General features: G+C 43.8%; 1 protein-coding gene, 2 long non-coding RNA genes and 1 pseudogene across 3 annotated transcripts; 3 read left to right on the top strand and 1 right to left on the bottom strand.

The window, feature by feature from the left end:
- Positions 1–22,741: 22,741 nt before the first annotated feature.
- LOC123051398 (uncharacterized) lies at positions 22,742–37,195 on the top strand. Its single transcript, XR_006424099.1, has 4 exons — positions 22,742–23,028; positions 36,006–36,100; positions 36,173–36,391; positions 36,514–37,195. It is a non-coding gene; the product is annotated as an uncharacterized lncRNA (long non-coding RNA).
- Positions 37,196–40,969: 3,774 nt separating this feature from the next.
- Positions 40,970–45,951, top strand: LOC123051396 (putative disease resistance protein RGA3; annotated as a pseudogene).
- Positions 45,952–47,241: 1,290 nt separating this feature from the next.
- On the top strand, positions 47,242–50,046 carry LOC123051397 (uncharacterized). The gene is made up of 3 exons (XR_006424098.1): positions 47,242–47,344; positions 47,428–48,173; positions 48,263–50,046. It is a non-coding gene; the product is annotated as an uncharacterized lncRNA (long non-coding RNA).
- An 828-nt stretch (positions 50,047–50,874) lies between these two features.
- On the bottom strand, positions 50,875–54,852 carry LOC123051392 (putative disease resistance protein RGA1). Its single transcript, XM_044474261.1, has 2 exons — positions 51,271–54,852; positions 50,875–51,162 (listed from the first exon to the last, which is right to left on the bottom strand). Exons 1-2 carry the CDS (start codon positions 54,813–54,815, stop codon positions 51,156–51,158), a joined length of 3,552 nt encoding a protein of 1,183 aa, XP_044330196.1. The 5' UTR covers positions 54,816–54,852; the 3' UTR covers positions 50,875–51,155.
- Between the last annotated feature and the right edge of the window lie 17,237 nt (positions 54,853–72,089).

Here is a 72,089-nt window from a genome sequence, read left to right as displayed (position 1 = left end):
GGCAAGCTCGATATGATGGCTACTTGATAGTTTAGTGCACCATGCTTTACGGCTTAGAATCGGGGCTTCAAAGACGTTTTTGAAATGCCACGGAGCATATGAGATGTTCCAAGAGTTAAAATTAGTATTTCAGACTCATGCCCATGTCGAAATGTATGAGACCTTTGACAAGTACTTTGCCTACAAGATGGAGGAGAATTGCTCAGCTAGTGAGCATGTGCTCAGAATGTCTGAGTACTACAATCACTTGAATCAAGTGGGAGTTAATCTTCCAGATAAGATAGTGATTGACGGAGTTCTCTAGTCACTATCACCAAGTTACTAGAACTTCGTGATGAACTATAATATGCAAGGGATAATGGAAACGATTCCCAAGCTCTTCGTGATGCTGAAATCGACGAAGGTAGAAATCAAGAAAAGCATCAAGTGTTGATGGTTGACAAGATCACTAGTTTCAAGAAAAGGGCAAAGGGAAGAAGGGGAACTTCAAGAAGAACGGCAAGCAAGTTGCTGCTCAAGTGAAGAAACCCAAGTCTGGACCTAAGCCTGAGACTGAGTGCTTCTACTGTAAAGGGACTGGTCACTGGAAGCGGAACTGCCCCAAGTATTTGGCAGATAAGAAGGATGGCAAAGTGAACAAAGGTATATTTGATATACATGTTATTGATGTGTACTTTACTAGTCTTTATAGCAACCCCTCAGTATTTGACACTAGTTCAGTTGCTAAGATTAGTAACTCGAAACGGAAGTTACAGAATGAATAGAGACTAGTTAACTGTGAAGTGACGGTGTGTGTTGGAAGTGGTTCCAAGATTAATATGATCATCATCACACACTCTCTATACTCTCGGGATTAGTGCTGAACCTAAATAAGTGTTATTTGGTGTTTGTGTTGAGCATGAATATGATTTGATCATGTTTATTGCAATACGGTTATTCATTTAAGTTAGAGAATAATTGTTGTTCTGTTTATATGAATAAAACCTTCTATGGTCATACACCCAATGAAAATGGTTTGTTGGATCTCGATCGTAGTGATACACATATTCATAATATTGACGCCAAAAGATGCAAAGTTAATAATGATAGTGCACCTTATTTGTGGCACTGCCGTTTAGGTCATATTGGTGTAATGCGCATGAAGAAACTCCATGCTGATGGGATTTTGGAATCACTTGATTATGAATCACTTGATGCTTGCGACCATGCCTTATGGGTAAGATGACTAAGACTTCGTTCTCCGGAACAATGGAGCGAGCAACTGACTTATTGGAAATAATACATACTGATGTATGCGAGTTACGAGTTTGGTCTTCAGTTGAAACAATGCGGAATAGTTTCGCAACTCACACCACCTGGAACACCACAGCGTAATGGTGTGTCCGAACATCGTAACCGTAATTTATTAGATATGGTGCAATCTATGATGTCTCTTACCGATTTACCACTATTGTTTTGGGGTTATGCATTAGAGACAGCGGCATTCACATTAAATAGGGCACCATCTAAATCCGTTGAGACGACACCATATGAACTGCGGTTTGGCAAGAAACCAAAATTGTCGTTTCTTAAAGTTTGGGGTTGCGATGCTTATGTGAAAAAGTTTCATCCTGATAAGCTCAAACCCAAATCGGAGAAATGTGTCTTCATAGGATACACAAAGGAGGCAGTTGGGTACACCTTCTATCACAGATCTGAAGGCAAGACATTCATTGCTAAGAATGGATCCTTTCTAGAGAAGGAGTTTCTCTTGAAAGAAGTGAGTGGGAGGAAAGTAGAACGTGATGAGGTAACTGTAGCTGCTCCCTTATTGGAAAGTAGTTCATCACAGAAATCTGTTCCTGTGACTCCTACACCAATTAGTGAGGAAGATAATGATGATGATCATGTAACTTCAGATCAAGTTACTTCCGAACCTCGTAGGTCAACCAGAGTGAGATCCGCACCAGAGTGGTACGGAAATCCTGTTCTGGAGGTCATGTTACTTGACCATGACGAACCTACGAACTATGAGGAAGCGATGATGAGCCCAGACTCCGCGAAATGGCTTGAGGCCATGAAGTCTGAGATGGGATCCATGTATGAGAACAAAGTGTGGACTTTGGTTGACTCGCCCGCTGATTTGGAAGCCATAGAAAATAAATGGATCTTCAAGAGGAAGACAGACGCTGATAGTAGTGTTACTATCTATAAAGCTAGACTTGTTGAAACAGGTTTTGAGAAAGTTCAAGGTGTTGACTACGATAAGATTTTCTCACTCGTAGCGATGCTCAAGTCTGTACGAATCATGTTAGCAAATTGCCACATTTTATGAAATCTGGCAAATGGATGTCAAAACTACATTCCTTAAATGGATGTCTTAAAGAAGAGTTGTATATGATGCAACCAGAAGGTTTTGTCGATCATAAAGGTGCTAACCAAATGTACAAGCTCCAGCGATCAATCTATGGACTGGTGCAAGCATCTCGGAGTTGGAATATACGCTTTGATGAGTTGATCAAAGCATATAATTTTATACAGACTTGCGGTGAAGCCTGTATTTACAAGAAAGTGAGTGGGAGCACTACTACATTTCTAATAAATATATGTGAATGACATATTGTTGATCGGAAATAATGTAGACATAGAAATTAGCTAAAGTAGCTCCGTGCAGAGCATTGTAGACATAGAAATTTGCAAAATACATACGGATCTGGATTGTGAAAGGCCCGTTGGCTAAACTTATCTCACAGGCAAAACATGATCACACCTTAGTACACTTTGGGTGTTAATCACATAGCGATGTGAACTAGATTATTGACTCTAGTAAACCCTTTGAGTGTTGGTCACATGGCGATGTGAACTATGGGTGTTAATCACATGGTGATGTGAACTATTGATGTTAATCACATGGTGATGTGATCTAGATTATTGACTCTAGTGCAAGTGGGACACTGAAGGAAATATGCCCTAGAGGCAATAATAAAGTTATTATTTATTTCCTTATTTCATGATAAATGTTTATTATTCATGCTAGAATTGTATTAACCAGAAACATAATACATGTGTGAATACATAGACAAACATAGTGTCACTAGTATGCCTCTACTTGACTAGCTCGTTGATCAAAGATGGTTGAGTTTCCTAGCCATAGACATGAGTTGTCATTTGATTAACAGGATCACATCATTAGGAGAATGATGTGAGTGACTTGACCCATTCCGTTAGCTTAGCACTTGATCGTTTAGTATGTTGGTATTGCTTTCTTCATAACTTATACATATTCCTATGACTATGAGATTATGCAACTCCCGAATACCGGAAGAACACTTTGTGTGCTACCAAACGTCACAACAAAACTGGGTGATTATAAAGGTGCTCTACAGGTGTCTCCGATGGTGTTTGTTGGGTTGGCATAGATCGAGATTAGGATTTGTCACTCCGATTGTCGGAGAGGTATCTCTGGGCCCTCTCGGTAATGCACATCACTATAAGCCTTGCAAGCAATGTGACTAATAAGTTAGTTGCGGGATGATGCATTACGAAACGAGTAAAGAGACTTGCCAGTAATGAGATTGAACTAGGTATTGAGATACCAACGATCGAATTCGGGCAAGTAACATATCGATGACAAAGGGAACAACGTATGTTGTTATGCGGTTTGACCGATAAAGATCTTCGTAGAATATGTAGGAGCCAATATGAGCATCCAGGTTCCACTATTGGTTATTGACCGGAGACGTGTCTCGGTCTTGTCTACATAGTTCTTTAACCCATAGGGTCCGCACGCTTAACGTTCGGTGACGATCGGTATTATGAGTTTATGTGATTTGATGTACCGAAGGTAGTTCAGAGTCCCGGATGAGATTGGGGACATGACGAGGAGTCTCGAAATGGTCGAGACGTAAAGATCAATATATTGGAAGGCTATATTCGGACATCGGAAAGGTTCTGGGTTATTCTGGTATTTTTTGGAGTACCGGGGAGTTACGGGAATTCGTCTGGGGAGTCAATGGGCCTTAATGGGCCTTAGTGGGAAGGAGAGGCAGCAGCGAGGAGGTGGTGCGCGCCCCTCCCAAGCCCAGTCCGAATTGGACAAGGGTTTTGGGGCGCGGCCCCCCTCTACCTTCCTTCTCCCCTCCCCCTCCTTTCCCCCTTCTCCTAGTTGGACTAGGAAAGGAGGAAACCTACTCCTACTCGGAGTAGGAATCCTACTCCCTTGGCGCGCCCCTCCTAGGGCTAGCCTCCTCCTCCCTCCCTCCTTTATATACGGGGGCAGGGGCACCCCAAGACACACAAGTTGATCTGTTGATCTCTCCTAGCCGTGTGCGGTGGGCCCCTCCACTACAATCCACCTCGATCATATCGTAGCGGTGCTTAGGAGAAGCCCTGTGTCGATAGCATCATCATCACCGTCATCACGCCGTCGTGCTGACGAAACTCTCCGGTGAAGCTTTGCTGGATCGGAGCTCGCGGGACGTCATCGAGCTGAACGTGTGCTGAACTCGGAGGTGTCGTGCGTTCGGTACTTGGATCGGTCGGATCGTGAAGACGTACGACTACATCCAATGCGTTGTGCTAACGCTTCCGCTTTCGGTCTACGAGGGTACGTGGACACACTCTCCCCTCTCGTTGCTATGCATCACCATGATCCTATGTGTGCGTAGGAAATTTTTTGAAATTACTACGTTCCCCAACAGTATTCACACATGTAGTAAGTTTCCGGTTAATACAATTCCAGCATGGATAATAAACAATTATCATGATATAAGGAAATATAAATAACAACTTTATTATTGCCTCTAGGGCATATTTCCTTCAAGCAATAGCCATAAAACTCAACGATCATTATGCTAAGCTAACGGATGGGTCTTGTCCATCACATCATTCTCTAATGATGTGATCTCGTTCATAAAATGACAACACATGTCTATGGCTAGGAAACTTAACCATCTTTGATTAACGAGCTAGTTTAGTAGAGGCATACTAGGGACACTCTGTTTTGTCTATGTATTCACACATGTACTAAGTTTCCGGTTAATACAATTCTAGCATGAGTAATAAACATTTATCATGATATAAGGAAATATAAATAACAACTTTATTATTGCCTCTAGGGCATATTTCCTTCAGTCTCCCACTTGCACTAGAGTCAATAATCTAGTTAACATCGCCATGTGATTTAACACCAATAGTTCTCATCACCATGTGATTAGTTCACATCGCCATGTGACTAATACCCAAAGGGTTTTACTAGAGTCAATAATCTAGTTCACATCGCTATGTGATTAACACCCAAAGAGTACTAAGGTGTGATCATGTTTTGCTTGTGAGAGAAGCTTAGTCAATGGGTCTGTCACTTTCAGAGCCGTATGTATTTTGCAATTTTTCTATGTCTACAATGCTCTGCATGGAGCTACTCTAGCTAATTGCTCCCACTTTCAATATGTATCCATATTGAGACTCAGAGTCATCCGGATCGGTGTAAAATCCTGCATTGGCGTAACTCTTTGCGACGAACTCTTTATCACCTCCAAAATCGAGAAATATCTCCTTAATCTTCTAAGGATAATTTTGATCGCTGTCAACTGATCCACTCCTGGATCAATATTGTACCCCCTTGCCAAACTCATGGCAAGGTACACAAAAGGTTTGGTACACAGCATAGCATACTTTATAGAACCTATGGCTGAGGCATAGGGAATGACTTTCATTCTCTTTCTATTTTCTGCCGTGGTCGTGTTTTGAGCTTACTCAACTTTACACCTTGCAATACAGGCAAGAACTCCTTCTTTGACTGTTCCATTTTGAACTACTTCAAAATCTTGTCAAGGTATGTATTCATTGAAAAAACTTATCAAGCATCTTGATCTATCTCCATAGATCTTGATGCTTAATATGTAAGCAGCTTCATCGAGGTCTTTCTTTGAAAAACTCCTTTCAAACACTCCTTTATGCTTTCCAGAAAATTCTATGTCATTTCCGATCAACAATATGGCATTCACATATACTTATCAGAAAGGCTGTAGTGCTCCCACTCACTTTCTTGTAAATACAGGCTTCACCACAAGTCTGTATAAAACCATATGCTTTGATCACACTATCAAAGCGTGTATTCCAACTCCAAGAGCTTGCACCAGTCCATAAATGGATCGCTGGAGCTTGTACACTTTGCTAGCGCCTTTAGGATTGACAAAACCTTCTGGTTGCATCATATACAACTCTTCTTTGAGATATCCATTAAGGAATGCAGTTTTGACATCCATTTGCCAAATTTCATAAAATGCGGCAATTACTAACATGATTCGGACAGACTCTAAGCATCGATACGAGTGAGAAAATCTCATCGTAGTCAACACCTTAAACTTGTCGAAAACCTTGTAGATAGTAATACTACTATCAGCGTCTGTCTTCCTCATGAAGATCCATTTATTCTCAATGGCTCACCGATCATCGGGCAAGTCAATCAAAGTCCATACTTTGTTCTCATACATGGATCCCATCTCAGATTTCATGGCCTCAAACCATTTCATGGAATCTGGGCTCATCATCGCTTCCTCGTAGTTCGTAGGTTGATACGTCTCCAACGTATCTACTTTTCCAAACACTTTTGCCCTAACTTGCATGATTTGAATGGAACTAACCCGGACTGACGCTGTTTTCAGCAGAATTGCCATGGTGTTATTTATGTGCAGAAACAAAAGTTCTCGGAATGACCTGAAACTCCACAGAGCTTTTTTTGGAAAATATTAAAAATATTGGCGAAAGAATCAAGGTCAGGGGGCCCACAGCCTTGCCACGAGGGTGGGGGGCGCCTTCCCCCCTGGGCGCGCCCCCTGCCTCGTGGGCCCCCTGGAGCTCCACCGACCTCAACTCCAACTCCATATATTCGTGTTCGGGGAGAAAAAAAATCAAGGATAAGGATTCATCGCGTTTTACGATACGGAGCCGCCGCCAAGCCCTAAAACCTCTCGGGAGGGCTGATCTGGAGTCCGTTCGGGGCTCCGGAGAGGGGAATCCGTCGCCGTCGTCATCATCAACCATCCTCCATCACCAATTTCATGATGCTCACCGTCGTGCGTGAGTAATTCCATCGTAGGCTTGCTGGACGGTGATGGGTTGGATGAGATTTATCATGTAATCTAGTTAGTTTTGTTAGGGTTTGATCCCTAGTATCCACTATGTTCTGAGATTGATGTTGCTATGACTTTGCTATGCTTAATGCTTGTCACTAGGGCCCGAGTGCCATGATTTCATATCTGAACCTATTATGTTTTCATGAATATATGTGAGTTCTTGATCCTATCTTGCAAGTCTATAGTCACCTACTATGTGTTATGATCCGGCAACCCTGAAGTGACAATAATCGGGACCACTCCCGGTGATGACCATAGTTTGAGGAGTTCATGTATTCACTATGTGTTAATGCTTTGGTCCGGTACTCTATTAAAAGGAGGCCTTAATGTCCCTTAGTTTCCATTAGGACCACGTTGCCACGGGAGGGTAGGACAAAAGATGTCATGCAAGTTCTTTTCCATAAGCACGTATGACTATATTCGGAATACATGCCTACATTACATTGATGAATTGGAGCTAGTTCTGTGTCACCCTATGTTATGATTGTTACATAATGAACCGCATCCGGCATAATTCTCCATCACCGATCTAATGCGTACGAGCTTTTCACATATTGTTCTCCGCTTATTTACTTTTCCGTTGCTATTGTTACAATCACTACAAAACCCAAAAATATTACTTTTGCTACCGTTACCGTTACTTCCATACTACTTTGCTACTAAATACTTTGCTGCAGATATTAAGTTATCCAGGTGTGGTTGAATTGACAACTCAGCTGCTAATACTTGAGAATATTCTTTGGCTCCCCTTGTGTCGAATCAATAAATTTGGGTTGAATACTCTACCCTCAAAAACTGTTGTGATCCCCTATACTTGTGGGTTATCAAGACTATTTTTTGGCGCCATTGCTGGGGAGGTAAGGAACTGCCATCTAGCTCTGCACTTGATTCACCTTCTGTTTTGAGTAATCTTGCGACACCTAAACCTGCTTCGGCTATTAATTCTGATATGTCGCATGTTATTGATGATGCCACTTCTACTACGCATGATACTTATGATGAAACTACTTCTATGCTTGATACTACTTTGCCACTTGGTGAATTTCTTGATGAACAACTTGCTAGGGCTAGAGAGAATGAAATTATTGAAACTGATAATATTGATGAAAGTGATGATGAAGACTCTCCCAATAGATATGAATTGCCTGTTGTGCCTGAGGGCTATGTTATGGACGAAGAAACTGCTAGAGTCTTTCTTGCTTGCAATGATAGAAGTGATCTTAAGAAATTATTAGCTAAGCTTAAACAAAAAACTCTGAATGCTAGAATGAAATATGATCCTGCTTATGCTACTTCACCTATCTTTGTTACTGATAAGGATTATGAATTCTCCATTGATCCTGATATAATTACTTTGGTTGAGTTCGATCCTTTTTATGGCTATGAATCTGAAACTGTTGTGGCACATCTTACTAAATTAAATGATATAGCCACCCTATTCACTAATGATGAGAGAACTCGCTACTTTTATATCCTTAAAATATTTCCGTTCTCATTAAAGGGTGATGCTAAGATATGGTTTAATTCTCTTGATCCTGGTTGTGTGCGTAGTCCCCAGGATATGATTTATTACTTCTCTGCTAAATATTTCCCTGCTCATAAGAAACAAGCTGCTTTAAGGGAAATATATAATTTTGTGCAAATTGAAGAAGAGAGTCTCCCACAAGCTTGGGGGAGGCTTCTCCAATTACTTAATGCTTTGCCTGATCATCCTCTTAAGAAAAATGAAATACTTGATATCTTTTATAATGGACTGATCGATGCTTCTAGAGACCACCTGGATAGTTGTGCTGGTTCTGTTTTCAAGGAAAGAACACCAGATGAAGCTGAAATTCTATTGAATAATATGTTGACCAATGAAAATAATTGGACACTTCCTGAGCCAACTCCTGAGCCTATTCCTAAACCAACTCCGAAGAAAAGAGGTGTTCTATTTCTCAGTCCTGAAGATATGCAAGAGGCAAAGAAATCTATGAAAGAAAAAGGTATTAAAGCTGAAGATGTTAAGAATTTACCTCCTATTGAAGAAATACATGGTCTTAATTTACCGCCTGTTGAAGAGATATATGATCTTAATTCATCACCTATTGAAGAAACACATGTTCTTGATAACCCGACACAGGTAGTAAAGGTAAATTCTCTCTATAGATATGATAAAGCTGAAATTCCTCCTACCAAGATTATATGCTTAGATGAGTTTGACGATTTTATTGTTAAACAAGAAAATTTTAATGCTTATTTTGGTAGACAATTAAAACAAAATGCTTATATGATTGAACACTTGGGTGATTATATGTCTAGAGTTAAAGGTGAACTTAAACTCATTAGTAAACATGCTTCTATGGTTACCACTCAAGTAGAACAAGTACTTAAAGCTCAGAATGATTTGCTCAATGAATTGAATAGTAAGAATAATGATTTTGCTGTTAGAGTGGCTACTAGAACTGGTAAAATGACTCAGGAATCTTTGTATCCTGAAGGCCATCCTAAGATAATTGAGCAATATTCTTAGAGAAATAATGTAGATGCACCTAGTCCTTCTAAAAAGAAGAAAAAGAAAAATGATAGGACTTTGCATGCTTCTAGTGAACCTATTGCTGAACCACCTGAGAATCCCAATGATATTTCTATTTCTGATGCTGAAACACAATCTGGTAATGAACATGAACCTAGTGATAATGTTAATGATGATGTTCATGTTGATGCTCAACCTAGCAATGATAACGATGTAGAAATTGAACCTGTTGTTGATCTTGATAACCCACAATCAAAGAATCAACGTTATGATAAGAGAGACTTTGTTGCTAGGAAGCACGGTAAAGAAAGAGAACCATGGGTTCAGAAACCCATGCCTTTTCCTCCCAAACCATCCAAGAAAAAGGATGATGAGGATTTTGAGCGCTTTGCTGAAATGATTAGACCTATCTTCTTGCGTATGCGATTAACTGATATGCTCAAAATGAATCCTTATGCTAAGTATATGAAAGAAATTGTTACTAATAAAAGAAAGATACCGGAAGCTGAAATTTCCACCATGCTTGCTAATTATACTTTCAAGGGTGGAATACCTAAGAAACTAGGAGATCCAGGAGTACCAACTATACCATGCTCCATTAAAAGAAACTATGTTAAAACTGCTTTGTGTGATCTCGGAGCCGGTGCTAGTGTTATGCCTTTCTCTTTATATAGTAGACTTGACTTGAATAAGTTGACACCTACTGAAATATCTTTGCAAATGGCTGATAAATCAAATGCTATACCTGTCGGTATTTGTGAGGATGTGCCTGTTGTGGTTGCAAACGTTACTATTTTAACGGACTTTGTTATTCTTGATATTCCCAAGGACGATAGTATGTCTATTATTCTTGGAAGACCCTTTTTGAATACTGAAGGGGCTGTTATTGATTGCAACAAAGGCAATGTCACTTTTCATGTTAATGGTAATGAGCATACGGTACACTTTCCGAGGAAACAACCTCAAGTCCACAGTATCAATTCTATTGGAAAAATTCCATCAATTATTTTTGGAGGTTTTGAATTTCCTCTTCCTACTGTCAAGAAGAAATATGATATTCTTATTATTGGGGATGTGCATATCCCCGTTGAGGTAACATAGTGTTATTCGAAATTTCTCCGGTTTCATGTTATTCGGAATGAGTTTGTTAACGAGGCCAGATCAACCTTGTTAATGGATTCCTTTTGATGAGCATGAGATGGATGAAGTTAGAAAGCACAACCTTCTGTACCCTTCTTTTACTTTCTGTTATTTAGTTGAAATAAAGTAAAAATAGTATTTTCTGTCTGTTTTCTGAATTATCCGTGCAATATAAAAATACCCCGAAAATAAAAGTTCTCCAAATGCCCTGCCAATTTAATATGTTTTTTTATAGAATATTTGAGAATATCTGGCACTGAGAACAGAGTAGGGGGAGCAAGCACCTGGCCACGAGGGTCCAGGCGCGCCCACCCCCCTGGGCGGCCCCTGCCTCGTGGGCCCACGGTGGCTCCCCTCCACTTATTCCTGCACCCACATACTCCTTCTTCCTCCCAAAAAAATCACCATCCAGCTCAAGCACAAGTTCTTGCTCATTTTGCTGCGATTTTCGATCTCCTTGCTCAAAGCACCTCTCACAAAACTGCTTTGGGGGATTGTTCCTTGGTATGTGACTCCTCCATTGGTCCAATTAGTTTTTGTTCTAGTGCTTTATTCATTGCAAATTTGTGCTGCCTAGGTGACCATGTTCTTGAGCTTGCATATCAAATTTATATGGTTCCAAGTAGTTCTAATGCATGATATAGGCTCTATCAATTTTGTTGAGCTTGGTTCACTTTTATTTGAAGTTATTAAAAATTTCAGAAATTTTCAGAAAATGATGAAGAGATTTTTGAGGGGCTCATCGAGCCGAAGCTCGAAGGAAAAGCAAAGTGAAGAAGCAGAGAGGCCCAAATATAATCTGCCTCGCACCACGGAGGTCCGGCCGTGTGAATGGCCTTCCGATGATTTCTTGAGAGCAGCAGGGATTTATGATGATTTTTATGAATTGGCTGAGAATGCAGGCCTCACCGACTTCCTCCGCGACCAACGCGAACAGTATCTCTTGCCAATATGTTTGTGCAAAACTTCTACTATTATCCTAAGGAATCACCTCCTTCAGTAGAGTTTCATTTATATGATGTGGTTAAGAAGATGTCACTATATGAATTTTGCAGGGTTTGCAAAATACCTTTCGAGGGTAGCTTAGAGGAACCACATCGTAAAGATGTGGACGGGTTTATTGATACTACTACTATAGGGGAAACTAGGAAGGTTTCCGATGCAAGAATCACTAGCATACATTTTCCTGTTTTACGCTACTTTGCAATATTTGCTAGTCGTTGCTTAATTGGTCGCGGAAACTGTGGAAACCTTAGTGTTCTTGATATTATTATTTTTTCCATGGTTTATCCCGTGATGACTCTGTTAGTATGGGCGGTATTATTGCCAAACGGTTAAGTCTGAACCGTACAAAGGGCCCCATCTTTGGAGGTGTCTATGCTTCACGCCTTGCTGCATACTATAACATACCTATTAGGCATTATGAAAAAGAAGAAAAATTGCTGCCTACTGTTTATTTAGATTATAAGAGTATGGTAGCGCATGATTTTATTGTTAAGAATAGGGAAAGGGCGCTTAAATACAAATTGTTCTTTGATAAACATCACCCTGAGACTATTACCTTGCCTGCTCCTTCCTTGTTTGATTTATCTGCAGACCAGTATCTCGTTCCGTTGGCGGCAATTCACGCCTACCGGAACCCTACGTCAGCCACAGAGCCAGAGCCGGAACCACAATTTGATCCTCCACGACAGTCTAATTACCAGTGGGATCCGGAGATGATTGCCAACCAGTGGCAATCAGAGGCTTCTTCTTCTCAGTATGACCCCAACTACAACTTTGGATATCCTCCAGGCCATCCGTGGCAATAGACCAACTTAGGCCAAAAGCCTAAGCTTGGGGGAGTACGTATTTCTCACCGACATTACATTCATGTTCACACACTCATTGCTAGTTGTCGGTGCTCATACTCTTTCACTGTAATATCCATGCTAGTTTATTTTATTTTTTTATGCTTTCTTCTTGTGTGTTTGATAAACCTTAAGAAAACAAAAAAATTAGTATAGCTTTTAGCTAGTTTACTTTCTTGCTGTAGTAGTAATAATTAAAAGAAAACCCAAAAATATTTCCTGTTCTTCTTTTGCTTGTTGGGAGCTTTCCCGTGTAAATAGTGTTTATTTCTTTTCTTTTCTTTGGGGGTCGATAGGAGAAGACCATGATTAAATTGATGAAGTGGCTCTTATATGCATTATTGTTGATTTAACCAAGAGCCCATATTGCCTTGTCTTCTCCTGTTTATTGAATGCTCGCAGATTCCAGCTTAGTCCAATGCACGTGCACTATTATTATTATTCACATCGTTCGGTCGTGCAAGTGAAAGGCAATTATGACGATATATGATGGACTGATTGAGATGAGAGAAGCTGGTATGAACTCGACCTCTCTTGTTTTTGTAAATATGATTAGTTCATCGTTCCTGATTCAGCCTATTATGAATAAACATGTTTGCAATGACAATTAGAGATTATAGTTGCTTATGCCATGCTTAATTAGCTAGGAGCTTATAATGGTTTACCTTGCGTGCCAACATGCTATTAAAATGGTTGTGATGTGGTATGATGGGGTGGTATCCTCCTTTGAATGATTCAAGTGACTTGACTTGGCACATGTTCACACATGTAGTTGAAACAAATCAACATAGCCTTCACGATATTTATGTTCATGGTGGATTATATCCTACTCATGCTTGCACTCAATGTTCATTAATTTTAATGCATGTTCATGACTGTTGTCGCTCTCTAGTTGGTCGCTTCCCAGTCTTTTGCTAGCCTTCACTTGTACTAAGCGGGAATACTGCTTGTGCATCCAATCCCTTAAACCCCAAAGTTATTCCATATGAGTCCACTATACCTTCCTATATGCGGTATCTACCTGCCGTTCCAAGTAAATTTGTATGTGCCAAACTCTAAACCTTCAAATGAAATTCTGTTTTGTATGCTCGAATAGCTCATGTATCAACTAGGGTTGTCCGTATCTTCCATGCTAGGCGGGTTATTCTCAAGAGGAGTGGACTCCGCTCCTCACTCACGAGAAAATGGCTGGTCACCGGGATGCCCAGTCCCATGCTTTATGCAAATCAAATCAAAATAATTGCAAACAAAACTCCCCCTGGGACTGTTGTTAGTTGGAGGCACTCGTTGTTTCGAGCAAGCCATGGATTGATGCTTGTTGGTGGAGGGGGAGTATAAACTTTACCATTCTGTTTGGGAACCGCCTATAATGTGTGTAGCATGGAAGATATCGCCATCTCTTGGTTGTTATGTTGACAATGAAAGTATGCCGCTCAAAATATTATTTATCTCTATTTCAAAATCGAGCTCTGGCACCTCTACAAATCCCTGCTTCCCTCTGCGAAGGGCCTATCTATTTACTTTTATGTTGAGTCATCACCCTCTTATTAAAAAGCACCAGCTGGAGAGCACTGCTGTCATTTGCATCCATTACTATTAATTTATATTGGGTATGACTATGACTGGATCTCTTTTACCATGAATTACAATGTTTAGTCAGTCCTTGATCTTTAAAGGTGCTCTGCATTTATGTTTTGCGGTCTCAGAAAGGGCTAGCGAGATACCATCTTGTTATATCATATTATGATTGTTTTGAGAAAGTGTTGTCATCCGAGATTTATTATTATTGCTCGCTAGTTGATTATGCCATTGATATGAGTAAACATGAGACCTAAGAGTTATTGTGAATATGTTAGTCATAATCTTTGCTGAAAACTTGAATGCTGGCTTTACATATTTACAACAACAAGAGCAAACAGAGTTTGTAAAAGTTTTTCTTTATCACTTTCAGTTTATCAACTGAATTGCTTGAGGACAAGCAAAGGTTTAAGCTTGGGGGAGTTGATACGTCTCCGTCGTATCTACTTTTCCAAACACTTTTGCCCTTGTTTTGGACTCTAACTTGCATGATTTGAATGGAACTAACCCGGACTGACGCTGTTTTCAGCAGAATTGCCATGGTGTTATTTATGTGCAGAAACAAAAGTTCTCGGAATGACCTGAAACTCCACGGAACTTATTTTTGGAAAATATTAAAAATATTGGCGAAAGAATCAAGGCCAGGGGGCCCACACCCTAGCCACGAGGGTGGGGGCGCGCCTGCCCCCCTGGGCGCGCCCCCTGCCTCGTGGGCCCCCTGGAGCTCCACCGACCTCAACTCCAACTCCATATATTCGTGTTCGGGGAGAAAAAAATCAGAGAGAAGGATTCATCGCGTTTTACGATACGGAGCCGCCGCCAAGCCCTAAACTCTCTCGGGAGGGCTGATCTGGAGTCCGTTCGGGGCTCCGGAGAGGGGAATCCGTCGCCGTCGTCATCATCAACCATCCTCCATCACCAATTTCATGATGCTCACCGCCGTGCGTGAGTAATTCCATCGTAGGCTTGCTGGACGGTGATGGGTTGGATGAGATTTATCATGTAATCGAGTTAGTTTTGTTAGGGTTTGATCCCTAGTATCCACTATGTTCTGAGATTGATGTTGCTATGACTTTGCTATGCTTAATGCTTGTCACTAGGGCCCGAGTGCCATGATTTCAGATCTGAACCTATTATGTTTTCATGAATATATGTGAGTTCTTGATCCTATCTTGCAAGTCTATAGTCACCTACTATGTGTTATGATCCGGCAACCCCGAAGTGACAATAATCGGGACCACTCCCGGTGATGACCATAGTTTGAGGAGTTCATGTATTCACTATGTGTTAATGCTTTGGTCCGGTACTCTATTAAAAGGAGGCCTTAATGTCCCTTAGTTTCCATTAGGACCACGTTGCCACGGGAGGGTAGGACAAAAGATGTCATGCAAGTTCTTTTCCATAAGCACGTATGACTATATTCGGAATACATGCCTACATTACATTGATGAATTGGAGCTAGTTCTGTGTCACCCTATGTTATGATTGTTACATAATGAACCGCATCCGGCATAATTCTCCATCACCGATCTAATGCGTACGAGCTTTTCACATATTGTTCTCCGCTTATTTACTTTTCCGTTGCTATTGTTACAATCACTACAAAACCCAAAAATATTACTTTTGCTACCGTTACCGTTACTTCCATACTACTTTGTTGCAGATATTAAGTTATCCAGGTGTGGTTGAATTGACAACTCAGCTGCTAATACTTGAGAATATTCTTTGGCTCCCCTTGTGTCGAATCAATAAATTTTGGTTGAATACTCTACCCTCGAAAACTGTTGCGATCCCCTATACTTGTGGGTTATCATAGGTTCGTCATGGTCTAGGAACATGATTCCCAGAATAGGATTACTGTACCACTCTGGTGCGGAACATATTATGTTTGACCTACGAGGTTTGGTAGTAACTTGATTTGAAGTTTCATGATCATCATCATTAACTTCCTCACTAATTGGTGTAGGCATCACTGGAACTGAGTTCTGTGATGAACTACTTTCCAATTCAGGAGCAGGTACAATTACCTCTTCAAGTTCTACTTTCCTCCCACTCACTAATTTCAAGAGAAACTCCTTCTCTAGAAAGGATCTATTCTTAACAATGAATATCTTGCCGTCGGATCTGTGATAGAAGGTGTACCCAACAGTTTCCTTTGGGTATCCTATGAAGACGCATTTCTCCGATTTGGGTTCGAGCTTATCAGGTTGAAGCTTTTTCACATAAGCATCGGAGCCCCAAACTTTAAGAAACGACAGCTTAGGTTTCTTGCCAAACCACAGTTCATATTGTGTCGTCTCAACGGATTTAGACGGTGCCCTATTTAACGTGAATGTAGCTGTCTCTAATGCATAACCCCAAAACGATAGTGGTAAATCAGTAAGAGACATCATATATCGCACCATATCTAATGAAGTGCGGTTACGACGTTCGGACACACCATTACGTTGTGGTGTTCCGGGTGGCGTGAGTTGCGAAACTATTCCGCATTGTTTCAAATGAAGACCAAACTCGTAACTCAAATATTTGCCTCCACGATCAGATCATAGAAACTTTATTTTCTTGTTACGATGATTTTCCACTTCACTCTGAAATTCCTTGAACTTTTCAAATGTTTCAAACTTATGTTCATTAAGTAGATATACCCATATCTGCTCAAATCATCTGTGAAGGTCAGAAAATAACGATACCCGCCGCGAGCCTCAACACTCATCGGATCGCATACATCAGTATGTATCCAATAAATCTGTTGCTCGCTCCATTGTTCCTGATAACAGAGTCTTACTCATCTTGCCCATGAGGCATGGTTCGCAAGCATCAAGTGATTCATAATCAAGTGATTCCAAAAGCCCATCAGTATAGAGTTTCTTCATGCGCTTTACACCAATATGATCTAAACGGCAGTGCCACAAATATGTTGCACTATCATTACCAACACACATCGTCACCTTGCCTTCAACTAGTCTTTGTTTATTTTGTAACTCCTGTTTCGAGTTACTAATCATATATAGCAACTGAACCAGTATCAAATACCCAGGGGCCACTATGAACACTAGTAAAGTACACATCAATAACATGTATATCATATGTACTTTTTTTCACTTTGCCATCCTTCTTATCCACCAAGTATTTGGGGCAGTTCCGCTTCCAGTGACCATTTCCTTTGCAGTAGAAGCACTCAGTTTCAGGCTTGGGTCTAGCTTTGGGCTTCTTCATAGGAGTGGCAACTTTCTTGCCATTCTTCTTGAAGTTCGCTTTCTTTCCCTTGCCCTTTTACTTGAAACTAGTGGTCTTGTCAACCATCAACATTTGATGCTTTTCTTGATTCTTCGTTGACTTCAGCATCACGAAGAGCTCGGGAATTGTTTTCGTCATCCCTTGCATATTATAGTTCATCACGAAGTTCCAGTAACTTGGTGATAGTGACTAGAGAACTCTGTCAATCACTATTTTATCTGGAAGATTAACTCCCACTTGATTCAAGCGATTGTAGTACTCAGACAATCTGAGCACATGCTCACTGGTCGAGCTATTCTCCTCCATCTTGTAGGCAAAGTACTGTCAGAGGTCTCATACCTCTCGACACGGGCATGAGTATGAAATACCAATTTCAGCTCTTGGAACATCTCATATGCTCCGTGACATTTCAAAACGTTTTTGAAGTCCCGGTTCTAAGCCGTGAAGCATGGTGCACTAAACTATCAAGTAGTTATCATACTGAGCTTGCCAAATGTTCATAACGTCTGCATTTGCTCCTGCAATTGGTCCGTCACCTAGCGGTGCATCAAGGACATAATTCTTGTGTGCAGCAATGAGGATAATCCTCAGATCACGGACCTAGTCCGCATCATTGCTACTATCATCTTTCAACATAGTTTTTCTCTAGGAACATATCAAAGATAAACAAGGAGCTACATCGCGAGCTATTGATCTACAACATAGTTATGCAAATACTATCAGGACTAAGTTCATGATAAATTAAAGTTCAATTAATCATATTACTTAAGAACTCCCACTTAGATAGACATCCCTCTAATCATCTAAGTGATCACGTGATCCATATCAACTAAACCATGTCTGATCATCACGTGAGATGGAGTAGTTTTCAATGATGAACATCACTATGTTGATCATATCTACTATATGATTCACGCCCGACCTTTCGGTCTAAATGTTCCGAGGCCATATCTGCATATGCTAGGCTCGTCAAGTTTAACCCGAGTATTCTACGTGTGCAAAACTGGCTTGCACCCATTGTATGTGAACGTAGAGCTTATCACACCCAATCACAGCACGAAGAACTGTCGCAACGGTGCATACTCATGGAGAACACTTGTACCTTGAAATTTTAGTGAGAGATCATCTTATAATGCTACCGCCGTACTAAGCAAAATAAGATGCATAAAGGATAAACATCACATGCAATCAATATAAGTGATATGATATGGCCATCATCATCTTGTGCCTTTGATCTCCATTTCCAAAGCACCGTCATGATCACCATCGTCATCGGCTTGACACCTTGATCTCCATCGAAGCATCGTTGTCGTCTCGCCAACTATTGCTTCTACGACTATCGCTACCGCTTAGTGATAAAGTAAAGCAATTACATGGCGATTGCATTTCATACAATAAAGCGACAACCATAAGGCTCCTGCCAGTTGCTGATAACTTTTACAAAACATGATCATCTCATACAACAATTTATATATCATCATGTTTTGACCATATCACATCACAGCAAGCCTTGCAAAAACAAGTTAGACGTCCTCTACTTTGTTGTTGCAAATTTTACGTGGGTGCTACGGGCTTAGCAAGAACCGTTCTTACCTACGCATCAAAACCACAACGATTTTTCGTCAAGTGTGTTGTTTTAAGCTTCAACAAGGACCGGGCGTAGTCACACTCGATTCAACTAAAGTTGGAGAAACAGACACCCACTAGCCACCTGTGTGCGAAGCACAGCGGTAGAACCAGTCTCATGAACGCGGTCATGTAATGTCGGTCTGGGCCGCTTCATCCAACAATACCGCCGAATCAAAGTATGACATGCTGGTAAGCAGTATGACTATTGTCACCCACAACTCTTTGTGTTCTACTCGTGCATATAACATCTACGCATAGACCTGGCTCTGATACCACTATTGGGGAACGTAGTATTTCAAAAAATTACCTACATCACGCAAGATCTATATAGGAGAAGCATAGCAACGAGCGGGGAGAGTGTGCCTACGTACCCTCGTAGACCGAAAGCGGAAGCGTTTAGTAACGCGGTTGATGTAGTCGAACGTCTTCGCGATCCAACCGATCCAAGTACCGAACGCACGGCACCTCCGCGATCAGCACACGTTCAGCTCGGTGCCTCGGTTATCTCTTACCCGAACCCTTTACTTATGCACTTTACTTTGTGATAGCCATATTGTTTCTTGTCATATGCTATCACTTAGTTGTTTATCTTGCTTAGCATAAGTTGTTGGTGCACATAGGTGAGCCTAGTTGTTGTAGGTTTTGTGCTTGTCAAATTAACCGCTAGGTTTATTCCGCGTTTGTTCAAGCCTAAACCGTAATTATTTTAAAGCGCCTATTCACCCCCCCTTCTAGGCGACATCCACGATCTTTCAGAAGGGCAGCCGCACTGGTTTATAAACCCAGCCGCGGCTGCTCCTTCGAACTTCTCTATATAGCAGGCTTTAGGGCCTAATTATGGCGCGCTGCCCTGTGAGGCTGCTGGCCCTTCTGGGCCTGAATATGCGCACCCTAGGTCTGGCAGGCCCACTGGGCAGCGCCCCAACAATTTTTTATATAGTTTTTTATATAGTTTTTGTCTTTTCTGTTTTATTTATTTTCTTCTATTTATTTCTGAGTATTTTTTTTTGCTGTAAGTTTAAGGAACATTGAAGTGCCCGTGTATCAGATGAGTTCTCGTCCGAAACCCTGATACTCTGAAAGAGATTGTCCAGTTTGTACACGAAGTGCATCCAGATTTCGCCGTGACCCTCTCTACTCTTTTGCACATGCTATGCGGGTGAAATGATGATACCATGCCAAGTTCCAACATTTTCAGAGTTCATTTTGTAGTGATTTTCAATTTCACGGTCATTTAGCTCTCTAAACAAATCGGTAAATGACTGAAAAACAGCAAATGATGTTAGAACGTGCTGGAAATTGGTGACGTCGCTTTGAATGCTGCATACTGAACGCAAAAATAGTCTGGAGTTCAAATAAGTTTAAGAAACATTGAAGTGCCCGTGTAACAGATGAGTTCTCGTCCGAAACCCTGATACTCCGAAAGAGATTGTCTAGTTTGTACACGAAGTGCGTCCAGATTTTGCCATGACCCTCTCTACTCTTTTGCACATGCTATGCGGGTGAAATGATGATACCATGCCAAGTTCCAACATTTTCAGAGTTCATTTTGTAGTGATTTTCAATTTCACGGTCATTTAGCTCTCTAAACAAATCGGTAAATGACTGAAAAACAGCAAATGATGTCAGAACGTGCTGGAAATTGATGACGTTGCTTTGAATGCTGCATACTGAACGCAAAAATAGTCTGGAGTTCAAATAAGTTCAAGAAACATTGAAGTGCCCGTGTAACAGATGAGTTCTCGTCCGAAACCCTGATACTCCGAAAGAGATTGTCCAATTTGTACACGAAGTGCGTCCAGATTTCGCCGTGACCCTCTCTACTCTTTTGCACATGCTATGCGGGTGAAATGATGATACCATGCCAAGTTCCAACATTTTCAGAGTTCATTTTGTAGTGATTTTCAATTTCACGGTCGTTGAGCTCTCTAAACAAATCGGTAAATGACTGAAAAATAGCAAATGATGTCAGAACGTGCTGAAAATTGATGACGTCGCTTTGAATGCTGCATACTGAACGCAAAAATAGCTTGGAGTTCAAATAATTTTAAGAAACATTGAAGTGCCCGCGTAACAGATGAGTTCTCGTCCGAAACCCTGATACTCCGAAAGAGATTGTCCAGTTTGTACACGAAGTGCGTCCAGATTTCGCCGTGACCCTCTCTACTCTTTTGCACATGCTATGCGGGTGAAATGATGATACCATGCCAAGTTCCAACATTTTCAGAGTTCATTTTGTAGTGATTTTCAATTTCACGGTCATTATCAATGATCTTTTTGTGTACAATCTGAATTGTCAATATGAGTCCTCAACGGTTTAGAAACCGGTGAAGACTCATATTGCGACCACAAATTCTACACATAGAGTTCAATGACGACCAAGTGCTTGTGATAGTTTGAGAAGTAACATATTTAAGGTGGTAAAAATCTTGCTAGGGGAGTGAGGTGGGACTAAAAACAGCCTCTGCCACAACATCTTTACTACCGGTTCATGCCACGAACCGGTACTAAAGGGGCTGGCCGGGCCCCAGCCCCTTTAGTACCGGTTCGTGGCATGAACCGGTACTAAAGCTTCGCACTGAACCGGTACTAAAGATCTCCTCCCGCCTAGCCGTTTGAACCGGCACTAATGGACACATTAGTGTCGGCTCAAATGCAAACCGGGACTAATGTGTCTCACATTTGACCCTTTTTCTACTAGTGTTTTGGTGAAGATCACGGAGAAGGGACCACATGCAATGACGGTCCTCCGTCTGTGGCTCGCCATAGACACAGGTAAGCCTCCGGGGTGGCTCACCCGCCATACCAGTTACATACGCATCAATATATCGTTCATTTATTTCTTTTACATCTAGACTCAAAGACTCATGCCAATACAAAGCAAGACCACCACTAGACCGACACAATCAAAAGCATCAAAACCTCTCAAACCTAACCTAGCACGAAGACGTTTCATTTTATTCTTAGACTGCCTAGTCTCACAAAGAAAAACGATACTCGGGGAGTGAGCCTGCACTAGACTCACAAGGTCACGAACTGTCGGAGAGTTTCCACCCCCTCGGCAGTTCCATCTGAGGAGATTCATTGCTCCTGACGGGGCTCCGCCGGCCCCGTCAGTTCGTCGGCGGCCCCTGTACCGACAGCCTCCAAGTTGTTGGTCCGGTCCACCATCTCCTGGTCAGCCACCTCGCCCTCATGCTGGGACTGCTGCACCTCCCAAGACAGAAATACATGGCCCTTGCATTACAATATACGGACCTTCCTATAATTCTCCAGTAGGATTCGCCGGCGGCTCTATCTGTCTTTGCCGAGGATTCACTGGAGCGTTTTTAGTATGGACACTTTGCTTTGGAGAGATCAAGACTTCACCGGTAGATCGGGAGTTTATTCCTTGGAAAATTCATCATGAGCAAATCAAAGTAGCAGAATTTTGTTTTTTTGGCAAGCTGTAGCTGAACTGAGTGTACCACAATTATTTGGTTACAGAAAGTGTCCTCATGTATCGAGGATCTCTTGCCTCTTGAACCGTAACTCTATAATCTTGGAGTAAAATTCCTGCAAAAAAAAGAGGTTACGATGCATGATTGGGCCAGATCTCTTTAGCCCACTTATTAGTTGCACTTGGTTGAGCCCAAGTAACAGCAATGGGTGGGTATGTCGCAGCGGGCTTTCGTCCTCCTCCGCCTCCCCTGTCTTTCCGACCTCCAGATCGCAGGCCGGCCACCGGAGTAACCGAGCGAGCTCACCTCCGCGGCGGTCCTTCCCGCGGTCGGCGAGATCCATCCGCAATCTCCTCCCTCGCCCCACCTTCTAGTTCCAGAATACCGTTCCGTTCTTTGGCGCGGCAAGCCGGAGAGCGGCCGGCGGCCACCGGAGACCGAGGCGGATCTAGCATGCGGCGTCGCTCCGGTGACACCCGCAGAAACCAAGCGCAAGGGTGAGGAGGCAACTCACTCGCACTCGGGTAAGTGCAGAGCCTGTACTAGATACACTGAAGTCTGAATTACTGTGAGAATCTGAATTATCTGACCCTTGTGAACTCCAAGACATACATACTGAAGAACAGAAGAGTGCCAATGCACGGCAATGTAGTGCATCCTCTGTTCCTAAATATAAGACGCTTCGGCAGCTCAATTTGAACTGCCAAAACATCTTACATTTAGAAACAGAGGTAGTGCATCCTGGATAAATATTCCTTTTCCAAATGATGGCCAAATCAATTTTCAGTTCTAAGAACACAAGGTACAGTCTACAGTGTGGGGAAATACATCTCTGAAATACATATAGTAAGCACGGTGAGACCCACGGTATGCACGGGAGACGCACAGAGCATCAATTATTCATAGTACAAACATATGAAGTGCTAACACATGAAACAGAAACACTGATGGGAAATCACAACGTAACCAGCTTGTGGCGAAAGGGGGGCGACGGAGGCTGCTCCTCTGTCGACATGAATCATACAGATACAGGCTCTTCCTGTGCCCCCTGATCCTTGTCCCTGTTAAGGTTCAGGATGCCAGCATGAGAAAGCAGAGCCCAGATGTGGGTGAGGAACTCCCCACCATTCTCAAGATGTTGCATGTGTTGCTTGGCGGTGGAGTGCGAGGGCGCGACATAGATGATTGTCTCGGCCCAGAAATCCCCCATCACCTTCCAGCGCTGGAGCCCATCCGGCATGCTCGCGAGCTGCTTGCCGAGCTGCACGCCTTTCTTGAAGACTGTCACAGGGTCATCACCCTCTTCTATCTCTTCTAACTTCTTCTTTATATCGTAAATCTCAGGATGTTTATAGGATCCAAAAAGCTGTTTACGTTCTTTCAGCACCTTTGCTTTCAACTCTCTTGTATCCACCTCGTGGTACGGAAGCAGTTCTGGGACAGCTGCAATCAAGTATGCACAGTATCTAGACAAATTAACTGCAACACCTCGGTCATTATCTCGAGTAATCCCATCTGTCTGATCATCAGAAATATCACAATATTCAGTTGTGATATGCCAGATGAACATGATTTCGAACTGAGAGTGATCCTTGAATGTCCAATAACACTTATCAAACATTTGATTCGTCCTTAGTAATGCTTCTCCATTGGTTAGCTTGCCATCAGTTCTTATGAGCCCCCTAGCAATAGCTGCCTTCACTGCATCAGAAATCTCTACTGGTTCTACGGATTGGATAATAATTGAGGCCTGGTTGATCTTATTTCTCAATGCCCCAAAAATTATAACCTTTCTAAGAAAACCAATTACTCTTCCAATTAATGCATTGGCTGCATTGCAGTTTTTCTTGACATACCTGCAGGCTAGTGATACCTGGACCAAATCTGAAGCCAGATAAAATGCTGCCTGCACTAGTTCCACTACGAGGACTATGCCAAGAACTAGTATAGTAATAATGTAATCAGCATCTGTACTGTTTACTTCTATGATAGGTTTTGGTGTCTCAATAACCAGTGATTTTCTGAAGGCAAACACTCCAACCGTAAAAATGAGAATTATCTTGAGCAAAACCAAAAACGGAATGAGTGGTAGCCATGATTCCATCGATAGAAAGGTATAGTGATACTTTGTGAAGAAGAAATCATAGCAAAGACCCAACTCTACCTCAATAATTCTGAATGCTCTTCTGAAATCCCCTTCAGATGGCAACAATTTTGTGAAGACGAAATCGTGGCCTCTAAGAACAGTGGCTTCGGGACAGATATCCCCGAAGTAGCGGCGATTCAAGAGTTGCCGACACAAGGCATATGACAGGCATAAGTCTTTCAATGCTTTGCCATGAGCTGAGTTGCCACAACAATCCCATATTTGGTCAATGGTAATGGATCGATCTGAGTTGCCATGGTGATCCTGCTTCCACAGCAAATGGTCAGCGATAAAAATGGGCCTCTCCAAGACTACATAATTGTAGCCCTTCATGCTCTCAGAGTCCGGGTCACATGGATGATCATTTGCATGTTTCTCCATCCTATCTGCTACTAGTGTGTGACAATAATTCTTGCAGTACCCCAGCAATATTAACCCCGGGGACTCCAAACACGTTGTACATAAAACGAGTGCAGAAAGACAGGAGACACTAGGAACTTGAACTGCCATGCCACTTTAGAAAGCTTCGAGGTGAACTTGAATTTGATAGCCTAGATATCATATATGCATAGAAACAATATTTACAGGTCTCGACAAAAACCTGTATGTACTTTTTGCCAAAGCTGCCATAGAATTCATATTTCTGGACGACCGTCGGGCCCACTGAAGCCATCAAGAGAACAGCAGCCCAGACGGGATACGAGGAACTCTTGATTGGGAAGGAGTCCATCATACCCAATGTGAAGAGGACGAGAGGGAATGCAAGTGTTGTACACATGCTCAGGGCACCTTTCACGAAGGAATGATGCCACCGCCGCTTGCAAGAGCCCAATATGAGCTGGAGAAGCAGCAGAGCCGTGGCCATTACCACCAGAACTTCAACCTGGACGACCGTCCTCCTTGGGTGGTTCAACCAAGGAGACAAAGCCTCCATTGCCCTCGTCATGTTAACAGCTCCATCTTGTGTGGATCCCGGCTCCATGGAGGGAGATGGATGGGGAGGCCTGTGTGTGTGCGTGTGTGTTTTGCTCTTGTGGAGCTGGGTGTTTGTCTTGGGGGTCAATGAGGCTGGTTTGCACAGGCAATGAGGTTACTATATATGGTGTTGGCTTCCTCCAATGACTACTATAAATGAGACTATACCGCGTAGGGATTCCAGCATAAATAATTGGACTTGGGACGGAGGAATCCGTATGTTTTGTTAACACTAGGCAATTGCACGGGGGCACAAATATTCTAGCGAGTTAATATAATTGTGTATAAAAAAGGACTTACCTTTAATTGCTTGCTTATGTTATGTTAAAGTTGCTTGCTTATGTTATGCCACCGTATGTGTTCATTTCTAAAAAACTGTTGTTTCTGTTCATCGTTTCTGAAGATGACATTTTGTGTTACAGTTTCGTTTTCACATTCTTCCTCAGGTCGGAAATGTTAGGAATGGGCAACTACATTCACAGGAGGGCCAAGGGCCAGTACATATACATGTGTATGGTAAAGTGCAAGAGAGACTATACACATCTAACACCCTCCCTCAAACTCATGGTGGATCAACAACACTGAGTTTGGAGAGAAGAAAACTATGCTGCGCTTGAGTCTGTGCCTTCGTGAAGAAGTCCGCCAACTGTAACTCAGAGGGCACATAGTGAAGAGCGAGAGTCTGATCCTGCACAGCAGCACGCACAAAGTGGGCATCCACACCGATGTGCTTGGTGAGCTCATGCTTCACCGGGTCACGCGCAATACTGATAGCACCAGTACTGTCTGACAATAAGGGAGTCGAGGTACTAGCAGACACACCAAAGTCCTCAAGTAACCACCGTAACCAGATCACCTCAGCCGTCAGCATAGCCATGGCTCGCAACTCAGCCTCTGTACTCGAGCGAGAAACGGCAGTCTGTTTCTTTGTCTTCCAGGCAATAAGAGAGCCACCAAGAAAGACACAATAAGCAGACAGCGAGCGTCGATCAGAGGGATCACTAGCCCAGGTAGCATCAGAGTAGGCCTGGAGCTCAAGAGAGCTGGAGCGGGGAAAGAAAAGGCGCTGAGAGAGCGTGCCACGAAGATATCGTAGAACACGGAGGAGATGACTATAGTGGACAGAGGTGGGGGCTGAAACGAACTGACTCAGGATATGAACAGGATAGGAGATATCAGGACGCGTAACAGCAAGATAGACAAGACTGCCAACAAGGTGACGATAGCGAGTGGGGTTAGGGAGAGGGTCACCATCAGAAGCACGAAGCTGAACGTTGAGTTCCATAGGAGTCACAACTGTGCGCTCATCACCGAGAGCAGCGCGAGCAAGAAGATCCTGAATATATTTTTCTTGGGAGATGTAGAAGCCATCAGAGGTCGAGGAGATCTCAATCCCAAGAAAATAGCGAAGTGGACCAAGATCAGTCATGAGGAACTGGTCGCGAAGGCGAGCCTTAACAAAGGCTATGTAGTCAGAGTCGTCACCAGTGATGATCATGTCATCAACATAGAGAAGGAGCAGAGTCCGACCACGAGGAGACGTGTGAACAAACAACGCGGGATCATGATCACTGGGCAAGAAGCCAGCGGCAGTCACCACAGAGGCGAAGCGCTCAAACCAGGCGCGAGGGGCCTGTTTAAGACCATAGAGGGAGCGGCGAAGTCGACAGACCAAACCATCAGGAGCATAGTACCCCGGTGGTGGCTGCATATAAACCTCCTCACGCAACTCGCCATTAAGAAAAGCGTTCTGAACATCAAGTTGAGAGATAGACCAATGACGAACAGAAGCAACAGCAAGAAGAGTGCGAACAGTGGTCATGTGGGCCACAGGAGCGAATGTCTCATCATAATCGCGTCCCTGCTCCTGCTGAAAACCACGGGCCACAAGGCGCGCTTTGTAGCGCTCAAGAGAACCATCAGAGCGAGTCTTAATCTTGTAGACCCACTTGCAGGTGATGGGACGGACACCGGAAGGGAGGGAAACCAGATCCCATGTGCCAGAGCGCTCAAGGGCAGCAAGCTCTTCGGCCATCGCAAGCTGCCATTCAGGCTGAGTCATGGCAGTCCGATAGGAAGTGGGCTCAGCAATAACAGAGAGACCGTACCGATCAGGAGAGTAGCGATCAGGCGGGGGGCGAGGCCGAGCACGGAGGTTATGAACCGGGGGAGGCGTGAAAGGAGGTGCACCAGAGGTGGAAGGCGCATCAGGGGAAACATCCTCAGAACGAGGGCGACGAGTATAGTGAAGAGGAAATGGTGAGAGAGGGCGACGGACTGGAGATGATGGTGGAGAGTTGGAGGAGGAGGATGGGGAAGATGGTGTCGGTGGTGAAGGAGAAGGAAGGAGAGGTGCAGGCGGAGGAGGAAAAACATGAGGAGGCACATAGCAGGGTGTATCAGGGAGAAGAAGAAAAGAAAGATCGTCCACAGAGAAGCTCGAGGTAGAAGGACGTGGGTAGTAAGAGCGAGACTCGTCAAAGGTCACATCACGCGAGATGCGCAAACGACGACCAACAGGATCCCAGCAGCGATAGCCCTTGTGCTCATCACTGTAGCCAAGAAAAACACACTCAACCGACTGAGCAGTCAGTTTGGTGCGTTCTCGCGGGGCAAGAAGGACATAGCACACACATCCAAACATACGAAGAGCTGAGTAGTCAGGAGAGCGACCAGTGAGACACTCCATAGGAATACCACCCTGCAGAGCAGTCGATGGCTGTATGTTGATGAGATAGGTGGATGCAGAAACAGCCTCAGCCCAAAAATGGGGTGGGAGAGAAGCGGCAATCATCAGAGCACGAGCCGTCTCAAGTAGATGACGATGCTTACGTTCGGCAACGCCATTCTGAGCATGTGCACCAGGACATGAGAACTGGGCAAGAGTACCCTGTTCCGCAAGAAAACCACGCAACAGCTGGGAGATAAACTCACCAGCGGAGTCAGCACGAAAAGTACGAATGGGCGTGGAAAACTGGGTGTGAACCATGGCAGCAAAACGTTTGTATATAGAGAGAACCTCGCTACGAGATTTCATAAAGTAGAGCCAAGTGTAGCGAGAGAAATCATCAATAAACAAGATATAGTAGCGGTGACCACCTTTCGAATCAAAGGGAGCAGGACCCCATACATCAGAATGAACTAAGTCAAAAGGACGCTGAGATACCGACTCACTGGTAGGATAAGGTAACTGGGTCTGTTTGCCAAGTCTGCAGCCATTACAATGTAAAGAAACATCTCCAGATACAGACCCTAAGAGGCCCTGACGAACTAAAGAAGACAAGCGAGAGCCACATATGTGACCAAGGCGATGATGCCACTGCTGGAAGGACGCAGACGAAGAGGCAGCAAGAGCATGGGAGCTGGCTGAAGTGGTGGCAGCGGAAGGAACACAAAGCCAGTCAACCTCCCAAAGGCCCTCTGACTCACGGCGCCGGGGGCCAGCACCAACCAAAGCCTTGGTGCGACGATCCTGAATGGAGCAAGAGTCGGTATCAAGAATGACACGACAACCAGAATCAGTAAGTTGGGCAGCGGAAAAAAGATTCATGGTGAGGCGAGGAACATGTGAAACACTAGGAACAGAAAAAGATGGAGTGGAAAGAAGACCACGGCTAGCAACAGGAAGAGGTGTGCCATCAGCGGTAAGAACATTAACAGGCGAATCAAGAGGTCGGAGAGAAGACAGCACGGAAGAATCAGAAGACATATGAAAAGAGGCTCCAGAATCCAGAACCCACGAAGATGTACCTGACTGTGTAGATGCCTGCGGTGGTGGAGCAGTGGCTGCAGTCACAGCAGCAGCGGAACCGGTCGACGAAGAGCCTGAGGAAGCTAAGAGACGCTTGAGCCTCATAATGTCCTGGTCAGTGAGTGACGGGGTCGAGGAGGATCCAGGAGTCCCACTGGAAGAGGAGCGCCTCTGGTCTCGCTTCTTCTCACGGCAATCAGACTCTGGGTGACCTGGCCGAGAGCAGTAGCCACAGAAGGTGTCACGGCGCGACCGGCCCCTCTCAGCATAAGAAGGACGACCCACCCCCCTGAAGGAGTAGGCAGGAGCGGTGGAGCGGTGAGGCGAGCAGGTGGCATAGGAGCTCGGGCGGCCAACACTGATGGAACCACAAGTAACCCAGCAGAGCGTAGGCGGGTCTCTTCAGCACGAAGCTCAGCAAGTACCTCCAAGATAGTAACACGACCACGAGCGAGCAGGTGAGCACGGCGAGGCTCGAACTCAGAGCGAAGACGAGATAAGAACTCGTGAACCCGCTGAAACTCCAAATCGGACCGTGTAGTCTGACAGCAACGGCAAGTTCCACAAACGACGGTCCGAAGAGAGTCAAGCTGACGCCAGATGGCAGAGCACTGTGAATAGAACTCATCAACAGAGGAATCACCTTGCTGGAGTGCATGCTCCTGACGCACCACAGATAGGTAGAGAGCATCACTAGAGGGCTGATAGCGCTGACAGAGATAAGACCACATCGCTGCAACTGTGCCAAGTCCCATGAACTCCGAGGCGAACTGAGGAAGGACACTCGCAGTAAGAACAGCAGCAGCACGAGCATCATCATTGCACCACTGAGTGTAAGCAGACAGATCATCACGATAGGCAGAAAGGGCATCCGAATAGGCTGACATCTGCTGATCATAGGCATCAACTGTAGTATCATCGAGAGCCTTGGCGGCATCAGGATCAGCCTGAGAAGCATCAGCAGCAAGAACCGGCGGTGCTGGCGGGGTAGGAGCCACTGGAGCAACAGGGCAAGGCGGACAGGGGACCTCGCCAGAGAGAACACCCCACAGAAGGAGACCGCGCATGTGGATACTCACAAAGCCCGCAAACTCGGCATAGTTGGTGCCATCGAAGATCACCGAGCACCGAGGAACGGCGACATAGCCCGAAGAAGACATGAGGAGCTCTTTTTTTTGTCAACTGCTACAGTAGACTGCTACAGGAGACCCCGATCCAGATCGGGATCGGGCTCGCGCTGGCTCGATCCAGCCCCGATGGAGGAAGCGGGGGGAGGGCGAGCGTGGGAGGGGCCGGCCCTGAGCAGCACCGGCTGCAGCAGGAGGCGGCCAGGGGCGGCAGGGCGCAGGGAGGTCGCGGCCGGGCGCGGGGAGGTGGCTGCCGGCCGCGGCCGAGCACGGGAAGGCACGGGGCGGCGCGAGGCGGCAACGGCAAGCCGCGGCCGCGCTTGGGGCGGCGCGGGACAGCGACGGCAGGCCCCGGCCGAGCTCGGGGCAGCGCAGGCCGGGGCGAGACGGCGTGGCGGCGGGAGGAAGAGAGCCGGGGGCGAGGGAGGAGGTGGCCGCCGCCGGCGACGAGGTAGAGGGAGGCCGGCGACGGGGGAGCGAGGCACGGAGCTGCGAGCGTGCGGGAGCGGGAGAGGAACCTAAGCATCTGATACCATGTTAGGAACGGGCAACTACATTCACAGGAGGGCCAAGGTGAAAGAACATGCGGTGCCCCCATGTTTGGTTTTGGTAATTGATGACAATCTCTATGGACTAATGATTGCCTTGAGTTATATTTGAAGAATTTGTCCATAGGCATTTCTTGAAGTTCATGTGTTGGTTTCAAGGAGTTTATGTGATGATCAAGGTGTTATTAAGAAATTATCCAAAGATTGGTCATGTGAGAGTTGAGCTTATTGCAAGCATGTCTTGGAGAAGAAGATTGTGTGATCATTCATGTATATCTTCAAGACATCATCCAAATGAAGAGAGTTGAAAAGATTCATGGTTGATCAAGACTAAGTCAAGAGTGAATCAACTTGATCAACTCACAAAGCGTAGAAGATGTACCGAGAGGGATCAAGCGATCCCATGGTGTGGTAAGCATTGTCAATTACGCTTTGTGTACTAACCCATGATCTTCGTGAGAGTTCTTTGTGGGGTTAGGTTGCGGTGTGCAAGTTCAAGTGAAGCATCATGAAGAGATCAAATGCTTGAAGCTTGCCGTCCATTGTGGTGACAATGAACTTGTGAAGATGTTGCGGTGTGCAAGTTCAAGTGAAGCATCATGAAGAGATCAAATGCTTGAAGCTTGCCGTCCATTGTGGTGACAATGGACTTGTGAAGATGTTGCGGTGTGCAAGTTCAAGTGAAGCATCATGAAGAGATCAAATGCTTGAAGCTTGCCGTCCATTGTGGTGACAATGGACTTGTGAAGATGTGCGGAAGAGTGGCTCACCCATAGTGGAGCATGGGGAGCAATCAACTAGTCTTCATCGAGCCAACGCAACCAAGAAAGGTGGTCCAACTTGAGGGAGTCAAGATCGTCATCATCTAGCTCAGGTGGACCATGTGCAAGGCAAAGATTTGCTCTTGATAGGTTTTCTATTTTACCGGTCTCATGATGGTAGTTGGGAGACCGGGTTATAGGATCGATTGTCGTACTATCAAGGGGGGCTCTCGATGAGTAGCTTGATCGTATCGTTCATAGAGAGCTCAAACCATTGCATCCTTGCATCATCTTTATTGGTTCTTGTTTGGTTCTTCTCTTTATGAGTTTTGGAGCTTATGGTCATCTTGATGACAAGCTCGAGTTCATCGAAAACGGAGTTCACTCGCATCTTCTATGATGTTTTCGATGTTGGAGGTTATGCCGGTTCTTTTCGGTTGGAGGTTTCACTCCTCTATTTGTTGGCATACCTCCCCTGCCTCTTCTTACTATAACCAGTCGCTGTTTTGATACTACTCGCCTTCCTCTTTCCAACAAGCTTGAGTTTGCTCAATTCGGAGCTCATATGCAGAAGTTATGGCAGTTTTGGTCCCGGCGGTAGTACCGCGGGCCGGAGCGGTAGTATCTCTTGGGTGCTACAAGCGGTAGTACCGCTGGTAGCCCCAGCCGTAGTACCGCTGCGGTCTCGTACTAGTACCGCCTCGATTCGAGGGGTCTTTTTTCGTGTCGGGTTCTACGGTACTAGCCGCGGCAGTGGGGGCCGTAGTACCGCTCGTTTGCGGTAGTACCGCCCTGCCACCGCGGTAGTACCGCTCCGGGCCCAGCGGCAGTACTGCGAGGGGGAGCGGTAGTACCGCTGGCCAAGCGGTAGTACCGCTCTCTGCGGGGCTGGTGTGGGGGGTAACGGTTGGATTGTTCCCCCACTATATATGGAGGTCTTCTTCCCCAATGAACCTTATCCTTTGAGCTCGTGTTCTTCCCCCATTATTGACCTTCTTCGAGTTTGCTAACTCTCAATCCCTCCATGGATTCTTGCTAGTTTTTGAGGGAAAAGAAAGAGGAGATCTAGATCCACATTTCCACCAATCACTTTCTCCTCTATGTGAGGGGAACCCATTGGATCTAGATCTTGGAGTTCTTGGTGTTCTCCTTCTTGTTCTTCCTCTCATTTTCCTCCCTAGCATTAGTTGCTTCGGTGGGATTTGAGAGAGAAGGACTTGGGCACTCCGTGTGCCCTTGCCATTGCATTTGGTGCATCGGTTTGAGTTCTCCACGGTGATACGTGGAAGTTACAAGTTGAGAAGCTTATTACTCTTGGGTGCTTGGTACCCTTGAGCTTGTTCCTCTTGGGTGCTTGGGCGCCCTAGACGGTTGGTGGTGTTCGGAGCTCAATCATTGTGGTGTAAAGCTCCGGGCAAGCGTCGGGGTCTCCAATTAGGTTGTGGAGATCGCCCCGAGCAATTTGACGGGTTCCGGTGACCGCCCCCAAGGGTTGCCAAAGTGTACGGGTTCGGTGACCGCCCCCAAGGGTTGCCATTTGTATGCGTTCGGTGACCGCCCTCAAGGGTCCCTTAGTGGAATCACGGCATCTTGCATTGTGCGAGGGCGTGAGGAGATTACGGTGGCCCTAGTGGCTTCTTGGGGAGCATTTTGCCTCCACACCGCTCCAAACGGAGATTAGCATCCGCAAGGGTGTGAACTTCGGGATACATCATCGTCTCCGCGTGCCTCGGTTATCTCTTACCCGAGCCCTTTACTTATGCACTTTACTTTGTGATAGCCATATTGTTTCTTGTTATATATCTTGCTATCACCTAGTTGTTTATCTTGCTTAGCATAAGTTGTTGGTGCATATAGGTGAGCCTAGTTGTTGTAGGTTTTGTGCTTGACAAATTAACCGCTAGGTTTATTTCGCATTTGTTCAAGCCTAAACCGTTATTATTTTAAAGCGCCTATTCACCCCCCCCCCCCTCCTCTAGGCGACATCCACGATCTTTCACAAAGGCCAATACATATACATGTGTATGGTAAAGTGCAAGAGAGACTATACACATCTAACAGGAAATATAAGTCCATTTAATCCCTCAAATATTTTTAGTTTTAATTGCTGAAAAATTTCAGCCGATGAGAACCTCAAACATGAAAGGGGTCTAAATAGATAGTTAAAACTAGAACCGCAGGCACGGCAATGCTATATTGAAGTAGTATACTCTGAAGACACCCTTGTAGAGGTCGATCGGTACATGCCATGGACATGAGAAAATAGTAGCTCTACCAACAATAAGATCATGTCGATTAGATTAGACATAATCGAGAGCCCGTTGTTAACATCTCATGCAAATACCATCCGTCTCTCCTGCTGATAACAGGTCGTGTGTTCTACTTCTTACAATTCTCTTCACTTGGATAAGCTTTCGGACGGATAAAGGCAGCGAAGGCATTTTGATCCACGTGCGAGAGTCGCCACAGGGGACGATAGCACAGACGAACGAGCACCAAGCGCGGAAGAAAGGCACATGTGCGAGACGGGATCAGTAGAGCAAGCACTGAAAACTCCGTCAGGAATCACCGGGTAGCGAGGGACAGCAACATAGCCCGATGCAGCAGACATTTTTTTTAGCAGAGATCAGACCTTCCAATCGAGATGCTCGATCTGAGCAGAGATCGGCGGCCGCGGGAAGGGGATGCGAAGTCCAGGCGAGAGGGGCGGAGCCCAGGCACTGGAGCGCGGGAACGGAGGGAGCAGCGGGCACCTGGCGGGCGGCGGGAGCTGCCAGGCAGGAGCGGCGCCTGAACGCGGGGGCGGCGGGAGCGCCTGAGCGCGGGAGCGGCGGAGTCCTGGCGGGAGAGGAGACGACCGCCGAGCGGAACCAGCTGGGCGCGATCGGGGGCCTCCCTACGGCGATCGAGGAGGAGAGGCGCCTGGCGGGAGGAGATGGAGCAGCGACGCCGAGCGAAGGGAGAACGCGGCGACGGCAGGAGTGGATCGAAGCACGAGTTGCGCGTGCGAAAAAAAGACCTAAAGCTCTAATACCATGTTAGGAATAAGCAACTTGTATTCCCATGAGGCCATAGGCCGATATATATACATGTACAGGTGTGGTACATATGCAGGAAACCCCTTATACTACGGGATAAATACAAAGGGGTATACATGACTTATATTATAACTCTAACAAGGACGAGAGGGAATGCAAGTGTTGTACACATGCTCAGGGCACATTTGACGAAGGAATGATGCCACCGCCGCTTGCAGGAGCCCAAGATAAGCTGGAGAAGCAGCATAGCAGAGCTGTGGCCATTACCACCAGAACTTCAACCTGGACGACCGTCCTCCTTGGGTGGTTCAACCAAGGAGACAAAGCCTCCATTGCCCTCGTCATGTTAACAGCTCCATCTTGTGTGGATCCCGGCTCCATGGAGGGAGATGGATTGGACAGCCTGTGTGTTTTGTGGAGCTGGGTGTTTGTCTTGGGGGTCAATGAGGCTGGTTTGCACAGGCAATGAGGTTAGTATGGTGCTGGCTTCCTCCCACGACTACTATAAATGAGACTATACTGCGTAGGGATTCCAGCATAAATAATTGGACTTGGGACGGAGTCCGTATGTTTTGTTAACACTAGGTAATTGCACGGGGGCACAAATATTCTGGTGAGTTAATATAATTGTGTATAAAAAAAGGGACTTACCTTTAATTGCTTGCTTATGTTATGTTAAAATTGCTTGCTTATGTTATGCCGCAGTATGTCTTCATTTCTAAATAAACTATTCTTTCTGTTTCATCATTTCTGAAGATGACAGTTTGTGTTACAGTTTCATTTTCACATGCTTCCTCAGGTCGGAAATATAAGTCCATATTTAATCTCAAGCCAAAAAAATTTACCTATAATTGCTGAAAATTTCAGCCAGTGACAACCTCAAACATGAAAGGGGTCTAAATAGATAGTTAATACTAGAACCGCAGGCACGGCAATGCTGTATTGGAGCAGTATACTCTGAAGACGCCCTTGTAGAGGTCGATCGGTACATGCCATGGACATGAGAAAATAGTAGCTCTACTAAGGATAAGATCATGTCGATTAGATTAGACATAATCGAGAGTCCGTTGTTAACATCTCATGCAAATACTATCCGTCTCATGCTAATAACAGGCCGTGTGTTCTACTTCTTACAATTCTGTTCACTTGGTTAAGCTTTTAGACGGATAAAGGCAGGAAAGGCATCTGATCCTGATACCAGGTACTTCGCTCATTCTGCAAGTAAAGGTACTTGACAGATTAGAAGGAAGGTACTTGACAGATTAAAAGAGATTCTTCTTCCCTCATCACGTGCATATGTCCTCAAACACTTTTGTGTACAGGAGTGGAGTAATAGAGTTGGGGTGGAATAACAGCGCAGTGCGGCACATGTCGGTACTGTCGGGTGGCCGGAGAACAGTCGGCATAACTCAAGGCCACCGGCGATGCGTTTCAACAATCGGCACCACTGCAAACTCATTTTGGCATTTCCAGTTGGGTGCACGATGGTAGCTGCACGATGCGCATGCGGGTCTCTGAGAACGGCCTCTATCTATCTGGAGGTAAAGGACAAAGCGGGACTACTAATAATGTCATAAAAGCTATTGGAAAATGGCAGCTTCAACCTGATAACAACCACAATTAGGAAGAAAGGAAATTTAACTTGATATGTTTCATCTGCCAGGGTATACATACATTCAAGGCTTTGAGGAAGCATATCGCAAGCAATGTCTGAAGTCGTCCCGGGCAGCTCCTGAACACACTTCTCTACATGAATTCTTCCAGGATGACCATCACTTGATCTTCTTCTGTCGAGTACTGGGGCGTCTTGGCGGAGTGCGTGGCTGCTGCTGCTGTCATCATCTTTGATTTTGGTGAATGCACTCGTCGGCCGTGTCTGCCACTGAATAACAGACGTGCTACGGTACAGACCTGGTGAATAACAAACTACTTTCTCTGTAAAAAAATATAAGAGCGCTAAACACTCTTATATTTCTTTACTGAGGGAGTATGTACTACTAGAGAAGATTCAGAAACGCGGCAAGATTCAGAGACCCAAGGCATCTACAGTTTGGCCCTTCAACCAAGCATCTAGCTTGCTTGCTACAGAAGCTCTCGTCGACTCGACCGAAGCACCAATGCCCGTATCAATCAACATTCTCAGACCTGTCACGATGACAAAGATTGGTCAGACTCAGATCAGATCTCTTCACAGAACATAATGGAAACTCGTGGCTCAATGCAAGTAAGCATCTATTGCACACTCCTATCTGGCGGGATATCTTAAAAGGTCTCGATTTCTAGTTTTCTACCACTCCATCACAATGGTTCACAATGGAAATGGAGCAACGATGTCCTTCTGGTCCGATCTTTGGATCCCCCACTCCACCATAACCCTTTTTTTAACACGGTACAGACGCAATCGCTCATACATACGCGCATGCACTCATCCCTATAAACGCACGCATGCACACCCTGCACCTATGAGCACCTTCGAAAGACTGAGCCGGCATATCATCTTGAGATTTACGAAGTCACCCTAGACGTCTTAGGTTATGGCTACCACAGCCCTTGCTCGACGTTTCCCTGCCCTCTTTTGTCATTCCAATAGAACTCACACCTCGGTGAGTCGGGTTATGGCTACAAATGATCTAACCTTGGACCTTACACCTTGGCTGTCTCACGCGGCCACTTGCAAGCTTAATTCTTTGCGTGCTACCCTGGCTACGGTATACAAAAAAAAGGAGAAAAATAGACCCCAAAAATGCCCGCACACAGTTGTGCTCGATACTTATCTCGCCTTCCTCTGCCTCCCCGTCGTTATCAGCAGGATGCGGCTGCCACTCAAGAGCCCGTTTCGAGTTCCATTGAGAAGAATGGTTTGCAGAACTCTGCACTGAAGAACAAACACAGCACATGGTTAAAAAAAAAACAAATTGTAATTGCAAAAATAACTACTAAGAGGGTAATGGAAAAAAGATTTAAAAAAAACAAAGATACCTCCCCTTCACTATCACCCACATCTCCTTCTACAACCATTTTGGGTCTACGAAAAAAGTGAACAAACATATTAGAAGAAGCAACAAAGTAAAAAAAGAAAAAAAGGAGAGCAAACAACGGATATCAAAATGCAAAATACTGCCATGAGGTAGGCAACTCATACTAGCACACCTAAAAAAACGTGTGCAACTTGATGCCCTGTGTGGCCAGCTGGGCACATACAGTACGTGTGTGCAACCAAAATCCACCCCATGAATTGTGTGAACATGATTTAGGTAGTGGAGCCAACTAAGTAGTCGTCCTTATGCAACTAGATAGGCCTTCCAGTGTAACTGCATAAGTCTGACTCTTCGTAAAAAAAAGGAAAACTGCATAAGTCTGAGTAGCCAACTAGGATATGTATTTGCTTTGATATGCACATTCCCGCACAAATGCAAACCCTTGACACCCCGGCTTATACCACCGCTACGTCTCTCCCCTCCAACTGCATAAGTCTGACTACACGTCCACAAAAAATTCATCCCACACATTGCCTAAACATGATTAGGCAGTGGAGCCAACTAACTAGCTATCCTTATGCAACTAGATAGCCCTTGGTGTGCAACTGCATAAGCTGACTAGCCAACTAGGCACCCTTGACACCCCCTGCCTACTACCGCCACATCTCACACCTCCGACTGCCACAACATCTTGTCCCCCTTGGAACCGCCATCATAACCACGTCATCTTCGTTCGCCGGTGAGCACCAACCATCTCCTTAGACGAGCAACTCTAGCAGACCCCTTATACTCGCGAGAACAGTAAAATTCCGGCGTCTATACGGGTTTGGCCCGTTTTATGGGCCAGACCAGAGTCCCTATTGTCGCTCGGCCTGTAATTTTTTTCGGTGGCCCGCAAACCGCCTCCCCCCCCCCACGCGGTATATATATGGGTTTCGCGCGAGGATGCGGGCCGAAACCCTACCCCCTGACGCCGCGACTTACCCTATCCCCTCTCCAATTTCTCATCGCCGATGAGAAACCAATCGCGCCCCGCCCCCTAATCTGCGAGGATGTGGAACTGCGGCCGGCGCAGTGGCGGCGAAGACCCGAAGCGCAAGCGCTGCGTCACCTCCAACGCGGCGCGCAAGCGCGCGGTCAAGCGGTACACGAAGTACGGGCTCCCGGTGCCGGAGTCCCTCCTCCGCCGCGAGACAGATGAGTATGACCTCCGCCATGCGCGGCACTCCGGCGGGGCTGCTTCCGGTGAAGAGCGAGAGGGAGTCCGACGACCTCCCCGCTGTCAAGATCGAGCCGGGGGAGTAGTGCCTGCGCGGCCCCGCCATCAAGATCGAGCCGGGCGAGGAGCGCCCGCGCGGCCGCGGCGTCATCGGGCCGGAGGACTACCTCGTTGGGCCCGACGCGGATGCTTTGAGGCGGCGCTCGCCGAGTGCACCATGCGTCAGCAGCAGGAGGAGGACGCGCGTCTCCGGCGGGATGATGAGCTCAGCGACCTCCTCTTCGAGCAGGCACTCGCTGCTGACCGCAAGTTCCACGAGAAGCAGGCCGCATGGCGCCGCGAGCAGGAGGAGTAGGACAACAAATACGTCGATCTTGTCTCCTCCGACTCCGACGACAACGAGTGAGCGCCGCTGCCGCACCCGGAGAGCTCCGGTGAGCTCCGATTTCGCCTAGTTAGGGTACAGCGGTATCACATTGTAGAATAAATGTAGCGATGATCGACCTATGTAGCCATGATCAAACTATGATGAATGTACTATGTGTTCTCCAATTTCACCCGCGAATGCTTTCTTTTGAAATTTATGGTTTCCAAATATGGTGTTTGTTCGGCCGCGGCAGAAATGGCCCCTCAAACGTCCTTTCTCGACCCTTATACCGCGTTTACAGTTCGTGAGTATAAGAGGTCTGCTAGAGTTGCTCTTACCCTCCTCCCCAAAAAAATTGCCACCGTGTGCTGCCTCTAGAATAGGCTGAATACCATCCATGAAACCCCGAGACCGTCCAACGCGAGCTGCGTGGATCCAACAAACCCACCCAACTATGCCCATACTGCCGGGGGTACACCAAAATCAAGGACAAGGCGCCGATCCCCTGAAACCGTTGTGCCATGAAGCCCGCTCCCAATGTGGCCGTGCTACCGGAGTACGTCAAATTGAGCCCGCGTTGTGCCATGAATCCTGCCCCTTCTGTGGTCGTGCTAGCGGAGTACATCACCGAGCCCCCGATGTGCTAGGAACCCCGCCCCCGCCGTGGCCGTGCTACCGGAGTACATCAAATCGAGACCCCGCTGTGCTAGGAACCCCGCCCCCGCATGCAACATGAGTACATCGAATCGAACCCCGCCCCCGCGAGGAATCCCGATGACGGCCTTCGCCTCTGTCTGTTTCATAGCAAAGAAGAGTGTGAGAGAAATGTAGAGGTTAATAGTAACGACACGGGTTCCCAAACTGTCCACCGCTGCCCATGATTTCTCCAATCCCAAGATACTTGGCGTATGGATGCTTACATGTGGGGTCCTCCACGCCTGGCTCGCACAGCCCACGCATACCGCGACTGGTTGGGACAACCACTTGACCAGGTGGCACCTGGCGCATGCACATACGATCAGTGCACAATCGTGCGGCCAGGAGCCGGTCGCTCGGTTGGCCGAAAAAGTGTGTACACACTTTTTAGATTAATAAACCAAGTGATAGAGAAATCAGGATGAGGTTGAGGGTTGGGAGGTAAAGGAAATAAACCAAGTGGAAGAGGTCGGACCAAAGAAGAGCGGCATGGGAATGTTGCGTTCTCTTTATAAGTAGCAAAATTAGACAGAGAGCAGTACATATTTTTATTAGGGACAGTTAGTATAGGTAGAGATTTTTTTTGATAAACTAGTATAGGTAGAGATTTATATATAGTAATAACAAGAGAACTGCTACAGTTTTTGAACCGTGCTCTTTAACAGTGAAATGATCTGGACCACTCGTTGTGATCCAACGGTTAGCATACTGTGAGCGTGACTTTTGTTCGTACTGTGAGCGTGACTTAGCCAAGCCGAGCCGTCAAGTCACGCCAAATCTAAAGGCAGCGTTGGTGGGAGGTCGGACTTTATGGTTTTCTATTCAAGAAGAAAAAATAAAATTTGATTGATGATGAAAAAAGACCCTCCCGTTCCTCTCTTCTCTATCCGGATATCCTCAGTAGACAAATATGGCGGAAGATCTACCTCTGCTCGCAGGGAGGTCGGCGGCAACGCTTGCCCTGTCGTTGCTGGATAAAGCCTTCTCCCACCTGGCCGGCGGAGCCGAAGAAATTTACAAGGAAGAGCTGCTGGAATGTGTCCGGAGGATCCTGACAATCTTGGACGAAGCCGAGCGCCGGCTGATCAAATGGCGGTTCCCGAGCCTCGAAATCTCTATCTGGGAGTTCACTAGGGCCGTCGACGAGATCGAGGACGCCGTCGACGAGATCCAATACCACAGGCTAGAGGACGCGGCCGTTCGCCGCGGCCCCGTCTCCAAGCTTGTCAAGAGGAAGATTCTTGCTAGGTTCGTGCCTGGCAGCGGCCTGGAGAGGCTGAGGGAGGCCGTGGTGAGACTGGGCCATATGGCGTCCGTCGTGTACCGATACTACCAGCGCTCGGTCGCTCGCCGTGCTCCGGGGGTCGCCGCGCCCTCTCCCTCCGAGCACGAGCGCTACCCGAGCTGGACCGCGGCGGATGCGGTGGTCGGCCGAGACGAGGAGAAGGGGCAGGTGATGCGGTGGCTGATGAAGCTCCCAGCTGAAGAGGCTGAAACTAACCCAGTGTCGGCTTTTGCAATAGTGGGGATGGCCGGCATGGGGAAATCAGCACTGGCTAAACTCGTTCACGACGACCCGCAGGTGCAAACCAATTTCGACATTGTTGTGTGGGTGAAGGTGTCATTTGAGTTCAGAGCCGCGGCAGTGGTCAGTGACATACTGAGATCGATTGCTGCCACGGAACCTGGATCCTCTGCTTCTGCTCATTTGGCAGAGAAGCTCAGAGATAAGAAGCTTCTGCTCATTCTAGATGATGTCTGGGAAGACGAGATGAGGGGAAGATGGGAAGATTTGCTGTCCCCAATACGGTCTGCCAAGAGAGGAAGCAAAATCCTGTTGACCACTAGGATGCAATCAGTAGCAGATATGGCTGCCACCACAATAGGAGGTGAATTTGAGTGTCTGAAACTGGATGGATTACAGGAGAGCGACAATTTCTTGCTCTTCAAAAGCCTACTGAATCCTGATGTGAACTCGGAAGATTATGCCAACCTTCTGCTGATTGGTGAACAGATATCGAAAAGGTTTGGAGCCTGCCCCTTCCTAACATTAGCGGTCGTTTCGCACCTGAGGGATGATTTGAAAACTAGTTGGACTGATGTACTGCAACAACATTGGTACCAAATTGAAGGAATTTATAGCATTCTTCCATCTCTCAAACTGAGCTACGACCATCTACCTGCACGGCTGCAAATTTGCTTTAGGTATTGTAGTTTGTTTCCAAGGGGGCACAAATTTTACATGGACAAATTGGTAGACATGTGGGTCAGTTCTGGACTAATACCTTTTCCCTCAAGGGAGCCTGGTGATAGCTTACCGGCAACAGATAATGTTAGCATTCTGAACCCAGTGGATGTCGGGGAAGAGTACTTCACAGCATTGACAAGAAAATCATTCTTTTGCCGTATGCTGGAAACAGATCCTTGTGGTGGAAACCAGAAAGAATATTATGTTTTACACAGTTTGCTGCATGACTTGGCACAACTTGTCTCTCGAGGTGAATGCGCAAGAGTGGATAATGGTGGTTTCCAAGATGTCATGTGGACAACCCGACACATATCTATTGCAAACTGTGGCATCCTTACTCATGAAAGAGCCCGGAAGATATCTTATTTGAGGAGTTTGCGGACTCTTATAATAGAAAGTGAGTCCTGTCTTGATCAAGAAACTGAACTTTTGCTTGGAGAGATTCTGAAGAGTACAAAATGCTTACGCCTGCTGCAATTGTCTGTGCCATCTCCATTTCATGTACTCGATAGATTTCCCAACCTAATTCATCTCCGTTATATTTCCTTAATCTCATGTGACGAGTCCCATCTTCATAAAATCTTTAAATCCTACCATCTGCAAGTACTCAAGCTCAGCTACTTGACAGCAAAAGAACCAGACTTGAGCGACATGTATAATTTACGTTGCTTACGTTCTTTGCATATTCCTGACAATATGTCATCCAAGATTCATAAACTTGGAAGGTTAACCTCACTTCAGGTTTTACGTGGATTTGAGGTGGTGCAAAATGATGGTAGCAGGCTGAGTACACTGAGCAATTTAAGAAGCCTTCGTCAACTTGGCCTGATGAATCTTCAAAATGTCCAAAATTGCAGAGAAGCTATGGAGGTCAAATTAAAGGAAAAACATGACATGAGGATTTTGCTGTTATCATGGAACAGATACAATAATGATACACGGCTAGATGATCAGATTATCGGCAATCTTGAACCAAATAGGGAAATTCAAATACTGCATATCCATGGATACAATGGATCCGTACTTCCATTTTGGATTGCTAATTCCTTGCTTGTCAATTTGGTATCACTTGAGCTTGAGTACTGTATTAAATGGAAGAGCCTGCCATCTCTTCAGGAACTAAATTTACTCCAGCATGTGAAGTTGCAGCATCTTTTTCAGTTAGAATACATGGGATTGGAGCTCAAGGAGCTAACTGATACCAATGAACCAGGGATTGTTTGTTTACCCCGTTTTCTTCGTAGCCTAATCATTGGATGGTGCCCTAACCTGAAGATACTTCCCACTATACCTCCTAGCCTAGAGGTACTGATATTAAAGCATGTTGGGTTTATGGTTCTTCCAGGAATACACCAGAGGGAATCAAAGACATCAGTCAAATCTGAGCTTACATTTGTACACATTCAAAGCTGCGCACATCTGACTTCTCTAGATAAAGGGTTACTAGAGTGTCAAGAACAACTTGGTTCTCTATCTACATTAATCATAAGTCATTGTGAAAGTCTACGCCATCTACCAAGGAATGGTTTTGCAGCACTGCATCACCTGAAATTCCTGGAAATGGTTGCCTGTCCATTGCTGAAGGATGGCAATACTGAAGGAAATATTCTGCCAATTTCACTCAAGAACTTGGATATGAATCCTTGCGGTAGTATTGATGTTTCAATGCTCTTGTCACTTCGAAATCTGTCCTTTCTTACAAAGTTAACACTGTTCAATTGCACCAACCTGGAGAAACTTCCTCCGGCGGAAATATTTGGAACTCTGCAAGTTCTTTCTGATCTGTCAGTAGCTAGATGCAGAGGCTTGTTATCCTTTGGGGGTCTTGGAGCTGTTTCTTCCCTGAGAATGCTGTCGATCCTATGCTGCGACAAGCTCAACCTTTCAGACTCGCCGCAGGGTTGTTGTTCCTTTATGCTACAAGAGCTCAGAATCGATTGCCAGGCCCTGTTGTTTGTGGAGCCACTTCAGAGCCTCAGATACACTAAAGAGCTATATATCTGCAATGACTGTGCAATGGAGTCCTTAGCCGAGGGATGGTTGCTGCAGAATGCTACTTCCCTCCATTCCATCAAGATAGGAATTGCCGAATCTCTGCAATCCTTGCCATCTCAGATGGATAAGCTTGAAGCGTTACAGAGTTTGCACATTGAAAGGGCCCCTCTGATGAAGCTACTCCCACAACTGCCTGCCTCACTTAGCAAGCTGACAATTTGGGGCTGTGACCCAATGTTTATGAAGCAGTATGAAAAGGATGTTGGTCCGAACTGGGGCCAGGTCAAGCACATTGCTCATGTGGATATAAAGTCCTATTCTGAAGGTGCGCTTTCTTTCTCTTCTTTTTTAATCTGATATGTAACAATTAAGTTTATTTATCATGTATTTTATCATATAGGTTTTTGCTTCTAACTGACATGGAAAGCATGATATCGTATCTGATGTTCATGCTTCTCAGTATGCTAAGGATAACTTGAATGAATATTTCTTTCACCAAAAGCTTGTTCTTGTCTAATGTCTTTGATGACGCTGTAGCACATTATCGTGATTCTAGCAGTATGCCCTCACTCCTTACTGTGGTAGCTTTATCAGAGATGTTTCTGAGATGTTTTTACTTGTCTATTTATTATTTCTGCTCCATAAATTCTATATTATTTCTTGTGGAATTGAATTTTGTACTGACGCAGTTTTGTTGCAAATTTTCTCCCATTTTTATGATAGAGACCATTGAGCTGTTAAAGTTTTTCTTGGCAGCATTTAGGTTTCTTTTGTATCTCTACATGTTATTAATGCTTAATTATATCTGCATATTCACAACGTACAATTACTCATGCAGGAATGAGCTGCAGTAATGATCAGATTCAAGGTTTTGAGAAAAATGCCTATAATCCACGCCATCCATTTGTTGTCATAGAGTAGATATCACAGGTACAGTATGTGTGAGATCCTAAATTTTGTCATTCTAGGACTGATAATTCTGGAGCACCAGGGATGACATTACAGTCTCGGCCTCGTGTGAATATGATCCATATCTTGCTACCAGCAAGATAAAACACCCGGGGTGCAGCAATGCAATGGTATTAGTGGCTGGCATGGTATATGGTACACATCTTGCTTGGTTTCATAAGCTAAGATTGTCAGTGTATTCTCGAGATCATCCAAGGGGGTCACAGATGTGCATATGGTCATATGGTGCATGTATGATATCACTGCCAGCTACAGAAACTTAATTACTGTCTGGAACCTCGAACTACAGATGGGTTTCCAGGCTGATGGGTATGAAATGAACCACCTTTCGAAACTCTCTTGCAATTGTTCTGTCAGTTGATTGCGGTTGTGGGGTCAAGGTGAAGCGCGTCGATGATTGTAACTCTTGGCACTTCTTCAGGAGTACATAAGTGTAACTAACCAGAAAAACTGCTGATGTCTATACTCCTTTTTTGTGGGTGTCTGATCTCTGTACTCTTTTTCTTTTCTTTCTTTTTTTACTAATTTATGCATGGATAAAATTGCATTGTCAAATGCAAATTACAGTTCAGAACAGTGTAGATATTCATCACGCTGCCGTTGCAGAGTAATTGCTGAACCGTAATTTCCATGTGGCTACATTCGCTATTGAATTCATGCTCCAGCAGTTGCTCCAAAAGTCCAAGCTGATGGAGAAAGGCGGGCAATATATTTCAGCACTCATCTTCACGTCTAGACTTATTTAGGCATTAAACATGGGATTAATGTAGACCACAGAATCTTCTTTTTTAATACTGCATTGGCAGGCTCTTAAACTTGAGACATCTTGGCTCGGATATCATATTGAATTCATGCTCCAGCCAGTTGCTCCAAAAATACGAACTGATGGAGAGAGGCAGACAATATATTTCGGCATTTTCAATAGAGAAAAAGACAGTTATGTTCATCATGCTGTAATCACAAAAGCATTGTTGAACCGTAGTTTGCATGTGGCTAAGTTTGCATTATGAAAGACACATGTGGTTAACAAGGTCTGATGTGGTATGCAATCAATTCTTCACTATTGCTTTCAAATTTTCTGTGATAACCCTGATGCAAGCCAATATAAGAAGTCTTGTGCCGACGACGGATATCAAGAATTTGTGGAACCACAAATTCTGAGTGAAAAAAATGAGCATGAACAAGAAGAGTCTTCGATGCAAGAGTTGGTAAGCCCAAACCATGAAATTGTTACTTGCCAAACTAACTTGCAGCAAAATAATGAGGTTGGCAAAGTGTAGTACATCCAACACTGCGTGGGGATGAAATAAAATGTGAAAAGAAAGTAATAAAATTCAAACAAATCTGACTTCTTTTGAACAAATATTGACTAGTGTTCCATCTGCGTGCAAACTTTTCGGAATGGAATAACATTCACGGAGGTTTGGGCAACAACAAAATTAATGCTTTGAAAGACTAATCATTTTGCGGCACTGATTTTGTGTTTTTTGCTCACACCTCCACGAATGTGATTTCATCACAACAATTTGCACGCATGCGGAAAACTAGTAAAGTTTGTTGTAAAAAATATTCAGAATTTTTTAATATTTTTCTTTTTTTCAGATTTTATTGTTCATAGCAGGAGCATTTGAGCTTGGGAATAAAAGGACAGTTTCGAATACAGAACTGCCACTCTTGTTATATCCTTATTGTAACTAAAAGTCTAAGCTTAGTTATGATCAAAGCTATACCATACCCAAGCCTCTATATCCGGCAAGGTTTACGCTCTAATATTGATACACTTGGATGAAAATGACCCATAGTGAATTTTGGATGTGGCACGTGCCATTTTTTGGGTACACGGTGGTGCACAAACGCCTTGTGTATTCAGTTATTTGATTCAAATTTTTTGAACGGGTGCACCTCCCATGCACCTCCTAACCTCTTTCACCCCTCTCCTGATGTGCTCCATGCTGCTCTCGCGACAGATATGACGGTGAACCTTTGGTTGCACGGCGCGGCGGCTCGCCATGGGACTCGACGGTACGGTCGCCGGCGCTCTGCACCTTCCACTGGTGTCTCTTGTACGTGCCTCGATCACTCCCTGCCCCCTGTTTCTGCTGCAGCCGGTGGAGCTCCACATGTCGGACGAGGATGGGGGCACCGTGGCCAGTCCCGTGACACCATGCCTCTCCCACCTCTTTCGGTGGCTTTCTCTACTGCCCCTGGAGCTCAACGTGGAGGGACTCGCCATGCATTGCGCATCGTTCTGGACGCGGCTGCCCACTACCCTGCAAGTCGACTGTTCCAACGCCCACCAAGTGTTCGACGTAATGTTTGCACGGCTGTAGGTAAAAGAAAATCACTTCTATCCATAAACCGTTTCAAAGGTTATATGCGTGTTCCATCCCAAGCACAATTATATTTCTTTACATGCACCTTTTGTGATATGTCTGCTTATGCAATGAGGCTCAGCCTGCTACTGATTATTGCAGTTTGGAAATATGTTGAAAGAGAACTTTACTGTCAAGAAGCCCTCCATAGGAAATAGGATGCAGTGTAAAATGGACTGTGCCTTAACCCTTGTTTGGTATAAACTTCATGGATGAGGCAATTGAGCCCTACACAACAAGCATATTTAATGCATCAAGGTTGTTAGGCACAATTGTTCATGTAGAACCATCTGCTAAACTTACTGTGACTTCCTTTCCAGGATTCTCCATGGAATCTTCGAACAGATCAATGGATAAAGCAAAAGAACGTCCATACGGGGCTCTGTCAGGCCTGCTGCTTCAGGTCGTCCTCCCCAAGAGTGTGAGAAGAAGCTGCTGCTGCAGAATGTACCGCACGCTATATACTCATGGGTCTTCAGGTCAGGTCCCTCTCGAGCCATGCATGCATCTTCTTCTGAGGCAAATTTAGCATGCGCGTCAGTTAAATTTTCCATTAATGTGTTTGCAGGACAGAGATGGGAGGCTCTTCTACAAGCTTGTGATCGACATCGGGGAGCTGCATATCCTTATTTATAGAGATAATTAGAAGTTTGTTAGAAATTTCGTGTGCTCTGCATCTAATTTCATAGGAAGTACATCTACTGTAGTAGCATGCAAGTGGGTTCATGCCATTATACATAGCACGTTCCAGCTGTTGTATATCCTTACTTTGAGAGACAATTAGTAGTTTCTGAGAATATATTTCATAGCACGAGCACATAGCTATGAGAGATTATTAGAGCAGTAGTTCTGCCTACTACCACATGTATTTTTCCGTTGATTGTACAAGTTCACATGTACATCTCTGAATAAAGAAGAACCTTATTACTGAAGTTATAGAACAGAGGTGGTGTTGCTCTATATATACAGGCTATTATTTGCATGCTTTGCTGAATAAGTGCAGTTTAGAATGAGTTGAAATCTAAGAGCAGACAGTTGCATGTTCGACTTCCGTTTTGCAGTACCATTTCTTACTTCCAATTAGAATAGTTGTCGTTCAGTATTTGCCTAGCTCTAATACCATTCCTCACAAAATACATGCACCTTTTTTAGTGTCCGAATTTTATTATCTGTTGGTGATCAGTTTTTCCTACTCCAGTTGTTGGATGTGCTATCCTCCCTTCTCACTCTCGGGCTCTAGCAGCAAATGGACGGCAAGCATCACGAAGCAGCTCAGCTCCATCGCCTTCAGTGGTGGCAAGGTCTGTATGCTCAGCCCAACCCCGATGCTCTCTGTGCATTTTATTTATACACCAAAATACACTGAATGGAGGACAAGTTCTACTTTTTGTTAATGGAGCTAGCTTGATCGATCTAATCCCGGCGGATGCGCTAATTTTTGTTCATGCCCACGTGTATTTGTGTTGATGTCTGCAAAGGAGCAAGCGTACTAGAGGGATGGTTGGAAGGGGAGTAATCTGCTACAATGTTTTACATCTTTTATAGTTATTTTTTGAATCTGTGATATAATATATAATGCATTCCGTAGAAACCAAAATGATGTTCATTGGAGCTTCTCTCTTGGTATGATTCTTTCATTCGTTTCTTCTTTGAGGAAACTCCATACTTGAAAAATGTCTCTTCATGGCTTCTTCAAAGTTTTTTCTGTAGTTTTCAGTCTTGGGTGCATGCAGTTTCTTCATGTCACGTCTGAAATTTGGAGCCATGTATGTAAGTACATTCTAATTGGCAGAGCCTTCCCGGTTTATGATACTAAATGAGGTACTTCTATATATAGGTTTGCACCGTGTCATTTTTTCCTGTGATTAATTGATCTTCATACCAAGAAAATCATGTTCGAGGGATATTGTGCATAATCTGATTTTCAGTGCTTTTTATGAGAACAGGGTTGTCAAGTAATTATTTTTAAAAGAATTCACAATGCAAACAATGATTTTAGCAAAAATATGCAGTAGCTTCTCCAATGTGCTGCCACTTCAGATGTACCCCCACACAGCGAAGATCCTATTATCGCGTACACAGGAGCAAAACCACCTGACGTGTCCAAGAATTTGCAGAAGCTTTATATCACTTTATTACATTCACTAATCTTGCAGGAGGCTATACCAGGATGATCTAATTCAGTAAAAAATATTTGCGACATCTTATTGTAGTACGGTTGTATGACCATACACAGCCCTATGTAGAGTGCACGGCACATGGTTTTAATAAGTAGCTTTTATTAGAGGTGTGCCAATGTCAATTGTTTGTCAGTGTCTATTGTGCATGATTGTAATAAATGTACTTCTTCGATATCTTCAACTTCTATATATATATTGGTGCTTCTCTTTAATTGATGGCAAAAGATACACATAAAGCTATTGTGCATATTTTTAATCAACCTGTAACTATTATAGTTTTATTGTTTGAACCATGGTCTACATAGTCGCGACATATGACAGGCGCGGCGTGTCGCCGCGCGGGCTAAGCTAGTTTGGATTACTACAAGAGAGAAAAAAAAAGGCATCCCATTTTAGGCCCTGTTCGGTTCACATGAATTTAAAACATGGGAATGGAGAGAAATAGAGAAATGGCAAAGGAATGTGGGCGTAAAACATAGGAATTACAAAATAGAGGAAACGACAGAGGGAACAGTACGAAGGTGTGTTCGGATTGATGGGAGCGAGTACAGGAAAGCACCATCGATTGTACATCTGTGCTATAGTTTTTTAATCTGCAAAGCAATGATTTACTTTTGTCTGTACCTCAAAGAACTCTTCTCATTCAATATTTTATTCATGCACACACTGCACTTCTGCCTTCTTGCCTCGGGCTTCCGCCAAAACATGAGGCCGGGGTGGATTTTTTCAATCCCGTGAAATCCGTACGAAACTGCACGCTGCGGGAACTTTTCCTCCGGAACACTGTTCAATATTCCTTTGTCCCGAACGCTGGCTATGATAAATTTTCCAGAGGAACAGCTTCCCTACACTTTTCCTTCAAATTTCCTGTGAGCCGAACGGGGCCTTAGATGAATGATGAAAAGGGGTGTGGTTTGAACCTTCTAATTATACTGGATCAGAGCTTCATAAATACAGCTTTCAGCCTAATCCAAGTGTAGCGAAAACTTCTGGTTGTCTGTTGCGGCCTACCTATGTTTTTCTGGGATATATGGAACATCAGTCATGCATATAACATGAATGTAGATTGTGTGCATCAATTGATGCAGAGGTTGGGATAATCTTCCTTTCAAAAATAATAATAATATGTATGTGTCTACAGTTATGTATCTTATACATTAATGGGCACTTTGGTTTTTCAACCCTTCTTCTCATAGCTACTTGTCATGTGCGCCAACTGTCCTGCATACCGAGCAAAATCTCGAACGGTTGACATTTCTCCCCTCCAAAATACTGTGCAACTTAATGTCTGGAATGGCAGAGAAATGTGCATGTTAGGCTCGTAGTTCGTGTGTAAAAGATCAAGAAGGCTAAACATGTATGGGAAGAAAAAAAACGGCTTGAATACACTGCATACCTATCATTTTCCTTGGGAGATATCTTACGATTAGGGATCCGACTTATCTTCGTCCACTCAGAACCACCGACCTGGCATTTCTCATTCAACTCGGTGTGGCAACCATGGATGACGAGGACCCAGAGGTTTGGGGGCATGAGCGGGAGAGACTGAAGAATGTGAGTGTCATGTAGAAAAAGACTCCGGAGGGCATGCATGTTATGCATCTTCAGAGGCAGAGATTGCAACAGTTGCGCGTTGCTTATCTCTATATGCTCTAGGTGATAACTATTCTGCAACAGCCATTCCTCAGGCAACTCGGCCATTTCTGACCTGCCTGATATGATAAGCCTTTTAGTGAGGCACAAGTTTGTTAGTGGACTCAGAAGAAGTAAACGATGGTCATCAATTGCCAGTGTCTCAAGTTTCAGATGGGGACTTCTCACTGATATTGGCAGGGAACCTGACAATGAAGTAGTAACCAGATTGCCGCAATGCTGTATTTTCAGTTCTGTAAGTGAAGAAAGGGCTCCTAGCCCACCCAAGGACAACAAACTGTTGCATTCAATAATTTCAATACCCTCCAGCTTAGATATTCTTCCAAAATCTGCTGCAACTGGAAGGGACCTTAACTCACTGCAACGGAACAGTTTTAAGAAGGTGAGAGCTCTGTAGTGTTCCTCTTGTAAGAAACATCCATTTAGAGAAATAAGAAAATCGCTAGATCCTATATGGAGAGTGGAGAGCTGCGCCTCGACTGCAGAAACGTCTCTTGATCCCTTGTGATCACACATGGTTGGCAGGTTAGACACTCCAACGGCATCTATCTGCAAATGCTGCAGGCTGAAAGGCAGGTCAGGTAGCTCGTACAAGTCTGGGCAATCTTTCACAACAAATGTAATTAGATGAGGAGGCAATCCATCAGAACCAGGACCTTTTGTCCATTTTCCCCTATAACTGTAACTGTAAGCACCAGAATGGTAGGATGACCTACCAACATACTTCAATTTTGGGAGGTTCTCCAGAATGACATGCTTCAGCGTCCATAGGCTGCCCAGAGGAGGGAGTTTATCCCATTCCACGCATCCATCAATCTTCAGATGTACCAAATTAGAAAGGTATGGATTTTCCATCCACATTGGAGGTTGATTGCCGTTATATCCAGAAATGACCAAATGCTTGAGATTACTGTCCGGAACAAGCTTATTAAGAATCCGGTCATCAATTCTAGCCTGATCAGAAGACCATTCAAAAGATAACACCTTCATATTTGTCTTCTTATCCAATTCAGCGGAAGAAGCTTCATTGTAATCACTAACATTTTGGACATCGAGCACAATGACCTTTTGAAGATTCCTCAAATCTCTCAGCTCAGTTATTTTGTGGCCATCTTTTTTTTTCACACTGAACCCATTTAACTCTCTAAGAGTAGTCAGACTTCCAATGTGGGGTATCCTGGATGATGCATTTTTAGGAAGATGCAGTTTCTGCAAGTGAGGTAGGTTACTTATATCGATAAAGCTCACTATTTCTTCTTTCTCTATCTTCTGTATTCGAAGGACCTCCAGGTGATAGAGTTTAAATAAGTTACAGAGATTGGGTTCATCGGTAGCAGACATAGAGATGTACCTAAGGTGCTTCAGTTCAGCAATAGCCTTGTTCATTCCAAAAATACCATTTCCACATAACTTTAAGAGCCGTAAGCTTGTTCTGCCTTTTATAGCTTTCTTCAAATCATGCACAAGCTCTTGCTGAATGGAATTTTCCTCATGTGATATGATAAGAGTTCGTAGGTAATTGGACCGTGAAATTATATCAATACTTTTAGAACTTACGCCTTCAATGTATAAGTGGCGCACTTTAGGGAATATGTTGGTGTTGTGGTCAGTAACTCGAAACCTTGAACATTCCTCACTTGAAACCAAACAGGCCAAGTCATACATCAAGTCATGCATGACATAGTAATCATCGGAAGGATCAGCATGCAGTTCTCGGGGTACCAATGAAAGAAATGATTTTCGGCACAGAGTATTGAAGTGCCCTCTAGCAATATCCTCCTGCTTCTTTAGGCCATTCTCTCTTTGCAAAATCAAACCTGAACTCACCCACATCTCAATCACTTCTTCCACCTTGAACTTGTAATGAGGAGGAAATATGCTGCAATACCGAAAGCAAAGCTGCACTTCATAAGTCAGATTTTGGTAGCTCAACCTGAGCATCTCCATAATTCTAGGCACAATTTCATCAAACTGGTGGATACCTTGATTTAAGACGTTTTTCCATTTACTATAATCTGTGTTATCTCTCAGTTGCTGACCAACTACTTTTGCTATGAAGGGACAACCTCTAAGATTTCTGGCAATCTGTTCACCAATCAACCGAAGTTCTGAGTCCGATTTATCGCTGTGAGTCGAGTCACCATATGCATGATGATTGAAGAGCATCAAAGTGTCTTCCTGATCTAAACCCCTCAGCTCCAAACATTTAAATCCAGCAGGGATTTGACGTTTGACAGCATCAGCCACTGATGCCATTCGGGTTGTGAGCAAGATCCTGCCTCCCATTGGGGCCATATTTCTTAATGGGCCTAAAAATTGTTCCCATCTCTCATGCACCATATCCTCCCATGCATCATCCAAAACCAGCAGAAACCTTTTAGTCAGCAGCTCTTTAATAAGATCTGATTGCAGGGGGTCGAAAGCCTGGGCGCTAGCTTTGTCTCGGTTGATTGATCCCATGATCTTTCGGACCAATACTTTAGGATCAAAATGCCTAGAGATGTGCACCCAGATGATCATACCACCAAAATGATCCTGCACTTCCTTATCTTGGCAGACAAACTGCGCCAGGGTTGTTTTCCCCATACCACCGTCGCCAACAATTGCGCACACGGACAATGCCAGATCTGTAACCTGCCGTGTAGCTTGAACCCCCAGCCATTCAATTATCGCATTCTTTTCGCTCCGCCGGCCGAAGGCAACCGTCGTCAACTCCCTCGTTGTCTCACGCCTGCTGGCAAGATCACCATGGTGCCCTTGGTTATCAGAACAAGAAGGTTGGAGTCGATGGCTCATGGTTGCGAGGAATTTATCTGCATTGCCAAGTACTAAATCCAACCTCTTGAGGGCACCTTTCAAACCCTTGGTAGAGCCGCCGCCGCAAGCGGCGCTGAGAGATCGCCGGAGCCCTGTGCTGATGCTAGGGAGGCGGGAGGATACCCTCACTCTCCAATCTTTGGCATCCCTGGCTCTCCGGTCCTTGGCCTGCCTCTCCAGATCCAGAAACTCCAGCTCGCCGAGCGCATCCTCGGCCTCCTGGATGGCATCTCGGAACTGCCACAGCCATGGGCCCAGGACAGGGTCCTCCTGGACCGGCGTCTGATCGGCCGCGCCGAAGACCGCTTCGATGGCCGGCAGCTTCGCCGTCAGCCTTCCGCGCAGGTCCTCATCTTCCGCCGAGAGGCGGCCAAGGGCTTTCTTGATGAGATAGGCTATCGCCGCATGTGCCGCTGACTTCCCCACAAAAATTGCCGCGCTCTTAGCGGCGGCGGCAACAGTTTCCGCCATGCCGGAGATATGACTGGAGTGAGGACGGAAGTCAATGCGGAGCATGAATGGACCGGAAGAATCTACCAACCTTATCTAGGATAAAATAAAAATATCACGAATCAACGATGTTAAATGAATGGCGGGCATAAATCGCCATTAGTTGGTTCCAAAAATTAGAATTTTAGGTTGACGAATGCCCTTTAATTATTTGAACATTGTTTTAAAATTTTATAACAAATTCATGCAAACTCAAAAAATGCATGTAGCTATATAAAAATGTTCAAAAAAAACTCTTTTTATGTGCATGTTATTTGCTTTCATAAATATAATATTGTTTAAACTACAGTCTAACAGTCTACACAAGGTTAGTAATGTTAGTCATTTTATTAAAGCTAAAAAGTATGAACAGTACTTCTATCACGAATTTAAATTGCATGCACATGTAGTTGATATATTTTTGAACATTTTTATATCTAATTTACCTTTTCCAGAGTTCATAATTGTTATGAATTTTTAAAGTAATGGTTAAATGGCTCTGACCAGGTAAAAAGGCATTCGACGGCCTGAAATGCTTTTTAGAGACAAAAGTGAGCATATTGAAAAACTAGAAACAAAACCCACAGGCTTGCAAAACTAAGGGATTGTCCATAAATCAAGACTCAAATAGGCCAAGGAAACAAACTTGTTTGTCTGTTTGTCCATAGTATCGTCCATTAAAATTAAAATTAGATTGTTGTCAAGAAAAAAAGGGGGTGGTCCAAGCTGATCCACATGGCGCCAGAATATCATTAAATTCCTGAACCTCATCTCTCAACTGCCAATAACCCTTCTTCTATATCTTCTCAATCTCCACGAACAACAATCATCTTCCAACTCAAGCACTCCCCCTCCACCTTTTTTGAATACATGAACATTTTGTGAAATACAACTTTTTCAAGAACATAAGAACATTTTTTAACATGGGGCACATATTTTTCCAAAATGTATGAACTTTTTTTAATAGGGATGAATATTTTTCAAAAGGTATGATCTTTTTTAACAAGTGATAAATTTTGTGTACCTATGAACAGTTTTCTTGAATGGGAAGAACTTTTCTGGAATATTTGAATAAAATTATGTATCTATATTCAAAATCTTTTTTGGAATATAAATATTTCCAAATAAAAAGATATCGCCATCATTTTGAAAATAATTGTAAAAACCTCCAAGTTATTTTTTGGATTATGATTTTTTTATTTTTCCAATGTACAGACTAAATCAAATCCCCCTAATTTCAAGTTGGTTCGTGATGGATGAAGAAAAAGTGTTTGAAGCATGTCTCTCATCTCTGCATTTCCACATCTAACTGGCTATAGGATGCAAGCATTGATGGGATGCAGAAGATTATGAAAGCACATGTTAGGTAGGGGTTAGGTTTTCACATTGTCAAAACCAACTTCCATCTACACACCAGATCATCAATTGCACGCATTGTTGCACCCGTCTTTTTGTAGTGTTGAATGTTAGGGCTTGATGCAATTATGTGGAGGCATTTTACCTGAAAGTTAAAAGCAATAGTAGTATTATGTACAACAAGGTGCTTGATGTTTATTTTCATGGTGAGGTAGGATTGCTAAAAAACATAGCACTTCATTTGTGTATTTATTTAAAGCACAAAGTAGCTCAAGTCATAGGGGTAGCTACTACTAATTGATTACCAAAATTGGTCAGCATGTTATGTTGTTGCCACTACCACAACAACAAAGCTCTTACTAAAACCATACACCAAAAAAGAAACAAAATAAATCATTGCCCCTTAAGCTCTTGCCAATACTTGGAAGGAATTATTGAATAATAACCAATAATGCTACTATTGTTCTCATTTCGCATTTTTCTCATGTGATGGTTTGAAACATACCCATCAAATCAAATTGGATCTTGAATATACTCCACTAATAGCCATGAAGTTACGTGAACATCTTTCCAAGCACCTAGGTTAAACTCATTCATCTCATAAGAAATCGTTAGATGCGTCTATGCCCTTTAAGTTTGTTGGGGAACGCAGTAATTTCAAAAAAAATCCTACGCACACGCAAGATCATGGTGATGCATAGCAACGAGAGGGGGGAGTATTGTCTACGTACCCTCGTAGACCGTAAGCGGAAGCGTTATGACAACGTGGTTGATGTAGTCGTACGTCTTCACGATCAACTGATCCTAGTACCGAAAGTACGGCACCTCTGCGATCTGCACACGTTCGGCTCGGTGACGTCCCACGAACTCACGATCCAGCAGAGTGTCGAGGGAGAGCTTCGCCAGCACGACGGCGTGATGACGGTGATGATGATGCTACCGGAACAGGGCTTCGCCTAAGCACCGCTACGATATGACCGAGGTGGATTATAGTGGGGGGGGGGGCACTGCACACGGCTAAGAGATCAATGATCAACTTGTGTGTCTATGGGGTGCCCCCTGGCCACGTATATATAGGATGGAGGGAGGAGGAGGCCGGCCCTCATAGGGCGCGCCCAAAAGTGTGGAGTCCTACTAGGACTAGGGAGTCCTAGTAGGATTCCACCTCCCACATGGAATAGGAAAAAGGGAAGGGAGAAGGAGAAGGAAGGAAGGGGGCACCCCCTTTCCCTAGTCCAATTCGGACCAGTCCATGGGGAAGGGGTGCGGCCACCCTTGAGGCCTTTCTCTCCTTTCCCGTATGGCCCATTAAGGCCCAATACGAATTCCCGTAACTCTCCAGTACTCCGAAAAATACCTGAATCACTCAGAACCTTTCCGATGTCCGAATGTAGCCTTCCAATATATCGATATTTACGTCTCGACCATTTAGAGACTCCTCGTCATGTCCCCGATCACATCCAAGACTCCGAACAAACTTCGGTACATCGAAACACATAAACTCATAATACCGATCGTCACCGAATGTTAAGCATGCGGACCCTACGGGTTCGAGAACTATGTAGACATGACCGAGACACGTCTCCGGTCAATAACCAATAGCGGAACCTGGATGTTCATATTGGCTCCCACATATTCTACGAAGATCTTTATCAGTCAAACCGCATAACGATATATGTTGTTCCCTTTGTCATCGGTATGTTACTTGTCCGAGATTCGATCGTCTGTATCCTCATACCTAGTTCAATCTCGTTACCGGCAAGTCTCTTTACTCGTTCCGTAATGCATCATCCCGCAACTAACTCATTAGTCACAATGCTTGCAAGGCTTAGAGTGATGTGCATTACCGAGAGGGCCTAGAGATACCTCTTCGATACACGGAGTGACAAATCCTAATCTCGATCTATGCAAACTCAACAAACACCATCAGAGACACCTGTAGAGCATCTTTATAATCACCCAGTTACGTTGTGACGTTTGATAGCACACAAGGTGTTCCTCCGGTATTCAGGAGTTGCATAATCTCATAGTCAGAGGAACATGTATAAGTTATGAAGAAAGCAGTAGCAATAAAACTGAACGATCATTATGCTAAGCTAACGGATGGGTCTTGTCCATCACATCATTCTCTAATGATGTGATCCCGTTCATCAAATGACAACACATGTCCATGGCTAGGAAACTTAACCATCTTTGATTAACGAGCTAGTCAAGTAGAGGCATACTAGGGACACTCTGTTTGTCTATGTATTCACACATGTACTAAGTTTCCGGTTAATACAATTCTAGCATGAATAATAAACATTTATCATGATATAAGGAAATAAAAATAACTACTTTATTATTGCCTCTAGGGCATATTTCCTTCAGTCTCCCACTTGCACTAGAGTCAATAATCTAGTTCACATCGTCATGTGATTTAACACCAATAGTTCACATCTTTATGTGATTAGTTCACATCTCCATGTGACTAACACCCAAAGGGTTTACTAGAGTCAATAATCTAGTTCACATCGCTATGTGATTAACACCCAAAGAGTGATCATGTTTTGCTTGTGAGAGAAATTTAGTCAACGGGTCTGCCATATTCAGAGCCGTATGTATTTTGCAAATTTTGTATGTCTACAATGCTTTGCACGGAGCTACTCTAGCTAATTGCTCCCACTTTCGATATGTATCTAGATCGAGACTTAGAGTCATCCAGATCGGTGTCAAAGCTTGCATCGACGTAACTCTTTACGACGAACTCTTTGTCACCTCCATAACCGAGAAACATTTCCTTATTCCACTAAGGATATTTTTGACCGCTGTCCAGTGATCCACTCCTGGATCACTATTGTACCCTCTTGCCAAACTTATGGTGAGGTACACAATAGGTCTGGTACACAGCATAGCATACTTTATAGAACCTATGACAGAGGCATAGGGAATGACTTTCATTCTCTTTCTATTTTCTGCCGTGGTCGGGTTTTGAGTCTTTACTCAGCTTCACACCTTGCAACACAGGCAAGAACTCCTTCTTTGACTTTTCCATTTTGAACTACTTCAAAATCTTGTTAAGGTATGTACTCATTGAAAATATATCAAGCGTCTTGATCTATCTCTATAGATCTTGATGCTCAATATGTAAGTAACTTCATCGAGGTCTTTCTTTGAAAAACTCTTTTCAAACACTCCTTTATGCTTTCTAGAAAATTCTACATTATTTCCGATCAACAATATGTCATTCACATATACTTATCAGAAATGTTGTAGTGCTCCCACTCACTTTCTTGTAAATACAGGCTTCACCGCAAGTCTGTATAAAACCATATGCTTTGATCACTTTATCAAAGTATATATTCCAACTCCGAGATGCTTGCACCAGTCCATAGATGGATCGCTGGAGCTTGCATACTTTGTTAGCACCTTTAGGATTGACAAAACCTTCTTGTTGCATCATATACAACTCTTCTTTAAGAAATCCATTAAGGAATGCAGTTTTGACATCCATTTGCCAGATTTCATAAAATGTGGCAATTGCTAACATGATTCGGACAGACTTAAGCATCGCTACGAGTGAGAAAATCTCATCGTAGTCAACATCTTGAACTTGTCGAAAACCTTTTGCGACAATTCGAGCTTTGTAGATAGTAACACTACTATCAGTGTCCGTCTTCCTCTTGAAAATCCATTTATTCTTAATGGCTCACCGATCAACGGGCAAGTCAATCAAAGTCCATACTTTGTTCTAATACATGGATCTCATCTCAGATTTCATGGCTTCAAGCCATTTCGCGGAATCTGGGCTCATCATCGCTTCCTCATAGTTCGTAGGTTCGTCATGGTCAAGTAACATGACCTCCAGAACAGGATTACCGTACCACTCTGGTGCGGAACGTATTCTGGTTGACCTACGAGGTTCGGTAGTAACTTGATCTGAAGTTTCATGATCATCATCATTAACTTCCTCACTAATTGGTGTAGGAATCACTAGAACTGATTTCTGTGATGAACTACTTTCTAATTCGGGAGAAGGTACAATTACCTCATCAAGTTTTACATTCCTCCCAATCACTTCTTTCGAGAGAAACTTCTTCTCTAGAAAGGATCCATTCTTAGCAACGAATATCTTGCCTTCGGATCTGTGATAGAAGGTGTACCCAACAGTTTCCTTTGGGTATCCTATGAAGACACATTTCTCCGATTTGGGTTCGAGCTTATCAGGTTGAAACTTTTTCACATAAGCATCACAGCCCCAAACTTTAAGAAACGACAGCTTATGTTTCTTGCTAAACCACAGTTCATATGGTGTCATCTCAACGGATTTAGATGGTGCCCTATTTAACGTGAATGCAGCTATCTCTAATGCATAACCCCCAAAACGATGGTGATAAATCGGTAAGAGACATCATAGATTGCACCATATCTAATAAAGTACGGTTATGACATTCGGACACACCATTACGCTGTGGTGTTCCAGGTGGCATGAGTTGCAAACTATTCCGCATTGTTCCAAATGAAGACCAAACTCGTAATTCAAATATTCTCCTCCACGATCAGATCGCAGAAACTTTATTTTCTTGTTACGATGATTTTCCACTTCACTCTGAAATTCTTTGAACTTTTCAAATGTTTCAGACTTATGTTTCATCAAGTAGATATACCCATATCTGCTCAAATCATCTGTGAAGATCAGAAAATAATGATACCCGCCGCGAGCCTCAAGACTCATTGAATTGCATACATCAGTATGTATTATTTCCAATAACTCAGTTGCTTTCTCCATTGTTCCGGAGAACGGAGTTTTAGTCATCTTGCCCACGAGGCATGGTTGGCAAGCATCAAATGATTCATAATCAAGTGATTCCAAAAGCCCATCAACATGGAGTTTCGTCATGCGCTTTACACCAATATGACCTAAACGGCATTGCCACATATAAGTTGCACTATCATTATTAACTTTGCATCTTTTGGCTTCAATATTATGAATATGTGTATTACTACGATCGAGATTCAATAAACCATTCGCCTTGGGTGTATGACCTCAGAAGGTTTTATTCATGTAAACAAAATAACAATTATCCTTGACTTAAATGAATAACCGTATTGCAATAAACATGATCCAATCATATTATGCTCTACGCAAACACCAAATAACATTTATTTTAGGTTCAACACTAATCCCGAAGGTAAAGGGAGTGTGCGATGGTGATCTTATCAACCTTGGAATCACTTCCAACTCACATCATCAGTTCGCCCTTAACTAGTCTCTGTTTATTTTGCAACTCCCGTTTCGAGTTACTACTCTTAGTAACTGAACCAGTATCAAATACTGATGTGTTGTTATAAACACTAGTAAAGTACACATCAATAACATGTATATCAAATATATACTTTTGTTCACTTTGCCATCCTTCTTATCTGCCAAGTATCTTGGGCAGTTCCACTTCCAGTGACCATTTTCTTTGCAGTAGAAGCACTCAGTTCCAGGCTTGGGTCTAGCTTTGAGCTTCTTCATGGGAGTGGAAACTTGCTTGCCCTTCTTCTTTGAAGTTCCTCTTTCTTTCCCTTTGCCCTTTTCTTGAAACTAGTGGTCTTGTTAACCATCAACACTTGATGCTATTTCTTGATTTCTACCTTCATCGATTTCAGCATCGCGAAGAGCTTGGGAATTACTTTCGTCATCCCTTGCATATTATAGTTCATCACTAAGTTCTAGTAACTTGGTGATAGTGACTAGAGAACTTTATCAATTACTCTCTTATCTGGAAGATTAACTCCCACTTGATTCAAGCAATTGTAGTACCCAGACAATCTGAGCACATGCTCACTGGTTGAGCTATTCTCCTCCACCTTGTAAGCAAAGTACTGTCAGAGGTCTCATACCTCTCGACACGGGCATGAGTATGAAATACCAATTTCAACTCTTAGAACATCTTATATGTTCCGTGGCGTTCAAAACATTTTTGAAGTCCCGGTTCTAAGCCGTAAAGCATGGTGCACTAAACTATTAAGTAGTCATCATACCGAGCTTTGTCAAACGTTCATAACGTGTGCATCTGCTCCTGCAATAGGTGTGTCACCTAGCGGTGCATCAAGGACATAATTCTTCTGTGCAGCAATGAGGATAATCCTCAGATCACGGACCCAGTCCGCATCATTGCTACTATCATCTTTCAACTTATTTTTCTCTAGGAACATATCAAAAAATAAACAGGGAGCTACATTGCAAGCTATTGATCTACAACATAGATATGCAAAAACTATCAGGACTAAGTTCATGTCATTGCCCTAGCTTAGCCTTGCTTGTCATTGCATAAGCATCCATGCATCATGTTATAATATCTGAAACTTGAAATGGGGATTGATAAACCCTAGGAGCAAATGAAATTCAACTAGGGTCAAAATTAAATCTTTTCAATGAACCCAAAATGCCCTTCATAAATGTTCATCATTTTTGTATTGGTCTAGAACCTCTGAAAAAAATGGTGCACACTTCTCTAGGACACTCTGGATTTTTGAATTAAATCATAAGTATTTGAATTTGTACATTTAAATTCTATAAAATATTTTAAATGTACAAATAATCTTGAAAGCATTTGAGGGCTATTGGAAATATTTTCAAAAGTGCCCACAATTATTTTCAGGATTTTACAAAATGAATTAGTATTTTTACTAATTCAAAATAGAGGCAAACAATAGAAAATAGAAACTAAATGGAAAAACAGTAAAGGAGAGAGGGACTTACCTGCACTTACCTGGCAGCCCATCCGGCGCCCACCAGGGGCAGGGAGGTCTTCTTCCTCTCGCCAGTCGGACGCACAACGCTTGCCCGACGCGCGCACGCTTGCCGCGCGCCACCTCCTGCCTGCCTGCTGCCTCCCCGACGACCTGGACGCGTCCAAGCGTGCCACGCCACCTCCCTTACCGCCTCTCACTCCCTTGGGTTTCTCTCCCCTCCCCTGGCTCTCTCACTCGCGTCACCCCGAGCGTCACCGCCGCCGTCGACGCTGTTCACCATGCCCAGAGCCACTGCCACGTCTCCTCGTCATGCCCAGGCGCTCCGCCTCGACGCCCTAGCCCTCTCCGTCGGCTTGCGCGACGCTGGACACCCCGACGCACCGTCCCTGACCTCTTCTTCCTCCTCGGATCACTAAGATCGACCTCGCTGCCCTGCTCAGCCCCGACCTCCCCCGAGCCCACTTCGACGCCCGTCGCAACCGCCGTGAGCCACTGACTCTTCCCCCTTCCTCTGTTTCCCCCCTCGCACGCTGCAGCCGCTGCACCGCGTTCACCCGCACATGCCGCCGCCCGAGCTCGCCGTCAATGCAGCTCCGGTGACCATTTGGTCACCCCGGCGAGTCCAACGTGTTCGTAGCGTCCAGTAGAGCATGCATAGCGCGAGAACCCGCCCGTTTGCATGCCGCAGCAGCTAACCCGCGGCCACCCGAACTCCGGCCGCCGCCTTTGAGCTCGTCGCCGTCGGCTTAGGCCGTCTCCGGCGAAACTAACAGCACTGCTAGACGCGCCGCACATCCAGCTTCCGAACACGACCTCCCGCGCGTCGTTTGGTCGCCGGAGGAGGTTTTCCGACGACCTCCGCTGCGGCTGGCCTCGCCGGCGGCCTTAACTCCGGCTAAACACTGGTTTGGCTCTAACCAATGATCCCCCGGGTCAATGACAGGTGGGCCTAGGGCCCTGATAGTGGGCCACCTTGGTCCTGCTAATTTTAGTTATGTTTTAACTAAACCTAATTAGCTAGTGTACTGACGTGTGGACCCCACACGTCAAGTTTGACCTGGACCCGGTCTGTTGACCTGCTGAGGTCAGCATGACGTAGTGCTGACACAGTAAAGCTTTTCTGGGATTTGAAATAAATCAGAAATGATTTATTAATTTCAGAAAATGTTCAAAACTTTGAAAAATCATAGAAAATAATCTATAACTCAGAATGAAATAAGTTATATATGAAAAATGATCAGAAAAATCCAATATATCCATTGGTGCTGGTTTCATGCATGATAAAGCAACGTAACCTTGATGTATAGACCAAAACATGTTAATGCACCTTGGAAATTCATAGTTTGAATTTGAATTTGAACCTTTGGTTCAAATCAACTCAAACCCTTCTGTTGCTAGCTGGTGATACGTCCATTTTGCATCATGCTTTTATATCAATATTTATTGCATTATGGGCTATTATTACACGTTATGTCATAATACTTATGCCTTTTCTCTCTTATTTTACAAGATTTACATGAAGAGGGAGAATGCCGGCAGCTGGAATTCTGGGTTGGAAAAGGAGCAAATATTAGAGACATATTCTACACAACTCCAAAAAGTCCTGAAACTTCACGGAGGCACGTTTTGGAATAAATAAAAATACTGGAGAAAGAATCAACCAGAGGGGGCCCACACCCTGGCCACGAGGGTGGTGGGCGCGCCCTACCCCCCTGGGCGCGCCCCCTGCCTTGTGGCCCCCCTAGCAGGCCTCTGGTGCCCATCTTCTACTATATGAAGTCTTTTACCCTGGAAAAAAATCATAAGCAAGCTTTCGGGACGAAACACCGCCGCCACGAGGCGGAACCTTGGCGGAACCAATCTAGGGCTCCGGCGGAGCTGTTCTGCCGGGGAAATATCCCTCCGGGAGGGGGAAATCATCGCCATCATCATCACCAATGATCCTCTCAACGGGAGGGGGTGAATCTCCATCAACATCTTCACCAGCACCATCTCATCTCAAACCCTAGTTCATCTCTTGTATCCAATCTTTGTCCCAAAACCTCACATTGGTACCTGTGGGTTGCTTGTAGTGTTGATTACTCCTTGTAGTTGATGCTAGTTGGTTTATTTGGTGGAAGATCATATGTTCAGATCCTCAATGCATATTAATACCTCTCTGATTATGAACATGGATATGATTTGTGAGTAGTTACGTTTGTTTCTGAGGACATGGGAGAAGTCTTGCTATAAGTAGTCATGTGAATTTGGTATTCGTTCGATATTTTGATGAGATGTATGTTGTCTTTCCTCTAGTGGTGTTATGTGAACATCGACTACATGAAACTTCACCATTGTTTGGGCCTAGAGGAAGGCATTGGGAAGTAATAAGTAGATGATGGGTTGCTAGAGTGACAGAAGCTTAAACCCTAGTTTATGCGTTGCTTCGTAAGGGGCTGATTTGGATCCATATGTTTCATGCTATGGTTAGGTTTACCTTAATACTTCTTTTGTAGTCGTGGATGCTTGCAATAGGGGTTAATCATAACTGGGATGCTTGTCCAAGAAAGGGCAGTACCCAAGCACCGGTCCACCCACATACCAAATTATCAAAGTAACGAACGCGAATCATGTGAGCGTGATGAAAACTAGCTTGACAATAATTCCCATGTGTCCTCGGGAGCGCTTTTCTATATATAAGAGTTTGTCCAGGCTTGTCCTTTGCTACAAAAAGGATTGGGCCATCTTGCTGCACCTTATTTACTTTCATTACTTGTCACCCGTTACAAATTACCTTATCACAAAACTATCTGTCACCGATAATTTCAGTGCTTGCAGAGAATACCTTACTGAAACCGCTTGTCATTTCCTTCTGCTCCTCGTTGGGTTCAACACTCTTACTTATCGAAAGGACTATGATAGATCCCCTATACTTGTGGGTCATCAAGACTCTTTTCTGGCGCTGTTGCCGGGGAGTGAAGCGTTTTGGTAGGTGGATTTTGGTAAGGAAAAATTTATATAGTGTGCTGAAATTTACTGTCACTTGTTACTATGGAACATAATCCTTTGAGGGGCTTGTTCGAGGTATCTTCACCCCGACCAGTAGAGCAAAGAGTTGCTCCTCAACCTAATAAACCTACTGAAAATGTTTACTTTGAAATTCCTTCGGGTATGATAGAGAAACTGCTAGCTAATCCTTTTACAGGAGATGGAACATTACATCCCGATTTGCACCTAATCTATGTGGATGAAGTTTGTGGATTATTTAAGGTTGCAGGTATGCCCGAGGATGTTATCAAGAAGAAGGTTTTCCCTTTATCTTTGAAGGGAAAGGCATTTACATGGTTTAGGCTATGTGATGATATGGGATCATGGAACTACAACCGATTGAAATTGGAATTTCATCAGAAGTTTTATCCTATGCATCTTGTTCATCATGATCGTAATTATATATATAATTTTTGGCCTCGCGAAGGAGAAAGCATCGCTCAAGCTTGGGGGAGGCTTAAGTCAATTTTATATTCACGCCCCAATCATGAGCTCTCAAGAGAAATTATTATTCAAAAAAATTATGCTCGGCTTTCTCTCAATAATCGCTCCATGCTCGATACTTCTTGTACTGGTTCTTTTATGATGAAGACTATTGAATTCAAATGGGATTTATTGGAAAGAATTAAACGCAACTCTGAAGATTGGGATCTCGACGAAGGTAAGGAGTCAGGTATAACACCTAAGCTGCTAGAATTGCTAGACCTGATACTAAATATAAACATAGACCTGTCATAGGCATGCCTGTTATTTCTGTTAAAATAGGAGATCATTGCTATCATGGCTTATGTGATATGGGTGCTAGTGCAAGTGCGATACCTCATTCCTTATACAAAGAAATTATGCATGATATTGCACCTGATGAGTTAGAGGAAATTGATCTTACAATTAAGCTTGCCAATAGAGACACTATTTCACCAGTTGGGATTGTTAGAGATGTTTAAGTCTTGTGTGGGAAAGTTAAATATCCTGCTGATTTTCTTGTTCTTGGTTCCTCACAAGATAACTTTTGTCCCATCATATTTGGTAGACCCTTCTTGAATACTGTTAATGCTAGGATAGATTGCAAAAAGGATGTTGTTACTATTGGTTTGGGGGATATGTCTCATAAGTTTAATTTTGCTAAATTTCGTAGGCAACCCCATAATAAAGAATTGCCTAGTAAAGATGAAATTATTGGTCTTGCCTCTATTGCCATGCCTCCTAATGATCCTTTAGAACAATATTTGCTCGACCATGAAAATGATATGTTTATGAATGAAAGAAGGGAAATAGATGAAGTATTCGTTAAACAGTGACCTATTTTGAAACACAATTTGCCTGTTGAAATCCTAGGGGATCCTCCTCCACCCAAGGGTGATCCCGTATTTGAGCTTAAACCATTACCTGATACTCTTAAATATGCTTACCTTGACGAAAAGAAGATATATCCTGTTATTATTAGTGCTAACCTTTCTGAGCATGAAGAAAAGAAATTATTGAAAACTCTAAAGAAGCACCGTGCTGCTATTGGATATACTCTTGATGATCTTAAGGGCATTAGTCCCACTCTATGTCAACACAAAATAAAATTGGAGAAAGACGCTAAACCGGTTGTTGATCACCAACGACGGTTAAATCCTAGGATGAAAGAAGTGGTAAGAAAAGAAATACTAAAGCTTCTGGAAGCAGGTATAATTTATCCCGTTACTGATTGTCAGTGGGTAAGTCCTGTCCATTGTGTCCCTAAGAAGGGAGGTATTACTGTTGTTCCTAATGATAAAGATGAATTGATCCCACAAAGAATTATTACAGGTTATAGAATGGTAATTGATTTCCACAAATTAAATAAAGCTACTAAAAAGGATCATTACCCTTTACCTTTTATCGATCAAATGCTAGAAAGATTATCCAAACATACGCATTTTTGCTTTCTAGATGGTTATTCTGGTTTCTCTCAAATACCTGTGTCAAAAGAGGATCAAGAAAAGACCACTTTTACTTGCCCTTTTGGTACCTTTGCTTATAGACATATGCCTTTTGGTTTATGTAATGCACCTGCTACCTTTCAAAGATGCATGATGGCTATATTCTCTGATTTTTGTGAAAAGATTGTTGAGGTTTTCATGGATGATTTCTCCGTATATGGAAGTTCTTTTGAAGATTGCTTGAGCAACCTTGATCGAGTTTTGCAGAGATGTGAAGAAACTAACCTTGTCTTGAATTGGGAGAAGTGCCACTTTATGGTTAATGAAGGTATTGTCTTGGGGCATAAAATTTCTGAAAGAGGTATTGAAGTTGATAAAGCTAAAGTTGATGCTATTGAAAAGATGTCGTGTCCCAAGGACATTAAAGGTATAAGAAGTTTCCTTGGTCATGTCGGTTTTTATAGGAGGTTCATTAAGGACTTCTCTAAAGTCTCCAGGCCTCTCACTAATCTCTTACAAAAAGATATTCCTTTTATCTTTGATGATGATTGTGTAGAAGAATTTGAAATACTTAAGAAGGCTTTGATTTCTGCACCTATTGTTCAGCCACCTGATTGGAATTTACCCTTTGAAATTATGTGTGATGCTAGTGATTATGCTGTAGGTGCTGTTCTAGGACAAAGAGTTGATAAGAAATTAAATGTTATCCAATATGCTAGTAAAACTCTAGACAATGCCCAGAGAAATTATGCTACTACTGAAAAAGAATTTTTAGCAGTTGTATTTGCTTGTGATAAGTTCAGACCTTATATTGTTGATTCTAAAGTAACTGTTCACACTGATCATGCTGCTATTAAATACCTTATGGAAAAGAAATATGCTAAACCTAGACTTATTAGATGGGTTCTCTTGCTACAAGAATTTGATTTGCATATTATTGATAGAAAGGGAGCTGAGAACCCCGTTGCAGACAACTTGTCTAGGTTAGAGAATGTTCTTGATGACCCACTACCTATTGATGATAGCTTTCCCGATGAACAATTAGCTGTCATAAATGCTTCTCATACTGCTCCATGGTATGCTGATTATGCTAATTACATTGTTGCCAAATTTATACCACCTAGTTTCACATACCAGCAAAAGAAGAAGTTTTTCTATGATTTAAGACATTACTTCTGGGATGACCCACACCTTTATAAAGAAGGAGTAGATGGTGTTATTAGACGTTGTATACCTGAGCATGAACAGGAACTGATCCTACGCAAGTGTCACTCCGAAGCTTATGGAGGACACCACACTGGAGATAGAACTGCGCATAAGGTATTGCAATCTGGTTTTTATTGGCCTACTCTCTTCCAAGATGCCCGTAAGTTTGTCTTGTCTTGTGATGAATGTCAAAGAATTGGTAATATTAGTAGACGTCAAGAAATGCCTATGAATTATTCACTTGTTATTGAACCATTTGATGTTTGGGGCTTTGATTATATGGGACAGTTTCCTTTCTGTGATGGGTATACACATATTTTAGTTGATGTTGATTATGTTACTAAGTGGGTAGAAGCTATTCCAACTAGTAGTGCTGATCATAACACCTCTATTAAGATGCTTAAAGAAGTTATTTTTCCGAGGTTTGGAGTCCCTAGATATTTAATGACTGATGGTGGTTCACATTTTATTCATGGTGCTTTTCGTAAAATGCTTGCTAAGTATGATGTTAATCATAGAATTGCATCTCCATACCACCCGAAGTCTAGTGGTCAAGTAGAATTGAGTAATAGAGAGCTCAAATTAATTTTGCAAAAGACTGTTAATAGGTCTAGAAAGAATTGGTCCAAGAAACTTGATGATGCATTCTGGGCCTATAGAACTGCATATAAAAATCCTATGGGTATGTCTCCGTACAAAATGGTTTATGGAAAAGCTTGTCACTTACCTCTCGAACTAGAACATAAGGCATATTGGGCCATTAAAGAGCTCAATTATGATTTCAAACTTGCCGGTGAGAAGAGGTTATTTGACATAAGCTCACTTGATGAATGGAGAACCCAGGCCTATGAGAATGCCAAACTATTCAAATAAAAGGTTAAAAGATGGCATGACAGAAGGATACAAAAGCGTGAGTTTAATGTAGGTGATTATGTGTTGCTATTCAACTCTCGTTTAAGATTTTTTGCAGGAAAACTTCTCTCTAAATGGGAATGTCCTTACGTTATCGAGGAGGTCTATCATTCCGATGCCATAAAAATCAACAACTTTGAAGGCACAAATCCAAAGGTGGTGAACGGTCAAAGAATCAAACATTATATCTCAGGTAATCCTATAAATGTTGAAACCAATGTTATTGAAACCGTAACCTCGGAGGAATACATAAGGGACACTTTCCAGAATGCTTCATACCCCGAAAAGGAATAGGTATGTGGTACGGTAAGTAAACCGACTCCAAAACAGTTCTAATGGCAATTTTTCTCCGTTTTGGAATATTTAAAAAATAGGAAAATAAGAAGTAGTCCGGGAAGGACACAAGGCATCCACAAGGGTGGAGGGCACGCCCTACCCTCCGGGGCGCGCCCCCCTGCCTCGTGGGCACCTCGTGTGCTCTCCGAACTCCGTTTTCTTGCACAATACTTCTTTTGGTCGGTAAAAATTCATTATATAATCTCCTGAAGGTTTTGACCACCGTACCACGCGAATATCCTCTGTTTTTTGTTTCGAGCTGTTTCTGCCGCAGATTAGAGCAAGATGTCTTCTCAAGAGTCAGTCAGGGAGAGCCGGGTGTCTAATCCGACACCGGGACCAAGAGCAAACAGTGATGCTGACCACTTTGGGCCATCAACGGATAGATGCCATGGAGGAGGATCAAGAAGTTACTTCCCGTTTCCGAGCCGGGTTCACGATGGGGGAACTACAGAGCTCAGCTATTCCAACCTCGGTCATCCCTACAATTGTTAAATTTCTCTCTTATGAAAATATGAAAAAGAGTGTTACTTGTTCTCCCGCAGCTATGCAACATCCATGGGTGAAAGGAGCTTTAACCGTCACGGGTAAGCTCCGTAAGGAAATAATGGACCTCAAGCAGCAAGTCAATAAGCTCGAGGAGGAGAATCGTATCCTGAGGGGCATCATCGCCAAGAATATCACATCACCACCTCCGAAGAAAGAGATATAATCACATGGGTATGGGCACTCCCCTTGGCTACTGCCAAGCTTGGGGGAGGTGCCCCAGTATCGTATCACCATCACACTCCTATCTTTACCGTTTTTCTTAGTTCGATCCTTTTGGTAATATCTTGATCTAGTAGAATAAAGTTTTAGTATGATTTAGTTTTGAGTTTTGCTTTATGATCCTTCCATGTAATCGAGTCCGTTAGCTATATCTAATAAAGATTAGTGTTCAGTCAAGCGCTTGATTCTCTTGCTATGATCTTGAGGGAATAAAAATAATAGAAAAGAGAAAGAATAAAAAGAAATAAATAGATCGTATTGATCTTATGGAGAGTAATGACTTCACATATAAAGAGTATGATGAATAAAAGTTGTTGAGAGTTGACAAACATAGTTTTGGTCATCGTTGCAATTAATAGGAAGTAATAAAGAAAGAGAGGTTTTCGCATATAAATACACTATCTTGGACATCTTTTATGATTGTGAGCACTAATGAAAATATGACATGCTAAAGAGTTGATGTTGGACAAGGAAGACAACGTAATGAGTTATGTTCTCTTATATATGAAATAAAGTATATTGTCATGGATCATCCAACATGTTGAGCTTGCCTTTCTCCCTCATGCTAGCCAAAATTCATTGCACCAAGTAGAGATACTACTTGTGCTTCCAAATATCCTTAAACCCGGTTTTGCCATGAGAGTCCACCATACCTACCTATGGATTGAGTAAGATCCTTCAAGTAAGTTGTCATCGTTGTATGCAATAAAAATTGCTCTCTAAATATGTATGATTTATTAGTGTGGAGAAAATAAGCTTTATACGATCTTGTGATGTGGAAGCAATAAAAGCGACGGACTGCATAATAAAGGTCCATATCACAAGTGGCAATATAAAGTGACGTTCTTTTGCATTAAGATTTCGTGCATCCAACCATAAAAGCATATGACAACCTCTGCTTCCCTCTGTGAAGGGCCTATCATTTATTCTTGTCTTATACCCTATGCAAGAGTCATGGTGATCTTCACCTTTCCTTTTTTACATTTTATCCTTTGGCAAGCACATTTTGTTGGAAAGATCC

The sequence above is a fragment of the Triticum aestivum genome, chromosome 2D (genome assembly GCF_018294505.1).
Source record: "Triticum aestivum cultivar Chinese Spring chromosome 2D, IWGSC CS RefSeq v2.1, whole genome shotgun sequence".
In the NCBI taxonomy this organism is placed as follows: Eukaryota; Viridiplantae; Streptophyta; class Magnoliopsida; order Poales; family Poaceae; genus Triticum; species Triticum aestivum.
The sequence above is the reverse complement of the archived record's forward strand: the minus strand, read 5'-3'. Positions and strand labels throughout refer to the sequence as shown.

Excerpts from the sequence above, each read along its gene's own strand:
- LOC123051392 (XM_044474261.1), bottom strand. The coding sequence starts at position 54,815 with ATGGCGGAAACTGTTGCCGCCGCCGCTAAGAGCGCGGCAATTTTTGTG.